The sequence below is a fragment of the Triticum urartu genome, chromosome 3A, assembly GCF_056163025.1.
Source record: "Triticum urartu cultivar PI428250 chromosome 3A, HENAU_Tu73, whole genome shotgun sequence".
In the NCBI taxonomy this organism is placed as follows: Eukaryota; Viridiplantae; Streptophyta; class Magnoliopsida; order Poales; family Poaceae; genus Triticum; species Triticum urartu.
In genome coordinates this window covers 98,097,810-98,169,898 of record NC_141875.1, presented here as the reverse complement: position 1 = coordinate 98,169,898, position 72,089 = coordinate 98,097,810, and the positions used below count along the sequence as shown (strand labels likewise).

At 44.2% G+C, this 72,089-nt stretch overlaps 1 pseudogene across 1 annotated transcript; it reads right to left on the bottom strand.

The window, feature by feature from the left end:
* Positions 1–22,222: 22,222 nt before the first annotated feature.
* LOC125546701 (chaperone protein ClpB1-like) lies at positions 22,223–56,035 on the bottom strand (annotated as a pseudogene). The gene is made up of 7 exons (XR_015599262.1): positions 55,350–56,035; positions 54,361–55,118; positions 54,061–54,251; positions 23,351–23,691; positions 22,971–23,248; positions 22,702–22,900; positions 22,223–22,598 (listed from the first exon to the last, which is right to left on the bottom strand). The product of XR_015599262.1 is annotated as a chaperone protein ClpB1-like (transcript).
* Positions 56,036–72,089: the final 16,054 nt, after the last annotated feature.

Below are 72,089 nucleotides of genomic sequence, written 5' to 3'. Positions count from 1 at the left end.
ACTCTCCGGTACAAACTTTGGGGCACTCTTTGAAGTTCTTTGTGTTGGTTGAATAGATGAATCTGAGATTGTGTGATGCATATCGGATACTTGGGGTGACATTGGAGTATCTAGGTGACATTAGGGTTTTGGTTGATTTGTGTCTTAAGATGTTATTCTAGTATGAACTCTAGTATAGATTGAATGGAAAGAATAGCTTCGTGTTATTTTACTACGAACTCTTGAATAGATCGATTAGAAAGAATAACTTTGAGGTGGTTTCGTACCCTACAATAATCTCTTCGTTTGTTCTCCGCTATTAGTGACTTTGGAGTGACTCTTTGTTGCATGTTGAGGGATAGTTATATGATCCAATTATGTTATTATTGTTGAGAGAACTTGCACTAGTGAAAGTATGAACCCTAGGCCTTGTTTCAACGCATTGCAATACCGTTTTTGCTCACTTTTATCACTTGCTACCTTGCTGTTTTTATATTTTCAGATTACAAAAACCTTTATCTACCATCCATATTGCACTTGTATCACCATCTCTTCACCGAACTAGTGCACCTATACAATTTACCATTGTATTGGGTGTGTTGGGGACACAAGAGACTCTTTGCTATTTGGTTGCAGGGTTGTTTGAGAGAGACCATCTTCATCCTACGCCTTCCACGGATTGATAAACCTTAGGTCATCCACTTGAGGAAAATTTTCTACTGTCCTACAAACCTCTGCACCTGGAGGCCCAACAACGTCTACAAGAAGAAGGTTGTGTAGTAGACACCAAGCTCCTTTCTGGCACCGTTGCCGGGGAGGTTAGCGCTTGAAGGTATATCTTTAGATCTTGCAATTGAGTCTTTTAGTTTCTTGTTTTATCACTAGTTTAGTCTACAAAATAAAACTACAAAAAATGGAATTAAGGTTACCTCATATGCTTCATCTTTTTAATGTCTTTCGTGAAAATAAGGATTCCGATAATTGTGCCAAATTGTTAGAAAAAGAATGTATTGAAATGTTTGGCACTAAATCTTTGGATGATGATCATGATTGCAATGTTGTTAGTATGAATTCTTTGAATATCCATGATGCTAATGATATGCAAAGCCACAAGCTTGGGGATGCTATGTTTGATGAAGATGATATATTTTGTCCCCCAAGTTTTGATGAGCAAATTTATTATGATGATATCATGCATCCTATTTATGATGATTATATTTATAAAAGTGGATTTGGAGAGGTCATGACTTTACTTAGTAATGATTCCACTATTTCGGAAGAGGTTCCAATTGATTATGAGAACAAAGTTGCTATATATGATGATTATTGTGATGACATGTATGCTATAAAGAACAATGATAACCATGAAACTTGTCATCTTGATTTTAATTTTCAATTGGATTATGCCTCACATGATAGGTATTTTGTTGAGTTTGCTCCCACTTCTATTCATGAGAAGAAATTTGCTTATGTGGAGAGTAATAAAAATTCCATGCTTGTGGCTCATGAAAATAATGCTTTATTGATAGTTATATTGATGAATTCATTCATGATGCTACTGAAAATTATTATGAGGGAGGAATATATGCTTGTAGGAATTGCAATAATACCAAGTTTTCTCTCTATGTGTTGAAAATCTTGAAGCTATGCTTGTTTTACCTTCCTATACAAGTTGATTCTTGTCCCCATAAATTGTTTTCTCACAAAATCCCTATGTATAGGAAGTGGGTTAGACTTAAATGTGCTAGTCATATTCTTCATGATGCTCTCTTTATGTTTCAATTCTTATTTTTTATGTGAGCATCATTGAAATCATCATGCCTAGCTAGGGGCGTTAAATGATAGCGCTTGTTGGGAGGCAACCCAATTTTATTTTTATTATTTGCTTTTTGCTCCTATTTAGTAATAAATAATTCATCTAGCCTATGTTTAGACGTGGTTTTATGTTCTAATTAGTGTTTGTGCCAAGTAGAACCTTTGGGAAGACTTGGGTGGAGTCTTTGCGATCTTGCTGTAAAAAACAGAAACTTTTGTGCTCACGAGATTAGCTGCCATTTTTTAATGGAGAGTGTGTTTAGGTTGATTATTTTTTCAGATGATTAATAGACAAATTCCTCAGGTCCACTAATTTATTTCAGAATTTTTGGAGTGACATAAGTATTCGAAACCTTCAGATTGTTACAGACTGTTCTGTTTTTGACAGATTCTGTTTTCATTGTGTTGTTTGCTTATTTTGATGAATCTATGAGTAGTATCGGAGGGTATGAACCATGGAGAAGTTGGAATACAGTAGATATTACACCAATATTAATTTAGAATGAGTTCACAACAGTACCTAAGTGGTGATTTATTTTCTTATACTAACGAAGCTTACGGGTTTTCTGTTGAGTTTTGTGTTGTGAAGTTTTCAAGTTTTGGGTAAAGATTCGATGGACTATGGAATAAGGAGTGGAAAGAGCCTAATATTGAGGATGCCAAAGGCACCCCAAGGTAATATTCAAGGACAACCAAAAGCCTAAGCTTGGGGATGCCCCGGATGGCATCCCCTCCTTCGTCTTCGTTCATCGGTAACTTTACTTGGAGCTATATTTTTATTCACCACATGATATGTGTTTTGCTTGGAGCGTCATTTTATTTTATTTTGCTTGCTGTTTGAATAAAATACGAAAATCTGAAATTATTAAATGTTAGAGAGTCTACACATAGTTGCATAATTATTCGACTACTCATTGATGTTCACTTATATCTTTCGGAGTAGTTTGTCATTTGCTCTAGTGCTTCACTTATATCTTTTTAGAGCACGATGGTGGTTTTATTTTGAAGAAATAGATGAACTCTCATGCTTCACTTATATTACTTTGAGAGTCCTAAACAGCATGGTAATTTGCTTTGGTTATAAAACTAGTCCTAATTTGAGGGGCATCCAAGATGGGTATAATAAAAACTTTCATATAAAGTGCATTGAATACTATGAGAAGTTTGATACTTGATGATTATTTTGAGCTATGAAGATGGTGATATTAGAGTCATGCTAGTGAGTAGTTATGAATTTGAGAAATACTTGTGTTAAAGTTTGTGATTCCCGTAGCATGCACGTATGGTGAACTGTTATGTGATGAAGTCGGAGCATGATTTATTTATTAATTGTCTTCCTTATGAGTGGCGATCGGGGATGAGCGATAGTCTTTTCCTACCAATCTACCCCCCTAGGAGCATGCGCGTAGTACTTTGTTTCAATAACTAATAGATTTTTGCAATAAGTATGTGAGTTCTTTATGACTAATGTTGAGTCCATGGATTATACGCACTCTCACCCTTCTGATACGTCTCCAACGTATCTATAATTTTTGATTGCTCCATGCTATATTATCTACTGTTTTAGACATTACTGGGCTTTATTTTCCACTTTTATATTATTTTGGGGACTAACCTATTGACCGGAGGCCTAGCCCAAAATTGCTGTTTTTTTGCTTGTTCTAGGGTTTCGAAGAAAATGAATATCAAACGGAGTCCAAACGGAATGAAACCTTCGAAAACGTCATTTTCTCATCAGATAAGATCCAGGAGACTTGGACCCTCCGTCAAGAAAGCCACGAGGTGCTCACGAGGGTAGGGGCGCGCCCCCTGCCTCGTGGGCCCCTCGAAGCTCCACCGACGTACTTCTTTCTCCTATATATATCCACGTACCCCCAAACGACCAGGGACGGAGCCGAAACCTAATTCCACCGCCGCAACTTTCTGTATCCACGAGATCCCATCTTGGGGCCTGTTCCGGAGCTCCGCCGGAGGAGGCATCGATCACGGAGGGCTTCTACATCATCATCCAAGCCCCTCCGATGAAGTGTGAGTAGTTTACTTCAGACCTACGGGTCCATAGCTAGTAGCTAGATGGCTTCTTCTCTCTTTTTGGATCTCAATACAATGTTCTCCCCCTCTCTCGTGGAGATCTATTTGATGTAATCTTCTTTTTGCGGTGTGTTTGTTGAGACTGATGAATTGTGGGTTTATGATCAAGTCTATCTATGAATAATATTTGAATCTTCTCTGAATTCTTTTATGTATGATTGGTTATCTTTGCAAGTCTCTTCGAATTATCAGTTTGGTTTGGCCTACTAGATTGGTTGTTCTTGCCATGGGAGAAGTGCTTAGCTTTGGGTTCAATCTTGTGGTGTCCTTTCCTAGTGACAGAAGGGGCAGCAAGGCACATATTGTATTGTTGCCATCGAGGATAACAAGATGGTTTTTTTTATCATATTGCATGAAACTATCCCTCTACATCATGTCATCTTGCTTAAGGCGTTACTCTGTTTTTAACTTAATACTCTAGATGCATGCTGGATAGCGGTCGATGAGTGGAGTAATAGTAGTAGATGCAGAATCGTTTCGGTCTACTTGTCTCGGACGTGATGCCTATATACATGATCATACCTAGATATTCTCATAACTATGCTCAATTCTGTCAATTGCTCAACAGTAATTTGTTCACCCACCGTAGAATACTTATGCTCTTGAGAGAAGCCACTAGTGAAACCTATGGCCCCCGGGTCTCTTTCTCATCATATCAATCTCCATCACTTTACCATTGCTTTGCTTTTACTTTGCTTTTACTTTATTTACTTTGCATCTCTATACCAAAAAATACCAAGAAAATATTATTTATCATCTCTATCAGATCTCACTTTCGTAAGTGACTGTGAAGGGGTTGACAACCCCAAAGCGCCTTGGTTGCGTTGAGCTATTGTTTTTGTGTAGGTACGAGGGACTCGAGCGTAGCCTCCTACTGGATTGAGACCTTGGTTCTCAAAAACTGAGGGAAATACTTACGCTACTTTGCTGCATCATCCCTTCCTCTTCGGGGAAATCCAACGCAGTGCTCAAAGGTAGCACCTTCCACCATTGCTAGCCTCTCTAATACCACGCACCTTTCGCCGGTATCATACACCCACCATTACCTTCCTCAAAACAGCCACCATACCAACATATTATGGCATTTTCATAGTCATTCCGAGATATATTTCCATGCAACTTTCCACCGTTCCGTTTATTATGACACACTCCATCATTGTCATATTGCTTTGCATGATCATGTAGTTGACATCGTATTTGTGGCAAAGACACTGTTCATAATTTTTTCATACATGTCACTCATGAGTCACTGCACATCCCGGTACAACGCTGGAGGCATTCACATAGAGTCATATTTTGTTCTAAGTATCGAGTTGTAATTCTCGAGTTGTAAGTAAAGAAAAGTGTGGTGATCTTCATTATTAGAGCATTGTCCCATGTGAGGAAAGGATGATGGTGACTATGATTCCCCCACAAGTCGGGATGAGACTCCGGACGAAAAACTAAAAAAAAGAGAAAGGCCAAAAAAAGAGAAGGCCCAAAAAACAAAAAACAAAAAATGAGAGAAAAAGAGAGAAGGGGCAATGCTACTATCCTTTTACCACACTTGTGCTTCAAAGTAGCACCATGATCTTCATGATAGAGAGTCTCCTATGTTGTCACTTTCATATACTAGTGGGAATCTTTCATTATAGAACTTGGCTTGTATATTCCAATGATGGGCTTTCTCAAAATGCTCTAGGTCTTCGTGAGCAAGCGAGTTGAATGCACACCCACTTAGTTTCTTTTTGAGCTTTCATACACTTATTGTTGGGTTTCGTAGTAATTTCAAAAAATTTCCTACGCACACGCAAGATCATGTGATGCATAGCAACGAGGGGGAGAGTGTTGTCTACGTACCCAACGCAGACCGACTACGGAAGCGCTGACACGACGTAGAGGAAGTAGTCGTACGTCTTCACGATCCAACCGATCAAGCACCGAAACTACGGCACCTCCGAGTTCGAGCACATGTTCAACTCGATGACGATCCCCGGACTCCGATCCAGCAAAGTGTCGGGGAAGAGTTCCGTCAGCACGACGGCGTGGTGACGATCTTGATGTACTACGGCAGTAGGGGTTCGCCTAAACTCCGCTACAGTATTATCGAGGAATATGGTGGCAGGGGGCACCGCACACGGCTAAGGAATAGATCACGTGGATCAACTTGTGTGTCTAGAGGTGCCCCGTGCCTCCGTATATAAAGGAGTAGGGGGGGGGAGGCTGGCCGGCCAAGGAGGAGGGCACAGGAGAGTCCTACTCCCTCTGGGAGTAGGATTCCCCCCCCCCCCAATCCTAGTCGGAATAGGATTCGCGGAGGGGGAAAAGAGGAGGAGGGGGCCGGCCACCTCTCCTAGTCCTAATAGGACTAGGGGAAGGGGGAGGCGCGCAGCCCATCTAGGGCAGCCCCTTCTCTTTTCCACTAAGGCCCACTATGGCCCATATAGCTCCCGGGGGGTTCCGGTAACCCTCCCGGTATTCCGGTAAAATCCCGATTTCACCCGGAACACTTCCGATATCCAAACATAGGCTTCCAATATATCAATCTTTATGTCTCGACCATTTCGAGACTCCTCGTCATGTCCATGATCACATCCGGGACTCCGAACAACATTCGGTACATCAAAATGCATAAACTCATAATATAACGGTCATCGTAACCTTAAGCGTGCGGACCCTACGGGTTCGAGAACAATGTAGACATGACTGAGACATGTTTTCGGTCAATAACCAATAGCGGGACCTGGATGCCCATATTGGCTCCTACATATTCTACGAAGATCTTTATTGGACAGACCGCATAACAACATACGTTGTTCCCTTTGTCATCGGTATGTTACTTGCCCGAGATTTGATCGTCGGTATCCAATACCTAGTTCAATCTCGTTACTGGCAAGTCTCTTTACTCGTTCCGTAATACATCATCTCACAACTAACATATTAGTTGTAATGCTTGCAAGGCTTATGTGATGTGTATTACCGAGAGGGCCCAGAGATACCTCTCCGACAATCGGAGTGACAAATCCTAATCTCGAAACGCCAACCCAACATCTATCTTTGGAGACACCTGTAATGCTCCTTTATAATCACCCAGTAACGTTGTGACGTTTGGTAGCACCCAAAGTGTTCCTCCGGCAAACGGGAGTTGCATAATCTCATAGTCATAGGAACATGTATAAGTCATGAAGAAAGCAATAGCAACATACTAAACGATCGGGTGCTAAGCTAATGGAATGGGTCATGTCAATCAGATCATTCAACTAATGATGTGACCTCGTTAATCAAATAACAACTCATTGTTCATGGTCAGGAAACATAACCATCTTTGATTAACGAGCTAGTCAAGTAGAGGCATACTAGTGACACTTTGTTTGTCTATGTATTCACACATGTATTATGTTTCCGGTTAATACAATTCTAGCATGAATAATAAACATTTATCATGATTATAAGGAAATAAATAATAACTTTATTATTGCCTCTAGGGCATATTTCCTTCAGTCTCCCACTTGCACTAGAGTCAATAATCTAGATTACACTGTAATGATTCTAACACCCATGGAGCCTTGGTGCTGATCATGTTTTGCTCGTGGAAGAGGCTTAGTCAACGGGTCTGCAACATTCAGATCCGTATGTATCTTGCAAATCTCTATGTCTCCCACCTGGACTAGATCCCGGATGGAGTTGAAGGGTCTCTTGATGTGTTTGGTCCTTTTGTGAAATCTGGATTCCTTTGCCAAGGCAATTGCACCAGTATTGTCAAAAAAGATTTTCATTGGACCCGATGCATTAGGTATGACACCTAGATCGGATATGAACTCCTTCATCCAGACTCCTTCGTTCGCTGCTTCCGAAGCAGCTATGTACTCCGCTTCACATGTAGATCCCGCTACGACGCTTTGTTTAGAACTGCACCAACTGACAGCTCCACCGTTTAATGTAAACACGTATCCGGTTTGCGATTTAGAATCGTCCGGATCAGTGTCAAAGCTTGCATCAACGTAACCTTTTACGGTGAGCTCTTTGTCACCTCCATATACGAGAAACATATCCTTAGTCCTTTTCAGGTATTTCAGGATGTTCTTGACCGCTGTCCAGTGATCCATTCCTGGATTACTTCGGTACCTCCCTGCTAAACTTATAGCAAGGCATACATCAGGTCTGGTACACAGCATTGCATACATGATAGATCATATGGCTGATGCATAGGGAACATCTTTCATATTTTCTCTATCTTCTGCAGTGGTCGGGCATTGAGTTTTACTCAAGTTCACACCTTGTAACACAGGCAAGAACCCTTTCTTTGCTTGATCCATTTTGAACTTCTTCAAAATTTTGTCAAGGTATGTGCTTTGTGAAAGTCCAATTAAGCGTCTTGATCTATCTCTATAGATCTTAATTCCTAATATGTAAGCAGCTTCACTGAGGTCTTTCATTGAAAAACTTTTATTCAAGTATCCCTTTTTGCTATCCAGAAATTCTATATCATTTCCAATCAGCAATATGTCATCCACATATAATATCAGAAATGCTACAGAGCTCCCACTCACTTTCTTGTAAATACAGGCTTCTCCGAAAGTCTGTATAAAACCAAATGCTTTGATCACACTATCAAAACGTTTATTCCAACTCCGAGAGGCTTGCACCAGTCCATAAATGGATCGCTGGAGCTTGCACACTTTGTTAGCTCCCTTTGGATCGACAAAACCTTCCGGTTGTATCATATACAACTCTTCTTCCAGAAATCCATTCAGGAATGCAGTTTTGACATCCATCTGCCAAATTTCATAATCATAAAATGCGGCAATCGCTAACATGATTCGGACGGACTTAAGCATCGCTACGGGTGAGAAGGTCTCATCGTAGTCAATCCCTTTAACTTGCCGAAAACCTTTTGCGACAAGTCGAGCTTTGTAGACAGTAATATTACCGTCAGTGTGAGTCTTCTTCTTGAAGATCCATTTATTCTCAATTGCTTGCCGATCATCGGGCAAGTCAAACAAAGTCCATACTTTGTTCTCATACATGGATCCCATCTCAGATTTCATGGCTTCATGCCACTTTGTGGAATCTGGGCTCACCATCGCTTCTTCATAGTTCGTAGGTTCATCATGATCTAGTAGCATGACTTCCAGAACAGGATTACCGTACCACTCTGGTGCGGATCTTACTCTGGTTGATCTACGAGGTTCAGTAGTATCTTGATATGAAGTTTCATGATCATTATCATTGGCTTCCTCACTAACTGGTGTAGGCGTCACTGAAACAGTTTTCTGTGATGAACTACTTTCCAGTAAGGGAGCAGGTACAGTTACCTCGTCAAGTTCTACTTTCCTCCCACTCACTTCTTTCGAGAGAAAATCCTTCTCTAGAAAGGATCCATTCTTAGCAACGAATGTCTTGCCTTTGGATCTGTGATAGAAGGTGTACCCAACAGTTTCCTTTGGGTATCCTATGAAGACACATTTCTCCGATTTGGGTTCGAGCTTATCAGGTTGAAGCTTTTTCACATAAGCATCGCAGCCCCAAACTTTAAGAAACGACAACTTTGGTTTCTTGCCAAACCACAGTTCATAAGGCGTCGTCTCAACGGATTTTGATGGTGCCCTATTTAACGTGAATGCAGCCGTCTCTAGAGCATAACCCCAAAACGATAGCGGTAAATCAGTAAGAGACATCATAGATCGCACCATATCTAGTAAAGTACGATTACGACGTTCGGACACACCATTACACTGTGGTGTTCCGGGTGGCGTGAGTTGTGAAACTATTCCACAGTTTTTCAAATGTACACCAAACTCGTAACTCAAATATTCTCCTCCACGATCAGATCGTAGAAACTTTATTTTCTTGTTACGATGATTTTCAACTTCACTCTGAAATTCTTTGAACTTTTCAAATGTTTCAGACTTATGTTTCATTAAGTAGATATATCCATATCTGCTTAAATCATCTGTGAAGGTGAGAAAATAACGATATCCGCCACGAGCCTCAATATTCATCGGACCACATACATCGGTATGTATGATTTCCAACAAATCTGTTGCTCTCTCCATAGTACCGGAGAACGGTGTTTTAGTTATCTTGCCCATGAGGCACGGTTCGCAAGTACCAAGTGATTCATAATCAAGTGGTTCCAAAAGTCCATCAGTATGGAGTTTCTTCATGCGCTTTATACCGATATGACCTAAACGACAGTGCCACAAATAAGTTGCACTTTCATTATCAACTCTGCATCTTTTGGCTTCAACATTATGAATATGTGTATTACTACTATCGAGATTCAATAAAAATAGACCACTCTTCAAGGGTGCATGACCATAAAAGATATTACTCATATAAATAGAACAACCATTATTCTCTGATTTAAATGAATAACCGTCTCGCATTAAACAAGATCCAGATATAATGTTCATGCTCAACGCTGGCACCAAATAACAATTATTTAGGTCTAATATTAATCCCGAAGTTAGATGTAGAGGTAGCGTGCCGACCGCGATCACATCGACTTTGGAACCGTTTCCCACGCGCATCGTCACCTCGTCCTTTGCCAGTGCCCGCCTATTCCGTAGTCCCTGTTTCGAGTTGCAAATATTAGCAACAGAACCAGTATCAAATACCTAGGTGCTACTGCGAGCTCTAGTAAGGTACATATCAATAACATGTATATCACATATACCTTTGTTCACCTTGCCATCCTTCTTATCCGCCAAATATTTGGGGCAGTTCCGCTTCCAGTGACCAGTCTGCTTGCAGTAGAAGCACTCAGTTTCAGGCTTAGGTCCAGACTTGGGTTTCTTCTCCTGAGCAGCAACTTGTTTGCTGTTCTTCTTGAAGTTCCCTTTCTTCTTCCCTTTGCCCTTTTTCTTGAAACTAGTGGTCTTGTTAACCATCAACACTTGATGCTCCTTCTTGATTTCTACCTCCGCAGCTTACAGCATTGCGAAGAGCTCGGGAATACTCTTGTTCATCCCTTGCATATTATAGTTCATCACGAAGCTCTTTTAGCTTGGTGGCAGTGATTGGAGAATTCTGTCAATGACGCAATCATCTGGAAGATTAACTCCCAATTGAATCAAGTGATTATTATACCCAGACATTTTGAGTATATGCTCACTGACAGAACTGTTCTCCTCCATCTTGCAGCTATAGAACTTATTGGAGACTTCATATCTCTCAATCCGGGCATTTGCTTGAAATATTAACTTCAACTCCTGGAACATCTCATATGCTCCATGATGTTCAAAACGTCGTTGAAGTCCCGATTCTAAGCCGTAAAGCATGGCACACTGAACTATCGAGTAGTCGCCAGCTTTTCTCTGCCAGACGTTCATAACATCTGGTGTTGCTCCAGCAGCAGGCCTGGCACCCAGTGGTGCTTCCAGGACGTAATTCTTCTGTGCAGCAATGAGGATAATCCTCAAGTTATGGACCCAGTCCGTGTAATTGCTACCATCATCTTTCAACTTTGCTTTCTCAAGGAACACATTAAAATTCAACGGAACAACAGCACGAGCCATCTATCTACAATCAACATAAACAAGCAAGATACTATCAGGGACTAAGTTCATGATAAATTTAAGTTCAATTAATCATATTACTAAAGAACTCCCACTTAGATAGACATCCCTCTAATCTTCTAAGTGATTACGTGATCCAAATCAACTAAACCATAACCGATCATCACGTGAGATGGAGTAGTTTTCAATGGTGAACATCGTTTATTTTGATCATATCTACTATATGATTCACGCTCGACCTTTCGGTCTCCGTGTTCCGAGGCCATATCTGCATATGCTAGGCTCGTCAAGTTTAACCTGAGTATTCTGCGTGTGCAAAACTGGCTTGCACCCGTTGTAGATGGACGTAGAGCTTATCACACCCGATCATCACGTGGTGTCTGGGCACGACGAACTTTGGCAACGGTGCATACTCAGGGAGAACACTTCTTGATAATTTAGTGAGAGATTATCTTATAATGCTACCGTCAATCAAAGCAAGATAAGATGCATAAAAAGATAAACATCACATGCAATCAATATAAGTGATATGATATGGCCATCATCATCTTGTGCTTGTGATCTCCATCTCCGAAGCACCGTCATGATCACCATCGTCACCGGCGCGACACCTTGATCTCCATCGTAGCATCGTTGTCGTCTCGCCAATCTTATGCTTCCACGACTATCACTACCGTTTAGTAATAAAGTAAAGCATTACATCGCGATTGCATTGCATACAATAAAGCGACAACCATATGGCTCCTGCCAGTTGCCGATAACTCGGTTACAAAACATGATCATCTCATACAATAAAATTCAGCATCATGCCTTGACCATATCACATCACAACATGCCCTGCAAAAACAAGTTAGACGTCCTCTACTTTGTTGTTGCATGTTTTACGTGGCTGCTACGGGCTTAATTAAGAACCAATCTCACCTACGCATCAAAACCACAACGATAGTTTGTCAAATAGACTCCGTTTTAACCTTCGCAAGGACCGGGCGTAGCCATACTTGGTTCAACTAAAGTTGGAGAGACAGTCGCCCGCAAGCCATCTATGTGCAAAGCACGTCGAGGGAACCGGTCTCGCGTAAGCGTACGCGTAAGGTTGGTCCGGGTCGTCTCGTCCAACAATGCCGCCGAACCAAAGTATGACATGCTGGTAGGCAGTATGACTTGTATCGTCCACAACTCACTTGTGTTCTACTCGTGCATATAACATCAACATAAATAACCTAGGCTCGGATGCCACTGTTGGGTTTCGTAGTAATTTCAAAAAATTTCCTACGCACACGCAAGATCATGTGATGCATAGCAAAGAGGGGGAGAGTGTTGTCTACGTACCCAACGCAGACCGACTGCAGAAGCACTGACACGACGTAGAGGAAGTAGTCGTACGTCTTCACGATCCAACCGATCAAGCACCGAAACTACGGCACCTCCGAGTTCGAGCACAAGTTCAGCTCGATGACGATCCCCGGACTCCGATCCAGCAAAGTGTCGGGGAAGAGTTCCGTCAGCACGACGGCGTGGTGACGATCTTGATGTACTACAGCAGTAGGGCTTTGCCTAAACTCCGCTACAGTATTATCGAGGAATATGGTGGCAGGGGGCACCGCACACGGCTAAGGAATAGATCACGTGGATCAACTTGTGTGTCTAGAGGTGCCCCGTGCCTCCGTATATAAAGGAGTAGGGGGGGGGGAGGCTGGCCGGCCAAGGAGGAGGGCACAGGAGAGTCCTACTCCCTCTGGGAGTAGGATTCCCCCCCCCCCAATCCTAGTCGGAATAGGATTCGCGGAGGGGGAAAAGAGGAGGAGGGGGCCGGCCACCTCTCCTAGTCCTAATAGGACTAGGGGAAGGGGGAGGCGCGCAGCCCATCTAGGGCAGCCCCTTCTCTTTTCCACTAAGGCCCACTATGGCCCATATAGCTCCCGGGGGGTTCCGGTAACCCTCCCGGTATTCCGGTAAAATCCCGATTTCACCCGGAACACTTCCGATATCCAAACATAGGCTTCCAATATATCAATCTTTATGTCTCGACCATTTCGAGACTCCTCGTCATGTCCATGATCACATCCGGGACTCCGAACAACATTCGGTACATCAAAATGCATAAACTCATAATATAACTGTCATCGTAACCTTAAGTGTGCGGACCCTACGGGTTCGAGAACAATGTAGACATGACCGAGACATGTTTCCGGTCAATAACCAATAGCGGGACCTGGATGCCCATATTGGCTCCTACATATTCTACGAAGATCTTTATCGGTCAGACCGCATAACAACATACGTTGTTCCCTTTGTCATCGGTATGTTACTTGCCCGAGATTTGATCGTCGGTATCCAATACCTAGTTCAATCTCGTTACCGGCAAGTCTCTACTCATTCCGTAATACATCATCTCACAACTAACATATTAGTTGTAATGCTTGCAAGGCTTATGTGATGTGTATTACCGAGAGGGCCCAGAGATACCTCTCCGACAATCGGAGTGACAAATCCTAATCTCGGAATACGCCAACCCAACATCTATCTTTGGAGACACCTGTAATGCTCCTTTATAATCACCCAGTAACGTTGTGACGTTTGGTAGCACCCAAAGTGTTCCTCCGGCAAACGGGAGTTGCATAATCTCATAGTCATAGGAACATGTATAAGTCATGAAGAAAGCAATAGCAACATACTAAACGATCGGGTGCTAAGCTAATGGAATGGGTCATGTCAATCAGATCATTCAACTAATGATGTGACCTCGTTAATCAAATAACAACTCATTGTTCATGGTCAGGAAACATAACCATCTCTGATTAACGAGCTAGTCAAGTAGAGGCATACTAGTGACACTTTGTTTGTCTATGTATTCACACATGTATTATGTTTCCGGTTAATACAATTCTAGCATGAATAATAAACATTTATCATGATTATAAGGAAATAAATAATAACTTTATTATTGCCTCTAGGGCATATTTCCTTCACTTATAGCTCTAGTGCATCTGTTGCATGGCAATCCCTACTCACTCACATTGATATCTATTGATGGGCATATCCATAGCCTGTTGATACGCCTAATTGATGTGAGACTATCTTCTCCTTTTTGTCTTCTCCACAACCACCATTCTATTTCACCTATAGTTTTATGTCCATGGCTCACGCTCATGTATTGCGTGAAGATTGAAAAGTTTGAGAACATCAAAAGTATGAAACAATTCCTTGGCTTGTCATCGGGGTTGTGCATGATTTAAATATTTTTTGTGATGAAGATAGAGCATAGCCAGACTATATGATTTTGTAGGGATAGCTTTCTTTGGCCATGTTATTTTGAGAAGACATAATTACTTTGTTAGTATGCTTGAAGTATTATTATTTTTATGTCAATACTAAACTTTTGTCTTGAATCTTTCGGATCTGAACATCCATGCCACAATAAATAGAATTACATGGATAAATATATTAGGTAGCATTCCACATAAAAAATTCTATTTTTATCATTTACCTACTCGAGGACGAGCAAGAATTAAGCTTGGGAATGCTTGATACGTCTCCAACGTATCTATAATTTTTTATTGTTCCATACTATTATATTATCAATCTTGGATGTTTTATATGCATTTATATGCTATTTTATATGATTTTTGGGACTAACCTATTAATCTAGAGCCCAGTGCCAGTTTCTGTTTTTTCCTTGTTTTTGAGTATCATAGAAAAGGAAAATCAAACGGAGTCCAATTGACCTGAAATTTCACGGAGATCATTTTTGGACCATAAGAAGCCCACTGACTATCGGAGATGGGCCAGAAGAGTCCCGAGGCCACCACGGGGGTGGGGGCGCGCCCCCCTACCTCGTGGCCGCCTCGAGGACCCCCCTGACTTATTATCGACTCCAACACCTCTTATATAACCCCAAACCTCCAGAAAATAACCTAGATCGGGAGTTCCGCCACCACAAGCCTCTGTAGCCACTGAAAACCAATCTAGACCCATTCCGGCACCCTACCGGAAAGGGGGGGGGATCCCTCTCCGGTGGCCATCTTCATCATCCTGGCGCTCTCCATGACGAGGAGGGCGTAGTTCACTCTCGGGGCTGAGGGTATGTACCAGCAGCTATGTGTTTGATCTCTCTCTCTCTCTCTCGTGTTCTTGATTCGGCACGATCTTGATGTATCACGAGCTTTGCTGTTATAGTTGTATCTTGTGATGTTTCTCCCCCTCTACTCTCTTGTGATGGATTGAGTTTTCCCTTTGAAGTTATCTTATCGGAATGAGTCTTTAAGGATTTGAGTGAAGGAAATATGCCCTAGAGGCAATAATAAAGTTATTATTTATTTCCTTATATCATGATAAAAGTTTATTATTCATGATAGAATTGTATTAACCGGAAACATAATACATGTGTGAATACATAGACAAACAGAGTGTCACTAGTATGCCTCTACTTGACTAGCTCGTTAATCAAAGATGGTTATGTTTCCTAACCATGGACAAAGAGTTGTCATTTGATTAACGGGGTCACATCATTAGTTGAATGATCTGATTGACATGACCCATTCCATTAGCTTAGCACCCGATCGTTTAGTATGTTGCTATTGCTTTCTTCATGACTTATACATGTTCCTATGACTATGAGATTATGCAACTCCCGTTTGCCGGAGGAACACTTTGTGTGCTACCAAACGTCACAACGTAACTGGGTGATTATAAAGGAGCTCTACAGGTGTCTCCAAAGGTACATGTTGGGTTGGCGTATTTCGAGATTAGGATTTGTCACTCCGATTGTCGGAGAGGTATCTCTGGGCCCTCTCGGTAATGCACATCACTGAAGCCTTGCAAGCATTGCAACTAATGAGTTAGTTGCGGGATGATGTATTACGGAACGAGTAAAGAGACTTGCCGGTAACGAGATTGAACTAGGTATGGGATACCGACGATCGGATCTCGGGCAAGTAACATACCGATGACAAAGGGAACAACGTATGTTGTTATGCGGTCTGACCGATAAAAGATCTTCGTAGAATATGTATGAGGCAATATGAGCATCCAAGTTCCGCTATTGGTTATTGACCGGAGACGTGTCTCGGTCATGTCTACATTGTTCTCGAACCCGTAGGGTCCGCACGCTTAAGGTTACGATGACAGTTATATTATGAGTTTATGCATTTTGATGTACCGAAGTTTGTTCGGAGTCCCGGATGTGATCACGGACATGACGAGGAGTCTTGAAATGGTCGAGACATAAAGATTGATATATTGGAAGCCTATGTTTGGATATCGGAAGCGTTCCAGGTGAAATCGGGATTTTACCGGATTACCAGGAGGTTACCGGAACCCCCCAGGAGGTATATGGGCCTTAGTGGGCCTTAGTGGGAGATAGGAGAGGTGGCCAGAGATGGGCTGCGCGCCCCTTCCCCCTTGGTCCGAATAGGACAAGGAGAGGGGGCCGGCCCCCCTTCCTCCTCTCTCTCCTCTTTCCCCCTTTCGCGAATCCTATTCCAACTAGGAAAGGGGGGAGTCCTACTCCCGGAGGGAGTAGGACTCCTCCTGGCGCGCCCTCTCCTAGCCGGCCGCACCCCCCCTTTGATCCTTTATATACGGAGGCAGGGAGCACCCCTAAAGACACAAGTTGATCCACGTGATCATATTCTTAGCCGTGTGCGGTGCCCCCTTCCACCATAGTCCTCGATAATATTGTAGCGGTGCTTAGGCGAAGCCCTGCGACGGTGGTACATCAAGATTGTCACCACGCCATCATGCTGACGGAACTCTTCCCCGACACTTTGCTGGATCGGAGTCCGGGGATCGTCATCGAGCTGAACGTGTGCTAGAACTCGGAGGTGCCGTAGTTTCGGTGCTTGATCGGTCGGGCCGTGAAGACGTACGACTACATCAACCACGTTGTGCTAACGCTTCCGTTGTCGATCTACAAGGGTACGTAGATCACACTCTCCCCTCTCGTTGCTATGCATCACCATGATCTTGCGTGTGCGTAGGAATTTTTTTGAAATTACTATGTAACCCAACAAATACACATTCCAAACTACCTCTTGGCCGCCCCCCCTTTGAGCCTTTATATACGGAGGCAAGGGGAACCCCTAGAGACACAAGTTGATCCACGTGATCATATTCTTAGCCGTGTGCGGTGCCCCCTTCCACCATAGTCCTTGATAATATTGTAGCGGTGCTTAGGCGAAGCCCTGCGACGGTAGTACATCAAGATCGTCACCACGCCGTTGTGCTGACGGATCTCTTCCCCGACACTTTGCTGGATCGGAGTCCGGGGATCGTCATCGAGCTGAACGTGTGCTAGAACTCGGAGGTGCCGTAGTTTCGATACTTGATCGGTCGGGTCGTGGAGACGTACGACTACATCAACCAAGTTAATGCTTCTGTTGTCGATCTACAAGGGTACGTAGATCACACTCTCCCCCTCTCGTTGCTATACATCACCATGATCTTGCGTGTGCGTAGGAAATTTTTTGAAATTACTATGAAACCCAACATTGAGAACACTTGATGTATGTCTTGCATGTGCTTATCTATGGTGACAATGGGATATCACGTGATCCACTTGATGTATGTTTTTGTGATCAACTTGCGAGTTTCGTGACCTCGTGAACTTATGCATAGGGGTTGGCACACGTTTTCATCTTGACTCTCCGGTAGAAACTTTGGGGCACTCTTTGAAGTTCTTTGTGTTGGTTGAATAGATGAATCTGAGATTGTGTGATGCATATCATATAATCATACCCACGGATACTTGAGGTGACATTGGAGTATCTAGGTGACATTAGGGTTTTGGTTGATTAGTGTCTTAAGATGTTATTCTAGTACGAACTCTATTATAGATTGAACGGAAAGAATAGCTTCGTGTTACTTTACTACGGACTCTTGAATAGATCGATCAGAAAGAATAACATTGAGGTGGTTTCGTACCCTACAATAATCTCTTTGTTTGTTCTCCGCTATTAGTGACTTTGGAGTGACTCTTTGTTGCATGTTGAGGGATAGTTATAGATCCAATTATGTTATTATTGTTGAGAGAACTTGCACTAGTGAAAGTATGAACCCTAGGCCTTGTTTCAACGCATTGCAATACCATTTTCGCTCACTTTTATCACTTGCTACCTTACTGTTTTTATATTTTCAGATTACAAAAACCTTTATCTACCATCCATATTGCACTTGTATCACCATCTCTTCGCCGAACTAGTGCACCTATACAATTTACCATTGTATTGGGTCTGTTGGGGACACAAGAGACTCCTTGCTATTTGGTTGCAGGGTTGTTTGAGATAGACCATCTTCATCCTACGCCTCCCACAGATTGATAAACCTTAGGTCATCCACTTGAGGGAAATTTGCTACCGTCCTACAAACCTCTGCACTTGGAGGCCCAACAACGTCTACAAGAAGAAGGTTGTGTAGTAGACATCAGGTCGCGCCTTCCACACCCGCGCCCGCGCCCATCGACCTCAACGCCACCCCGGTGGCCGGTGCCTCGTCATCCGGTGGCGCGAGGAAACGCGCGTGGCAGATGCCGGCCGGCGTGCTCCCGGAGGCCCGTAACCTGTTCGATGGAATGTCGTCTCCGGTCGACGAGGACTACATGCAGAACCTCATCTTCGAGGACGGTGCGCCGGCCGCTGGCTACGATCCCGACGAGACACAAAGCCAGGACGGTCGCGGGCCGTTCACGCCGGCCGCTGGCTATGATCCCGATCAGGCGGCCTTCATGCGTGATCAGGTCGGCATCGACCTGGACAGCTTCCCACTCGACCACGAGTTCCCGGACGACTACGGGCTAGAGGAAGAGGACGAGTGCGACATCGAAGTGGAGCCCTTGTTCGAGGAAGAGCTCGCCAACCAAACCGTCGATCCTAAGCCGAAGCACAAGAGCAAGCACACGAAGGCATACACAACGGCCGAGGACAAGCTTCTTTGCGAGTTTTGGCGAGACATTGGACAAGACCCCAAGACCGGCGCCGAAAAAAGCATTCAACTTTTTGGATTCGTGTCCACCGGGAGTTTTATGAGCGCGAGAAGTTTCTGCCTTACCGAATTGTGAGCACGTGCGGGTAGGTGTCCATTTCCAAGCGATGGAGGGTGATCCAATAAGAGTGCAACAAGTTTTGCGCCACTCTTGAGAGCATCAAGGCCCGCCGCGTGAGCGGCATCGGCATGCAAGACATGGTATGCTAGCAAGCCTCCCTCTTTTGTGTCCTCAAGTTCATGCTTGCGTGTTCATTTGCATATCATTTGCCCATATGCTTGCATGGAAACATTTTGTAGGCATTTCAAGCTTTGGAGGCATTCAAGGTTCAACACAATGGCAAGTGCTTCGACCTCTCCCATTGCTTTCGGGTCATCAAGGACGAGGAGAATTTCAAGGCGCAATACGCCACCCTCAAGTCATGTGGGGGGAAGAAAGCCGTGGAGGAGGTTGAGGAGGGCGAGTTGGCACGGCCGCGGGGGAAGACCAACTCCAAGAAGGAGGACAAGCGGGATGCGGCATCCAACGCCTTGATCGCAAGCGTGGAGGGCATGATGAACAAGGACTCAAGGAAGGAGGAGCGCCGACATTTCAAGGCGGAGCAAATGGACGCTTTCATGGAGATCCAAAGGAGGAGACTTGAGATGGACGCAGAGAAGCAATCCAAGATGTTCGAGCTCGAGGCGAAGAAGCAAGCCAAGATGCTAGAGATCGAGGCCGCCAACGCCAAGACCAAGGCCAAAGAAGTGGTTCTCGCGAGCATGATGACCGGGGTGGAGATCATGAAGGTGGATCTCAACACCGTGTCGCCAAGAAAGAGGTCGTGGTTCGAGAAGATGCATGCCGACATGCTCAAGTTTGACGACGAGTGATCTATGGCGGCGAGCGTCGTCTTTTTTTATGCCGGCAGGTGTGCTGGCATGACCACGGGGGCCACGATGGCGTGGTTGAACTCAAGTCCCACCATTTTTTGTGTGCTGGCATGTGTGCCGGCCGGCTGGCGAGTGCGCCAGCATGAACTGTGGTGAATTTTCTGAAGCCGACATTGTATGCCGATGCTGGCATGGTACTGGCATGATGAGACATGACCGCTGGCATGATCGGCCGCGGGTCTTTTTTTAAGTTGAGCGCGGACATAAAATGGGTCGGTGCGTTGGCCGCACTGCCGACCCAAATGCAAAACTGAACGGACGACGGGCGGACGGCCGATCCAAACGAACAAAAAACGAACAAATGTGCCGTCCATTTGGGTTAGCCCGTTGGAATTGCTCTTACTATCTGGGTAACGATAAAATACTTGATCACTGCATTGCAGTTGTATAAAAGTACTAGAGAGTTGTGACATCATGAAATGGTTTGACTGTACCCGCAAAAAAAATGGTTTGACTGTTAAAAAACAGAGTAGATGACATGATTTCAGAACATTCAACAAACTACATTGTTGACCATAGCCCCAAAATGTATAGTGCCTCACGACATCCACGAAAGAACAACTTCTCTGGTGCAAACACTACCTTATATCTGCTGAAATAACAATGCTATCAACTTCTAAACTGCCAATTATAAAAAGAAGCGATCGTGTAAGGCCATCTCTAACCGATCCCCTAAAACTTAAGGGAGTAAATACTCCACTAAGTTTTGGCCAGATCTAGTCGATTCCCTAAACTTAGCGGAGTAATTTTTTTCATTTGCATTTCAATTTCGGCCACCAAAACACATTTTTTTACTTCTTTATTTCATTCAACGACATTGGATTACATAATAATTCACCAACTCTTTGCTAGAATAGCAAGATCAAAGAAAACAAGAACTACACTTAGACATTTCAGAAGATATCCAACTTCCATAACTGCGCCCACTATTGGATTATTCTCAATGTCTTCATTGTTGATCTGCGGATTCTCGATCTTGCATACTTCATTCTTATTCTTTGATTCTAAAGAAGTAGACGTTGCTTCCCCTCTAATTTCTTCTCTAATCTTACATCTAGTCTCATGTTTAGCCTCAATTCAAGCAACGAGTGCACGAACATCTACTAATTTTCGTGCTATCAATAGATTGATGTATTATTTTTTTTCCAATACCAAAACGAGCATCCATCATCCTACACACATAGATGAGCATCAATGAGCTACCAAAATTGAACCGAATCTGGTGAAAACCGAATCAAAACAAGCACATACCCCATGGTTTATGCATTTGAAGAACATCCATCCGGGATGTTTCGGCATGGTAGAAACTCAGCGCACCACTTGTCGTGTGCAGTCGTCGCATTGTATGACCGGCAGATGCAAGCTGGTGAGTCGCTGCGCGGGCGCAGAGCCCGGGCGACGATCGGCCATGTAGTAGCCAGAGAACCGACGGCAGGAGCGATTAGAGTGGCTAGTGGAAGAGCTGATACTTGCATGCGGCGTGGAGGCTTTGCCAGGGCTGCGTGGGCCGCTTCCGGGCCAATCCATGGCAAGGCGCAGCCGCCGACGGCCGGAAACGCCAAATCCGGCAGCGGCGACAACAGCCGCAGATCCGCTCAATTTTTGGTCGACGGCGGGATAAGGAGGTAATGGAGGATAGCGGCGGAGGGCTACAAGGCTTTCCCGACGGCCGACTGGTGCCGGCGGGGAGGGGGAGGGGTAGCGGGGGCGAAGATATGACGCGGGAGGGAAGGAAGAGGCAGCGAAGAAGAGCCGCGCCGTTTTTCTCGGTGGAGCAAAGACGAAGTAAATATAGGGATTTTTAGGAAAAGGAGTAAAAGTTTACTCCGTTAGGCTGGATGGGGGGTCGACTAGGTGCCGGTTAGTGAAGTAAAAAACTAGATATACTCCACTAACCGGTTATAGGGGATCGGTTAGAAATACCCAACTGCTACCTGTTCAAAATGGTCAAGACACCAGGACTGCACAATAATCTGCTATGTTCAAAATGGTCAAGACACCACGACTGCACAATAAACTTGTCAGTATCAGTTAGTTGCTAGCACTTTGCTAGGGAAGTGATCATGGCCGGATCACCGTTGTCCTTCGGCGGAGTCACCTAGAGGAGGCACTAGTGCCGGCACGGAGAGGTTGCCAGGTGGATCTGCCACCTTCGTCACCACTTCATATTTGAGTCCCTTCTTATCAGGTGGCATCAATAGAGATCGTTGAGCCTTCGCCAGCTTCTCCTTTGACTAGCATCTCAGAGATCGCAGTCATCACATTCTTTTGCACCCACCTCCCAATAGGCCTTGCACCATACATCTGTGACACAAAAAGTATATATAGTTACCAAAGCACACAAGCCCCTTGTCTGAAAACAGGATCATGTCTCTATATAATCTCGAAAAGAAGCTGCTGTACTTACTGGTTCGTATGATTCCGAGAAGATGACATCCAAAGCAGCATCACTCGCATGTAGAGAGATGCCCTTATTAGCTACTCTGGCAGCAACGCCCTTCATCATGGATTTCCACGATCGCCTTCAGTTTGTCTTGTGAAAGCGGCTCAAATATCACAATCTCACTCAGCCTGTTAAGAAGCTCAGGCTTGAAGCGTTTCCAAACCTGCATGAACATGTGACAATCAACATGAGGCTGATTCGGCATTTACAGGGACAATAAAGGGTTCACACACCTGCTTCATGACAAGGCCCCGTGCCTGTTGTATTGTCTTTTCTCCAGCCATTCCTGCTGCGAAGTGCTTTGATCCTAAATTTGAGGTCATAATGATGATGGTGCTCTTGAAATCTACTGTGCAGCCTTTGCCATCAGTCAACAAACCATCATCAAGGAGTTGAAGAAAAACATTGAACACCGGCATGTGCCTTCTCAACCTCATCAAAGAGGATGATGCTGTATGGGCGCCTCTTGACTTTCTCAGTCAGTTGTCCACCGTCTTCGTAACCACGATAGCTGTAAGAATTTATAAGAGAAGCATTAAGGCCAGTCAATCTAAAGACAAGGTATATGTGATAATGTAATGTTTAAAATAAAGGGCGCACACAATGTACACACCCTGGAGGTGCTCCAATGAGGCGCAACACAGATCCAATCGAACCATATTCGGACATGTCAAAGCGAACCAATGTCTTTTCACTGTCGAATAGCTGCTCAGCAAGAGCTTTTGCAAGCTTTGTCTTTCCAACACCAGTCGAGCCCAAAAAGAGAAAAGAACCTATTGGTTGGCCAGGCTGATCAAGGCCGACCCTGGAACGTAACACCGCTTGCGCAACCAAATTGACCGCCTCATCCTGGCCAACAACTCGCTGATGCAATTTGTCAGCAAGGTGGAGCAATTTCTCCTTCTCGTCTTGATCAATAGCAGCGACAGAAATTCCAGTCCACCGGCTCACAACCTTGAAACAACAAATAACATTGCAACATGACAGGCACACAACACATCTATTATATATAAAAAGTAACTAACGGAATAACCAGAAAAAAAGATAAATAAATTAGAAAATCCCACAAAAATTAGTAATATCTGACCGTTGACTCAGTAAATTAGCAAACCACGTCCAATAGATCTTTAAATTAAATTTTGGTCGTACAAGTTAAAAAAATTACCCACCTATGCCACCACCAAAAAACATACCATCCATCTAAACCTAACTAATCTCTCCATGACCATGAGGTCTAAACGTCCTAGCCCATACCATCCATCTAAGCCTAAACTAATCTCTCCATGACCGTGAGGTCTAAACGTCCTAGCCCAGCGGCCGGTGATTCCCTTGGCTCGTATAGCAAGGAAAGTGGCCGGTGATTCCTTCAGTAAGATTTTGAAAGGCAGCGATCAGGATCATTTTTTTTCCGAGAATGACGGGGGGCATTGTGCCCCACCGGTTGTTATATTACTCGAAGGATTTGGCAGTCATACATTGTTATTCATTGAAAACATAAAAAACAACACGATAAGAAGCCAAAAAAAGAGAAACCCGCCAAGAGGCAGTCTAGAGGACAGAGAGAAAGAAAAGTCGGATGGCCAGAAGTCGATCCCGAGACGGAGCGTCGTAGCGCCTACTCCAAATCAGGAGGTCATCGGCCGTCCTCACGAGGATATCACAGGCGGTGCAGCGGATGTTGTTGAATGTTGCGTTGTTGCGATCAGGATCATTAGCAACTCATATTGCTTTGCATAAGGCGATCCAGCGGCAACTTAGAGCCACAACAAGATGTGCCATTGTAACATGCAGACGCCACACGGCTCACGTCGGTGCAGTACCCATTGAGCAGCAAACATAATGTTCGGGAGCTTCGGTGTGGTAGACAAGGAGCTGCGGAACAGGACGGCCCCCACTGCTCGGCGATGCAACGTTTAGGAGCTTCGTCGTGGTTGGCAACGAGCTTCGGATCTCATAGAAAAAATGCAACGAGCTGCGGAACAGGACCAAGCCACCGCAGATGTGCCATTGTAACATGCAGACGGCACACGGCTCAAGTCGGTGCAGTACCCATTGAGCAGCAAACGCAATGTTCGGGAGCTTCGGCGTGGTAGACAAGGAGCTGCGGAACAGGACGGCCCTGCTGCTCGGCGATGCAACATTTAGGAGCTTCGCTCGTGGTTGGCACGAGCTTCGGATCTCATCAAAAGAATGCAACGAGCTGCAGAACAGGACTAGGATGACAGTGTCGTCAATGAAGGAATATGTCTTGCTGCTCATGTCCGTGCAGTCCCAGCTGGGCTGAGACGCGATGTTCAGGAGTTTCGTCATGGCCGAGAACAAGCTGCAGAACAGGACTAGGGATGTTCACCCTGGCAGGGCTGATGACGTTGACAGCCCATCAGGCACGCAGTCGACAATCAAATTAGTGTTCACAGTCAGATGTTCCCCGGGAGCATGATGGGCCCCATTGCTGAATTACGAGGGCAACCTCAAACGCACAATCATCATCGCTGACACTGCCGTATTTGGATGGTGCGTGGGTACAACTTCATGAGGGTCGTGCCGGTGATGAGATCTCCTAGCTACGAGGTCTACAGGTTTGTCTTTTTTATCCAACCGGGCGTTTAATCTGAGAAAATAAGTTGCATGGTGTTAGGATGCTACGTGGTGGTTTTCAGTTCAGTTCAATAGAGCAAGGAGCCAGGTCTCCACTGATTTGTCACGCACTGTCATCCTGACGTTACCCTGATATAGCTAGCTAGCATGCATATCATCTACATCAGACATCACGCCGGAAGACTAAAAAGTAAAAGATGGATGGATTCTGTTCATGATTCCAATCGTTGATACACTTTGGCATTTTCAGATAAAAACAGGTTCACAGCATTACACTATTCCGCTTTTACATCAGCAACATTAGACAAGATGAATTGCAGAGTGTGTACACGGCCAGTTCAAACTAGCTAGGCACTGACACTTAGCACCATCTATCTATCTATATATATATAAATACAACATATGATATTTATGCTGATGCCTCTACATCGTGGATTTCCTTCTTAATAATTAGTTAAACTAAATGGATCATGAGCGTCAGTGAAATATGCTCTGTAAAAAGTCTTGCTAATTAAACTTAGGTGATTGGACAAATATGGTGCCCAAAAATTATTAATGACTTCTTAATCGTTTTTTACGTAACACTAGAGATTGTCTTCAGGACTTCATCTTTTAATCAATTTGGAGACAAATGACCACATTTACCAACATCTGTTGAAGTACTAAATATTGTCTTGTATGAAGGACCATATGTATGGTCACTGATCTATTATTTTAGCAAACAAAATAATAATGTAGTACTATTTCTTAGTAAAATGAAAATATCTTATATCGAAGGCTCCGTTTATTGAATTGTTACCCACGAATAACTGTAGTAAAATAAATTACCCACGAATACGGGAAAAGTTGGTTAGCCCAACAAATTATCATAATCTACCATAATGCCAAACACAAGCTAAGTCGATGAGCCTGTGAAATTATTCTTTATTCAACAAAAACTGATTACCTTGCAATTAGGTCTGTTAGAAAAAAAAATCTTAGACAACTTAAAATATCAAATCAGAGTAAAACAATATTATTATAGAGATTCCCCGCGCACTCAAGCTTTTCATTACACCCACCTCTCCAGTCTCTTCGATGTTGTGCAGTTTTCTTATTGTATTGTATATTTTTGTCTAATTATCGATTATAATTTGTTGTTTGTTTATTCACCAAACATAAAGGATAAAAGCTTATGAAGTAGATAATTTTAATCAAATAACGAAATAACATTTTGATCTTATGATGATAAAACTTCCTCGATATGTGTGCTATTTTCCTGTTCAATCTGGTACCAAGTGAAGGCTTGGGAGTTGGAAATTATTTCATTTCATGATGATCATACAGACACAACCATACATTTAATTCTGACTCTAGCCTAAATTATTTCAGTACACGATCAGATGTATCTGTCTCTTGCTCTATACAAGTTAGTATCCCCTTTGTCCCATAATATAAGACATTTTGCTGTTAGCATGCAACAATGTCTTATATTGTGGGACAGAGGTAGTATTTTATCGGAATGGCCCAATTCAGGTGCTTCACTGTATGGGCAGAGATGGATCATGAAAAAAATTTATAACTGAAGTACCTGATTAGTCATAATTTGGAGTTTGCGCTGGCATACTTCTTAATTGTACCCCTTTGTGATGATTTCGTTCCATTTATCATTCTTAATTAAGTTATTTACACCATGGTACTACTTTTCTTCTTCTTTTTCTGATAGATCACAATCCTTGACCTTCCACTAGGCATAGTTGAGTTTGTTGTTTTATGTATTTTTTCAATTTCACAACCTGTAAGTTGTAACTAGGATAATTCATTTTTTGAATTTTTTATAGGATGATGAAATATTCTTCCACCAAAAATTCTCTAAAGGGGAGGAGGAAATGTGTTGAGATGGTCACTCTTCGTAATATGAACCCCTCAAACCTTTGGTGATGTATTTATACCAAACTGGATGTGTTTACATGCGTCATTTGTTTAATGTTTTTAGAGCTACCATATGTTTAGTTTTTGGTAGAAATGTTTCACATTAGTACTCCTAATTATGATGTATGATCTCTTTCTCATGTATTTATAGATTAATACATTAGTGGTTGACTGGCATTGTAGTTTGCTTTGCCTATGTGCATCAATGTTTTATTACATTCCAATTTGAACTTAGGCTGCTCAAATACATACTGAAAATAGAGGTGTTCAGTTTTGTTGTTGGCAAAACTACACCTTGGTTAGCTGGATATGATATTGAAAGGTTTTTATACTCTTGGAGCTCATAAAATATGATAAAACAACATAATATTGCAATAGTTTCGATCTATCATTAGACGTATCAAAGGCATGCAATTTTTCCTAAGGCATACATTAGGACAGTGGCGGAGCTTGGTGGGGGACAACCTGGGCCATGCCCCCCCCCTTTCTCCCCCCGGCTCATAAGAATTTTTTTGTATATACCTTAGTATTAGGCCTATTTATCCACCAAAAATTATCCAAAAGGAATTATGTTTGCCCCCCCCCCCCCCCAACCCATGACCCTCCCATGATTTTGGCTCAAGCTCCGCCACTGCATTAGGAGATGGTTGTTATATGGATGCCTGGCCATTTGAGCTTTGCTCATTTCTTACAAATGATCATGTTGGCATTTGCGATGAATTTATTTGTAATTTACTCTTCGTATTAGGACTCCGGTACTAACAAGATTCTATTTGTTGCTCTTTCTCATGTTATACCATTCATCTGAGATGGTATTCCAGTAAAACCCTAATATACAATAACATATCTTTGGTTTGCGTTCATTACAATGAACGTGTTATTTTGGGATACAAATCCATGATAGAGAGATATGGTAGTCAGAGTGTCTCATAATAACTTTTTGTTCTAGGTGGTTTTAGCACGTTCTAAAAATGGAACTGTAGCTTGCTTCTGATATGCACTTCAAATTTATACTCCCTCCATCTCATAATATAAGAACGTTTTCCAAGCTAACATAGTTTGAAAAACGTTCTTATATTATGGGACAGAGGGAGTAGTATATTATGAATTGACAAGTTTTGTATAGTGCATCAAAGAGGAAGAATAGTGATGTATTTCTGTTGAATTATCTCAAAAAGGCACTCAAAGTGTGTCTCATATGAACTCTCTCTTCTAAGATGATTTTTGCATATTCTAAAAGTGGAATTGTAGCTTACTTCTACTATGATCATCAACTTCGTACTACATTGTAAATTAAATAAGTTGTTATAATGCTTGAAAGATGATAAATAAGAGGGGTATCTATTCGTTGAATCAACAACAGCCTTAGGCTTCTAATCAAACCAAATCAATATAGGAGTGTCAAAATTTGTCATTCAGAAAACTATGATTTAGCTAATTGGGTATAATTTTTGAATCGTTTTGTGCTCTCAAAGTTCATAATAAGACAAACAAAACAATATGGTTATAGTTTGGGATGTGTATTTGTTGGGTTACATAGTAATTTCAAAAAATTTCCTACGCACACGCAAGATCATGGTGATGCATAGCAACGAGAGGGGAGAGTGTGATCTACGTACCCTTGTAGATCGACAACGGAAGCGTTAGCACAACGTGGTTGATGTAGTCGTACGTCTTCACGGCCCGACCGATCAAGCACCGAAACTACGGCACCTCCGAGTTCTAGCACACGTTCAGCTCGATGACGATCCCCGGACTCCGATCCAGCAAAGTGTCGGGGAAGAGTTCCGTCAGCACGACGGCGTGGTGACGATCTTGATGTACTACCGTCGCAGGGCTTCGCCTAAGCACCGCTACAATATTATCGAGGACTATGGTGGAAGGGGGCACCGCACACGGCTAAGAATATGATCACGTGGATCAACTTGTGTCTTTAGGGGTGCTCCCTGCCTCCGTATATAAAGGATCAAAGGGGGGGTGCGGCCGGCTAGGAGAGGGCGCGCCAGGAGGAGTCCTACTCCCTCTGGGAGTAGGATTCCCCCCCTTTCCTAGTTGGAATAGGATTCGGGAGGGGGGGAAGAGGAGAGAGAGAAGGAAGGGGGGCGCCGGCCCCCTCTCCTTGTCCTATTCGGACTAGGGGGGGGGGGCACGGCCCAGCCCTGGCCACCTCTCCTCTCTTCCACTAAAGCCCACTAAGGCCCATATACCTCCCGGGGGTTCCGGTAACCTCCCGGTACTCCGGTAAAATCCCGATTTCACCCGGAACACTTCCGATATCCAAATATAGGCTTCCAATATATCAATCTTTATGTCTCGACCATTTCGAGACTCCTCTTCATGTCCATGATCACATCCGGGACTCCGAGCAAACTTCGGTACATCAAAGTGCATAAACTCATAATATAACTATCATCGAAACCTTAAGCGTGCGGACCCTACGGGTTCGAGAACAATGTAGACATGACCGAGACACGTCTCCGGTCAATAACCAATAGCGGAACCTGGATGCTCATATTAGCTCCTACATATTCTACGAAGATCTTTTATTGGTCAGACCGCATAACAACATACGTTGTTCCCTTTGTCATCGGTATGTTACTTGCCCGAGATTCGATCGTCGGTATCTCAATACCTAGTTCAATCTCGTTACCGGCAAGTCTCTTTACTCGTTCCGTAATACATCATCTCACAACTAACTCATTAGTTGCAATGCTTGCAAGGCTTATGTGATGTGCATTACCGAGAGGGCCCAGAGATACCTCTCCGACAATCGGAGTGACAAACCCTAATCTCGAAATACGCCAACCCAACATGCACCTTTGGAGACACCTGTAGAGCACCTTTATAATCACCTAGTTATGTTGTGACGTTTGGTAGCACACAAAGTGTTCCTCTGGCAAAGGGAGTTGCATAATCTCATAGTCATAGGAACATGTATAAGTCATGAAGAAAGCAATAGCAACATATTAAACGATCGGGTGCTAAGCTAATGAAATGGGTCATGTCAATCAGATCATTCACCTAATGATGTGATCCCGTTAATCAAATAACAACTCTTTGTCCATGGTTAGGAAACATAACCATCTTTGATTATCGAGCTAGTCTAGTAGAGGCATACTAGTGACACTCTGTTTGTCTATGTATTCACACATGTATTATGTTTCCGGTTAATAAAATTCTAGCATGAATAATAAACATTTATCATGATATAAGGAAATAAATAATAACTTTATTATTGCCTCTAGGGCATATTTCCTTCAGTCTCCCACTTGCACTAGAGTCAATAATCTAGATTACACAGTAATGATTCTAACACCCATGGAGCCTTGGTGCTGATCATGTTTTGCTCGTGGAAGAGGCTTAGTCAACGGGTCTGCTACATTCAGATCCGTATGTATCTTGCAAATTTCTATGTCTGCCACCTGGACTAGATCCCGGATGGAATTGAAGCGTCTCTTGATGTGCTTGGTTCTCTTGTGAAATCTGGATTCCTTTGCCAAGGCAATTGCACCAGTATTGTCACAAAAGATTTTCATTGGACCCGTCCACTAGGTATGACACCTAGATCGGATATGAACTCCTTCATCCAGACTCCTTCATTTGCTGCTTCCAAAGCAGCTATGTATTCCGCTTCACACGTAGATCCCGCCACGACGCTTTGTTTAGAACTGCACCAACTGACAGCTCCACCGTTTAATGTAAACACATATCCGGTTTGCGATTTAGAATCGTCCGGATCAGTGTCAAAGCTTGCATCGACGTAACCATTTACGATTAGCTCTTTGTCACCTCCATAAACGAGAAACATATCCTTAGTCCTTTTCAGGTATTTCAGGATGTTCTTGACCGCTGTCCAGTGATCCACTCCTGGATTACTTTGGTACCTCCCTGCTAGACTTATAGCAAGGCACACATCAGGTCTGGTACACAACATTGCATACATGATAGAGCCTTTGGCTGAAGCATAGGGAACATCTTTCATTTTCTCTCTATCTTCTGCAGTGGTCGGGCATTGAGTCTGACTCAACTTCACACCTTGTAACACAGGCAAGAACCCTTTCTTTGCTTGATCCATTTTGAACTTCTTCAAAACTTTGTCAAGGTATGTGCTTTGTGAAAGTCCAATTAAGCGTCTTGATCTATCTCTATAGATCTTAATGCCTAATATGTAAGCAGCTTCACCGAGGTCTTTCATTGAAAAACTCTTATTCAAGTATCCCTTTATGCTATCCAGAAATTCTATATCATTTCCAATTAGTAATATGTCATCCACATATAATATCAGAAATGCTACAGAGCTCCCACTCACTTTCTTGTAAATACAGGCTTCTCCAAAAGTATGTATAAAACCAAATGCTTTGATCACACTATCAAAGCGTTTATTCCAACTCCGAGAGGCTTGCACCAGTCCATAAATGGATCGCTGGAGCTTGCACACCTTGTTAGCTCCCTTTGGATCGACAAAACCTTTTGGTTGCATCATATACAACTCTTCTTCCAGAAATCCATTCAGGAATGCAGTTTTGACATCCATCTGCCAAATTTCATAATCATAAAATGCGGCAATTGCTAATATGATTCAGACAGACTTAAGCATCGCTACGGGTGAGAAGGTCTCATCGTAGTCAATCCCTTGAACTTGCCGAAAACCTTTTGCGACAAGTCGAGCTTTGTAGACAGTAATATTACCGTCAGTGTGAGTCTTCTTCTTGAAGATCCATTTATTCTCAATTGCTTGACGATCATTGGGCAAGTCAACCAAAGTCCATACTTTGTTCTCATACATGGATCCCATCTCAGATTTCATGGCTTCAAGCCATTTTGCGGAATCTGGGCTCACCATCGCTTCTTCATAGTTCGTAGGTTCATCATGATCTAGTAGCATGACTTCCAGAACAGGGTTACCGTACCACTCTGGTGCGGATCTCACTCTGGTTGATAGACGAGGTTCAGTAGTATCTTGTTCTGAAGTTTCATGATCATCATTATTAGCTTCCTCACTAATTGGTGTAGGTGTCACAGAAACAGGTTTCTGTGATGTACTACTTTCCAATAAGGGAGTAGGTACAGTTACCTCATCAAGTTCTACTTTCCTCCCACTCACTTCTTTCGAGAGAAACTCCTTCTCTAGAAAGTTTCCGAATTTAGCAAAAAAAGTCTTGCCTTCGGATCTGTGATAGAAGGTGTATCCAATAGTTTCCTTTGGATATCCTATGAAGACACATTTCTCCGATTTGGGTTCGAGCTTATCAGGTTGAAGCTTTTTCACATAAGCATCGCAGCCCCAAACTTTCAAAACGACAACTTTGGTTTCTTGCCAAACCATAGTTCATAAGGCGTCGTCTCAACGGATTTTGATGGTGCCCTATTTAACGTGAATGCGGCCGTCTCTAGAGCGTATCCCCAAAACGATAGCGGTAAATCAGTAAGAGACATCATAGATCGTACCATATCTAGTAAAGTACGATTATGACGTTCGGACACACCATTACGCTGTGGTGTTCCGGGTGGCGTGAGTTGCGAAACTATTCCACATTGTTTCAAATATACACCAAACTCGTAACTCAAATATTCTCCTCCACGATCAGATCGTAGGAATTTTATTTTCTTGTTACAATGATTTTCAACTTCACTCTGAAATTCTTTGAACTTTTCAAATGTTTCAGACTTGTGTTTCATTAAGTAGATATACCCATATCTGCTTAAGTCATCTGTGAAGGTGAGAAAATAACGATATCCGCCACGAGTCTCAACATTCATCGGACCACATACATCTGTATGTATGATTTCCAACAAATCTGTTGCTCTCTCCATAGTACCGGAGAACGGTGTCTTTGTCATCTTACCCATAAGGCACGGTTCGCAAGTACCAAGTGATTCATAATCAAGTGGTTCCAAAAGCCCATTAGTATGGAGTTTCTTCATGCGCTTTATACCGATATGACCCAAACGGCAGTGCCACAAATAAGTTGCACTATCATTATTAACTCTGCATCTTTTGGCTTCAACACTATGAATATGTGTGTCACTACTATCGAGATTTAATAAGAATAGACCACTCCTTAAGGGTGCATGACCATAAAAGATATTACTCATGTAAATAGAACAACCATTATTCTCTGATTTAAATGAATAACCGTCTCACATCAAACAAGATCCAGATATAATGTTCATGTTTAACGCTGGCACCAAATAACAATTATTTAGGTCTAATACTAATCCCGAAGGTAGATGTAGAGGTAGCGTGCCGACTGCGATCACATCGACTTTGGAACCATTTCCCACGCGCATCGTCACCTCGTCCTTAGCCAATCTTCGCTTAATCCGTAGTCCCTGTTTCGAGTTGCAAATATTAGCAACAGAACCAGTATCAAATACCCAGGTGCTACTGTGAGCATTAGTAAGGTACACATCAATAACATGTATATCACATATACCTTTGTTCACCTTGCCATCCTTCTTATCCGCCAAATACTTGGGGCAGTTCCGCTTCCAGTGACCAGTCTGCTTGCAGTAGAAGCACTCAGTTTTAGGCTTAGGTCCAGGTTTGGGTTTCTTCTCTTGAGTAGCAACTTGCTTGCTGTTCTTTTTGAAGTTCCCCTTCTTTTTCCCTTCGCCCTTTTTCTTGAAACTAGTGGTCTTGTTGACCATCAACACTTGATGCTCCTTCTTGATTTCTACCTCCGTAGCTTTCAGCATTGCGAAGAGCTCGGGAATAATCTTATTCATCCCTTGCATATTATAGTTCATCGCGAAGCTCTTGTAGCTTGGTGGCAGTGATTGGAGAATTCTGTCAATGATGCAATCATCTGGAAGATTAACTCCCAATTGAATCAAGTGATTATTATACCCAGACATTTTGAGTATATGCTCACTGACAGAACTGTTCTCCTCCATCTTGCAGCTATAGAACTTATTGGAGACTTCATATCCCTCAATCCGGGCATTTGCTTGAAATATTAACTTCATCTCTTGGAACATCTCATATGCTCCATGACGTTCAAAACGTCGTTGAAGTCCTGATTCTAAGCCATAAAGCATGGCACACTGAACTATCGAGTAGTCATCAGCTTTGCTCTGCTAGACGTTCATAACATCTGGTGTTGCTCCAGCAGCAGGCCTGGCACCCAGCGGTGCTTCCAGGACGTAATTCTTCTGTGCAGCAATGAGGATAATCCTCAAGTTACGGACCCAGTCTGTGTAATTGCTACCATCATCTTTCAACTTTGCTTTCTCAAGGAACGCATTAAAATTCAACGGAACAACAGCACGGGCCATCTATCTACAATCAAACATGAATAAGCAAGATACTATCAGGTACTAAGTTCATGATAAATTTAGGTTCAATTAATCATATTATTTAAAGAACTCCCACTTAGATAGACATCCCTCTAATCCTCTAAGTGATTACGTGATCCAAATCAACTAAACCATGTCCGATCATCACGTGAGATGGAGTAGTTTCATTGGTGAACATCACTATGTTGATCATATCTACTATATGATTCACGCTCGACCTTTCGGTCTCCGTGTTCCAAGGCCATATCTGTATATGCTTGGCTCGTCAAGTATAACCTGAGTATTCCGCGTGTGCAACTGTTTTGCACCCGTTGTATTTGAACGTAGAGCCTATCACACCCGATCATCACGTGGTGTCTCAGCACGAAGAACTTTCGCAACGATGCATACTCAGGGAGAACACTTCTTGGTAATTAGTTATAGATCATCTTATAATGCTACCGTCAATCAAAGCAAGATAAGATGCATAAAAGATAAACATCACATGCAATCAATATAAGTGATATGATATGGCCATCATCATCTTGTGATTGTGATCTCCATCTTCGAAGCACCGTCGTGATCACCATCGTCACCGGCGTGACACCTTGATCTCCATCGTAGCATCGTTGTCATCTCGCCAATCTTATGCTTCCACGACTATCGCTACCGCTTAGTGATAAAGTAAAGCATTACAGCGCGATTGCATTGCATACAATAAAGCGACAACCATATGGCTCCTGCCAGTTGCCGATAACTCGGTTACAAAACATGATCATCTCATACAATAAAATTTAGCATCATGTCTTGACCATATCACATCACAACATGCCCTGCAAAAACAAGTTAGACGTCCTCTACTTTGTTGTTGCATGTTTTACGTGGCTGCTACGGGCTTAAGCAAGAACCAATCTTACCTACGCATCAAAACCACAACGATAGTTTGTCAAGTTGGTGCTGTTTTAACCTTCGCAAGGACCGGGCGTAGCCACACTCGGTTCAACTAAAGTTGGAGAAACTGTCATCCGCTAGCCACCTTTCTGCAAAGCACGTCGGGAGAACCGGTCTCGCGTAAGCGTACGCGTAATGTTGGTCCGGGCCGCTTCGTCCAACAATACCGCCGAACCAAAGTATGACATGCTGGTAAGCAGTATGACTTATATCGCCCACAACCCACTTGTGTTCTACTCGTGCATATAACATCAACATATAAAACCTAGGCTCGGATGCCACTGTTGGGTTACGTAGTAATTTCAAAAAATTTCCTACGCACACGCAAGATCATGGTGATGCATAGCAACGAGAGGGGAGAGTGTGATCTACGTACCCTTGTAGATCGACAAGTGTGGTTGATGTAGTCGTACGTCTTCACGGCCCGACCGATCAAGCACCGAAACTACGGCACCTCCGAGTTCTAGCACACGTTCAGCTCGATGACGATCCCCGGACTCCGATCCAGCAAAGTGTCGGGGAAGAGTTCCGTCAGTACGACGGCGTGGTGACGATCTTGATGTACTACCGTCGCAGGGCTTCGCCTAAGCACCGCTACAATATTACCGAGGACTATGGTGGAAGGGGGCACCGCACACGGCTAAGAATATGATCACGTGGATCAACTTGTGTCTTTAGGGGTGCTCCCTGCCTCCGTATATAAAGGATCAAAGGGGGGGTGCGGCCGGCTAGGAGAGGGCGCGCCAGGAGGAGTCCTACTCCCTCCGGGAGTAGGATTCCCCCCCTTTCCTAGTTGGAATAGGATTCGGGAGGGGGGGAAAGAGGAGAGAGAGAAGGAAGGAGGGGGGCGCCGACCCCCTCTCCTTGTCCTATTCGGACTAGGGGGGAGGGGCGTGCGGCCCAGCCCTGGCCACCTCTCCTCTCTTCCACTAAAGCCCACTAAGGCCCATATACCTCCCGGGGGGTTCCGGTAACCTCCCGGTACTCCGGTAAACTCCCGATTTCACCCGGAATACTTCCGATATCCAAATATAGGCTTCCAATATATCAATCTTTATGTCTCGACCATTTCGAGACTCCTCGTCATGTCCGTGATCACATCCGGGACTCCGAACAAACTTCGGTACATCAAAATGCATAAACTCATAATATAACTGTCATCGAAACCTTAAGCATGCAGACCCTATGGGTTCGAGAACAATGTAGACATGACAGAGACACGTCTCCGGTCAATAACCAATAGCGGAACCTGGATGCTCATATTGGCTCCTACATATTCTACGAAGATCTTTTGTCGGTCAGACCACATAACAACATACGTTGTTCCCTTTGTCATCGGTATGTTACTTGCCCGAGATTCGATCGTCGGTATCTCAATACCTAGTTCAATCTCGCTACCGGCAAGTCTCTTTACTCGTTCAGTAATACATCATCTCACAACTAACTCATTAGTTGCAATGCTTGCAAGGCTTATGTGATGTGCATTACCGAGAGGGCCCAGAGATACCTCTCCGACAATCGGAGTGACAAATCCTAATCTCGAAATACGCCAACCCAACATGCACCTTTGGAGACACCTGTAGAGCACCTTTATAATCACCCAGTTATGTTGTGACGTTTGGTAACACACAAAGTGTTCCTCCGGCAAACGGGAGTTGCATAATCTCATAGTCATAGGAACATGTATAAGTCATGAAGAAAGCAATAGCAACATATTAAATGATCAGGTGCTAAGCTAATGGAATGGGTCATGTCAATCAGATCATTCACCTAATGATGTGATCCCGTTAATCAAATAACAACTCTTTGTCCATGGTTAGGAAACATAACCATCTTTGATTAACGAGCTAGTCTAGTAGAGGCATACTAGTGACACTCTGTTTGTCTATGTATTCACACATGTATTATGTTTCCGGTTAATACAATTCTAGCATGAATAATAAACATTTATCATGATATAAGGAAATAAATAATAACTTTATTATTGCCTCTAGGGCATATTTCCTTCAGTATTATGAGGTGTATCAAAGGCATGCAATTATTTCCTAAACTGGACTTTAGCATATGTTGGTGCTACATGGTTGTGTGGCCGTATGAGCTTTGCTTATTTCTTACTAATGAACATGTTGGTGATAGTGTACAAGTAACGATGACGGTAGACGAACAACCATAAAAACTTTTATTTATGGCAAATTTATTTAAAAAATATATATAACGACTTGAGAACTAACAAGCTTCTGTTGGGGAACGTAGCAGAAATTCAAAATTTTCCTACGTATCACCAAGATCTATCTATGGAGAAACTAGCAGTGAGGGGAAGGAGAGTGCATCTACATACCCTTGTAGATCGCTAAGCGGAAGCGTTCAAGTGAACGGGGTTGATGGAGTCGTACTCGTCGTGATTCAAATCACCGATGACCAAGTGCCGAACGCACGGCACCTCCGCGTTCAACACACGTACAGCCCGGTGACGTCTCCCACGCCTTGATCCAGCAAGGAGAGAGGGAGAGGTTGAGGAAGACTCCATCCAACAGCAGCACAACGGCGTGGTGGTGATGGAGGAGCGTGGCAATCCTGCAGGGCTTCGCCAAGCACCGCAGAAGAGGAGAAGAACTTGGGAGAGAGGGAGGGGCTGCACCAAAGGCAAAAGGTGTGTTTGAGAGGACCTCCTACCCCACTATATATAGGGATCCCAAGGGGGGGTGCGCCAGCCCCTAGGAGATCCAATCTCCAAGGGGGGGGCGGCCAGGGGAGGAGTCCTCCCCCCCCCCAAGGCACCTAGGAGGTGCCTTCCCCTGCTGGGACTCTTCCTTTAGGGTTTCCCCAGGCGCATGGGCCTCTTGGGGCTGGTGCCCTTGGCCCATGTAGGCCAAGGCGCACCCCCTACAGCCCATGTGGCCCCCGGGGTAGGTGGCCCCACCCGGTGGGCCCCCGGGACCCTTCCGGTGGTCCCGGTACAATACCGATGACCCCGAAACTTGTCCCGATGGCCGAAACAGGACTTCCTATATATAAATCTTTACCTCCGGACCATTCCGGAACTCCTCGTGACGTCTGGGATCTCATCTGGGACTCCGAACAACATTCGGTAACCACATACAAGCTTCCTTTATAACCCTAGCGTCATCGAACCTTAAGTATGTACACCCTACGGGTTCGGGAGACATGCAGACATGACCGAGACGTTCTCCGGTCAATAACCAACAGCGGGATCTGGATACCCATGATGGATCCCACATGTTCCACGATGATCTCATCGGATGAACCACGATGTCAAGGACTTAATCAATCCCGTATACAATTCCCTTTGTCGAGCGGTATTGTACTTGCCCGAGATTCGATCGTCGGTATCCCGATACCTTGTTCAATCTCGTTACTGGTAAGTCTCTTTACTCGTTCCGTAACACATCATCCCGTGATCAACTCCTTGGTCACATTGCGCATATGATGATGTCCTACCGAGTGGGCCCAGAGATACCTCTCCGTTTACACGGAGTGACAAATCCCAGTCTCGATTCGTGCCAACCCAACAGATACTTTCGGAGATACCTGTAATGCACCTTTATAGTCACCCAGTTACGTTGTGACGTTTGGTACACCCAAAGCATTCCTACGGTACCCGGGAGTTGCACAATCTCATGGTCTAAGGAAATGATACTTGACATTAGAAAAGCTTTAGCATACGAACTACACGATCTTTGTGCTAGGCTTACGATTGGGTCTTGTCCATCACATCATTCTCCTAATGATGTGATCCCGTTATCAACGACATCCAATGTCCATGGTCAGGAAACCGTAACCATCTATTGATCAACGAGCTAGTCAACTAGAGGCTCACTAGGGACATGTTGTTGTCTATGTATCCACACATGTATCTGAGTTTCCTATCAATACAATTATAGCATGGATAATAAACGATTATCATGAACAAGGAAATATATAATAATAACCAATTTATTATTGCCTCTAGGGCATATTTCCAACAGTCTCCCACTTGCACTAGAGTCAATAATCTAGTTCACATCGCCATGTGATTAACATTCACAGGTCACATCGCCATGTGACCAACATCCAAAGAGTTTACTAGAGTCAGTAATCTAGTTCACATCACTATGTGATTAGCACTCAATGAGTTCTGGGTTTGATCATGTTGCTTGTGAGAGAGGTTTTAGTCAACGGGTCTGAACCTTTCAGATCCGTGTGTGCTTTACAAATCTCTATGTCATCTCCTAGATGTAGCTACCACGTTCTATTTGGAGCTTATTCCAAATAACTGTTCTACTATACAAATCCAGTTTACTACTCAGAATAATCTGGATTAGTGTCAAAGTTTGCATCGGCGTAACCCTTTACCACGAACTCTTTTACCACCTCCATAATCGAGAAAATTCCTTAGTCCACTAGTTACTAAGGATAACTTTGACCGCTGTCCTGTGATCCATTCTTGGATCACTCAGGTACCCCTTGACTGACTCATGGCAAGGCACACTTCAGGTGCGGTACACAGCATAGCATACTGTAGAGCCTATGTCTTAAGCATAGGGGACAACCTTCGTCCTTTCTCTCTATTCTGCCGCGGTCGAGCTTTAAGTCTTAACTTCATACCTTACAACTCAGGCAAGAACTCCTTCTTTGACTGATCCATCTTGGACACCTTCAAGATCACGTCAAGGCATGTGCTCATTTGAAAGTACTATTAAGCGTTTTGATCTATCCTTATAGATCTTGATGCTCAATGCTCAAGTAGCTTAATCCAGGCTTTCCATTGAAAAACACTTTCCAAATAACCCTATATGCTTTCCAGAAATTCTACGTCATTTCCGATCAACAACATATATTCATCAGAAATTCTATAGTGCTCCCACTCACTTCTTTGGAAATACCAGTTTCTCATAAACTTTGTATACACCCAAAATCTTTGATCATCTCATCAAAGCATACATTCCAACTCCGAGATGCTTACTCCACTACTCAGAAGGATTGCTGGAGCTTTGCATACTTATTAGCATTTTTCAGGATTGACAAAACCTTCCGGTTGTATCACATACAACCTTTCCTCAAGAAAATCGTCGAGGAAACAATGTTTTGACATCCTATCTGCAAGATTTCATAAATAATGCAGTAATCGCTAATATAATTCCAACAGACTCTTAGCATCGCTACGAGTGAGAAAATCTCACCGTAGTCAACTCCTTGAACTTGTCGGAAAACATCTTAACGACAAGTCGAGCTTTCTTAATGGTGACATTTACCATCATTGTCCGTCTTCCTTTTAAAATCCATCTACACTCAACAGCCTTACGACCATCAAGTAGTTCTTCCAAAGTCTACACTTTGTTTTCATACATGGATCCTCTCTCGGATTTTATGGCCTCGAGCCATTTATCGGAATCCGGGCCCACCATCGCTTCTCCATAGCTCGTAGGTTCATTGTTGTCTAGCAACATGACTTCCAAGACAGGATTACGTACCACCCTGAAGTAGTGCGCATTCTTGTCATCCCACGAGGTTTGGGAGTGACTTGATCCGAAGTCTCATGATCAATATCATAAGCTTCCACTTCAATTGGTGTAGGTGCCACAGGAACAACTCTTTGTGCCCTGCTATACACTAGTTGAAGTGACGGTTCAATAACCTCATCAAGTCTCCACCATCCTCCCATTCAATTCTTTCGAGAGAAACTTTTCCTCGAGAAAGGACCCGATTCCTAGAAACAATCCCTTATTGCTTTCAGATCTGAGACAGAAGGTATACCCAACTGTTTTGGGTGTCCTATGAAGATGCATTTATCCGCTTTGGGTTCGAGCTTATCAGCCTGAAACTTTTTCACATAAGCATCGCAGCCTCAAACTTTTAAGAAATGACAGCTTAGGTTTCTCTAAACCATAGTTCATACGGTGTCGTCTCAACGGAATTACATGGTGCCCTAATTAAAGTGAATGTGGTTGTCTCTAATGCCTAACCCATAAATTATCGTGGTAATTCGATAAGAGACATCATGGTATGCATCATATCCAATAGGGTGCAGTTATGATGTTCGGACACACCATCACACTATGGTGTTCCAGGCTGTATCAGCTGTGAAACAATTTCCACAATGTCTTAATTCTGTGCCAAACTCGTAATTCAGATATTCATCTCTATGATCATATCATAGATCTTTTATCCTCTTGTTACGATGATCTTTCAACTTCACCCTGAAATTACTTGAACCTTTCAATAATTCAGACTCGTGATCCATCAAGTAAATATACTCAACATCTACTCAAATCATCTGTGAAGTAAGAACATAACGATATACACTACACGCCTCAGCACTCATTGGACTGCACACATCAAAAATGTATTACTTCCAACAAGTTGCTTTCTAGTTCCATTTTACTGAAACCGAGGCTTTCAGTCATCTTGCCCATGTGGTATGATTTGCATGCCTCAAGTGATTCAAAAATCAAGTGATTCCAAACGGTCCATTTGCATGGAGTTTCTTCATGCATAGACACCAATAGACATGGTTCGCATGTCTCAAACTTTTCAAAAATGAGTGAGTCCAAAGATCCATCAACATGGAGCTTCTTCATGCGTTTTATACTGATATGACTTACGTGGCAGTGCCACAAGTAGGTGGTACTATCATTACTATGTTTTGGCATGAACATGTGTATCACTACGATCGAGATTCAATAAACCATTCATTTCAGGTGTAAGACCATTGAAGGTATTATTCAAATAAACAGAGTAACCATTATTCTCTTTAAATGAATAACCGTATTGCGATAGACATAATCCAATCATGTCTATGCTCAACGCAAACACCAATCTCGATGGTAGAGGGAGCGTGCGATGCTTGATCATATCAACATTGGAAACACTTCCAACACATATCGTGAGCTCACCTTTAGCTAGTCTCCGTTTATTCCTGTAGCTTTTATTTCGAGTTACTAACACTTAGCAACCGAACCGGTATCTAATACCATGGTGCTACTAGGAGTACTAGTAAAGTACACATTAACATAATGTATATCCAATATACTTCTATCGACCTTGCCAGCCTTCTAATCTACCAAGTATCTAGGGTAATTCTGCTCCAGTGGCTGTTCCCTTTATTATAGAAGCACTTAGTCTCGGGTTTGGGTTCAACCTTGGGTTTCTTCACTAGAGCAACAGCTGAATTGCCGTTTTATGAAGTATCCCTTCGTGCCCTTGCCCTTCTTGAAACTAGTGGTTTCACCAACCATCAACAATTGATGCTCCTTCTTGATTTCTACTTTTGTGGTGTCAAACATCACGAACATCTCAAGGATCATCATACATGTCCCCGATATATTATAGTTCATCACGAAGCTCTAGCAGCTTGGTGGTAATGACTTCGGAGAAACATCACTATCTCATCTGGAAGATCAACTCCCACTTGATTCAAATAATTGTTGTACTCAGACAATCTGAGCACAAGCTCAACAATTGAGCTTTTCTCCCTTAGTTTGCAGGCTAAGAAAAATCGTCGGAGGTCTTATACCTCTTGACGTGGGCACGAGCCTGAAATCCCAATTTCAGCCCTCAAAACATCTCATATGTTTCGCGACGTTTCAAAACGTCTTCGGTGCCTCAATTCTAAACCGTTTAACTGAACTATCATGTAGTTATCAAAACGTGTATGTCAGATGTTCGCAACATCCACAGACAACGTTCGAGGTTCAGCACACTAAGCGGTGCATTAAGGACATAAGCCTTCTAAGAAGCAATGAGGACAATCCTCAGTTTACGGACCTAGTCCGCATAATTGCTACTATCAACTTTCAACTAATTTTTCTCTAGGAACATAACTAAACAGTAGAACTATAGCATGAGCTGCGACATAATTTGCAAAATCCTTTTTGACTATGTTCAGGATAATTAAGTTCATCTTATGAACTCCCACTTAGATAGACATCCCTCTAGTCATCTAAGTGATTACATGATCCGAGTCAACTAGGTCGTGTCCGATCTGTGCGTGAGACGGACTAGTCAACGTCGGTGAACATCTTTATGTTGATCGTATCTTCTATACGACTCATGCTCGACCTTTCGGTCTTCTGTGTTCCGAGGCCATGTCTGTACATGCTAGGCTCGTCAAGTTAACCCTAAGTGTTTTTGCATGTGTAAAACTGTCTTACACCCGTTGTATGTGAACGTAAGGATCCATCACACCCGATTAACACGTGGTGCTTAGAAACGACGAACTGTAGCAACGGTGCACAGTTAGGGGAGAACACTTCTTGAAATTGTTGTAAGGGATCATCTTATTTACTACCGTCGTTCTAAGCAAATAAGATGTATAAATATGATAAATATCATATGCAATCAAATAATAGTGACATGATATGGCCAATATCATATAGCTCCTTTGATCTCCATCTTGGGGCTCCATGATCATCTTGTCACCGGTATGACACCATGATCTCCATCATCATGATCTCCATCATCGTGTCTTCTTGAAGTTGTCTCGTCATCGACATGCAAGTCGTGATTCCCTTGACAAGAACATGATCAATCTCATACATCACATATATCATTCATCACATCCTTTTGCCATATCACATCACATGGCATACCCTGCAAAAACAAGTTAGACGTCCTCTAATTGTTGTTTGCATGTTTTACGTGGCTGCTATGGGTTTCTAGCAAGAACGGTTCTTACCTACGCAAATACCACAACGTGATATGCCAATTGCTATTTACCCTTCATAAGGACCCTTTTCATCGAATCCGATCCGACTAAAGTGGGAGAGACAGACACCCGCTAGCCACCTTATGCATCTAGTGCATGTCAGTCGGTGGAACCAGTCTCACGTAAGAGTACGTGTAAGGTCGGTCCGGGCCGCTTCATCCCACGATGCCGCCGAATCAAGATAAGACTAGTAACGGCAAGCATATTGAACAAAATCAACGCCCACAACTACATTGTGTTCTACTCGTGCATAGAATCTACGCAATAGACCTAGCTCATGATGCCACTGTTGGGGAACGTAGCAGAAATTCAAAATTTTCCTACGTATCACCAAGATCTATCTATGGAGAAACTAGCAATGAGGGGAAGGAGAGTGCATCTACATACCCTTGTAGGTCGCTAAGCAGAAGCGTTCAAGTGAACGGGGTTGATGGAGTCGTACTCGTCGTGATTCAAATCACCGATGACCAAGTGCCGAACGCACGGCACCTCCGCGTTCAACACACGTACAGCCCGGTGACGTCTCCCACGCCTTGATCCAGCAAGGAGAGAGGGAGAGGTTGAGGAAGACTCCATCCAACAGCAGCACAACGGCGTGGTGGTGATGGAGGAGCGTGGCAATCCTGCAGGGCTTCGCCAAGCACCGCAGAAGAGGAGAAGAACTTGGGAGAGAGGGAGGGGCTGCACCAAAGGCAAAAGGTGTGTTTGAGAGGCCCTCCTACCCCACTATATATAGGGATCCCAAGGGGGGGTGCGCCAGCCCCTAGGAGATCCAATCTCCAAGGGGGCGGTGGCCAGGGGAGGAGTCCTCCCCCCCCAAGGCACCTAGGAGGTGCCTTCCCCTGCTGGGACTCTTCCTTTAGGGTTTCCCCAGGCGCATGGGCCTCTTGGGGCTGGTGCCCTTGGCCCATGTAGGCCAAGGCGCACCCCCTACAGCCCATGTGGCCCCCGGGGTAGGTGGCCCCACCCGGTGGGCCCCCGGGACCCTTCCGGTGGTCCCGGTACAATACCGATGACCCCGAAACTTGTCCCGATGGCCGAAACAGGACTTCCTATATATAAATCTTTACCTCCGGACCATTCCGGAACTCCTCGTGACGTCCGGGATCTCATCCGGGACTCCGAACAACATTCGGTAACCACATACAAGCTTCCTTTATAACCCTAGCGTCATCGAACCTTAAGTGTGTAGACCCTACGGGTTCGGGAGACATGCAGACATGACCGAGACGTTCTCCGGTCAATAACCAACAGCGGGATCTGGATACCCATGATGGCTCCCACATGTTCCACGATGATCTCATCGGATGAACCACGATGTCAAGGACTTAATCAATCCCGTATACAATTCCCTTTGTCGAGCGGTATTGTACTTGCCCGAGATTCGATCGTCGGTATCCCGATACCTTGTTCAATCTCGTTACTGGTAAGTCTCTTTACTCGTTCCGTAACACATCATCCCGTGATCAACTCCTTGGTCACATTGCGCATATGATGATGTCCTACCGAGTGGGCCCAGAGATACCTCTCCGTTTACACGGAGTGACAAATCCCAGTCTCGATTCGTGCCAACCCAACAGATACTTTCGGAGATACCTGTAATGCACCTTTATAGTCACCCAGTTACGTTGTGACGTTTGGTACACCCAAAGCATTCCTACGGTACCCGGGAGTTGCACAATCTCATGGTCTAAGGAAATGATACTTGACATTAGAAAAGCTTTAGCATACGAACTACACGATCTTTGTGCTAGGCTTACGATTGGGTCTTGTCCATCACATCATTCTCGTAATGATGTGATCCCGTTATCAACGACATCCAATGTCCATGGTCAGGAAACCGTAACCATCTATTGATCAACGAGCTAGTCAACTAGAGGCTCACTAGGGACATGGTGTTGTCTATGTATCCACACATGTATCTGAGTTTCCTATCAATACAATTATAGCATGGATAATAAACGATTATCATGAACAAGGAAATATATAATAATAACCAATTTATTATTGCCTCTAGGGCATATTTCCAACAGTCTCCCACTTGCACTAGAGTCAATAATCTAGTTCACATCGCCATGTGATTAACATTCACAGGTCACATCGCCATGTGACCAACATCCAAAGAGTTTACTAGAGTCAGTAATCTAGTTCACATCACTATGTGATTAGCACTCAATGAGTTCTGGGTTTGATCATGTTGCTTGTGAGAGAGGTTTTAGTCAACGGGTCTGAACCTTTCAGATCCGTGTGTGCTTTACAAATCTCTATGTCATCTCCTAGATGTAGCTACCACGTTCTATTTGGAGCTTATTCCAAATAACTGTTCTACTATACAAATCCAGTTTACTACTCAGAATAATCTGGATTAGTGTCAAAGTTTGCATCGGCGTAACCCTTTACCACGAACTCTTTTACCACCTCCATAATCGAGAAAATTCCTTAGTCCACTAGTTACTAAGGATAACTTTGACCGCTGTCCTGTGATCCATTCTTGGATCACTCAGGTACCCCTTGACTGACTCATGGCAAGGCACACTTCAGGTGCGGTACACAGCATAGCATACTGTAGAGCCTATGTCTTAAGCATAGGGGACAACCTTCGTCCTTTCTCTCTATTCTGCCGCGGTCGAGCTTTAAGTCTTAACTTCATACCTTACAACTCAGGCAAGAACTCCTTCTTTGACTGATCCATCTTGAACACCTTCAAGATCACGTCAAGGCATGTGCTCATTTGAAAGTACTATTAAGCGTTTTGATCTATCCTTATAGATCTTGATGCTCAATGCTCAAGTAGCTTAATCCAGGCTTTCCATTGAAAAACACTTTCCAAATAACCCTATATGCTTTCCAGAAATTCTACGTCATTTCCGATCAACAACATATATTCATCAGAAATTCTATAGTGCTCCCACTCACTTCTTTGGAAATACCAGTTTCTCATAAACTTTGTATACACCCAAAATCTTTGATCATCTCATCAAAGCATACATTCCAACTCCGAGATGCTTACTCCACTACTCAGAAGGATTGCTGGAGCTTTGCATACTTATTAGCATTTTTCAGGATTGACAAAACCTTCCGGTTGTATCACATACAACCTTTCCTCAAGAAAATCGTCGAGGAAACAATGTTTTGACATCCTATCTGCAAGATTTCATAAATAATGCAGTAATCGCTAATATAATTCCAACAGACTCTTAGCATCGCTACGAGTGAGAAAATCTCACCGTAGTCAACTCCTTGAACTTGTCGGAAAACATCTTAACGACAAGTCGAGCTTTCTTAATGGTGACATTTACCATCATTGTCCGTCTTCCTTTCAAAATCCATCTACACTCAACAGCCTTACGACCATCAAGTAGTTCTTCCAAAGTCTACACTTTGTTTTCATACATGGATCCTCTCTCGGATTTTATGGCCTCGAGCCATTTATCGGAATCCAGGCCCACCATCGCTTCTCCATAGCTCGTAGGTTCATTGTTGTCTAGCAACATGACTTCCAAGACAGGATTACGTACCACCCTGAAGTAGTGCGCATTCTTGTCATCCCACGAGGTTTGGGAGTGACTTGATCCGAAGTCTCATGATCAATATCATAAGCTTCCACTTCAATTGGTGTAGGTGCCACAGGAACAACTCTTTGTGCCCTGCTATACACTAGTTGAAGTGACGGTTCAATAACCTCATCAAGTCTCCACCATCCTCCCATTCAATTCTTTCGAGAGAAACTTTTCCTCGAGAAAGGACCCGATTCCTAGAAACAATCCCTTATTGCTTTCAGATCTGAGACAGAAGGTATACCCAACTGTTTTGGGTGTCCTATGAAGATGCATTTATCCGCTTTGGGTTCGAGCTTATCAGCCTGAAACTTTTTCACATAAGCATCGCAGCCTCAAACTTTTAAGAAATGACATCTTAGGTTTCTCTAAACCATAGTTCATACGGTGTCGTCTCAACGGAATTACATGGTGCCCTAATTAAAGTGAATGTGGTTGTCTCTAATGCCTAACCCATAAATTATCGTGGTAATTCGATAAGAGACATCATGGTATGCATCATATCCAATAGGGTGCAGTTATGATGTTCGGACACACCATCACACTATGGTGTTCCAGGCTGTATCAGCTGTGAAACAATTTCCACAATGTCTTAATTCTGTGCCAAACTCGTAATTCAGATATTCATCTCTATGATCATATCATAGATCTTTTATCCTCTTGTTACGATGATCTTTCAACTTCACCCTGAAATTACTTGAACCTTTCAATAATTCAGACTCGTGATCCATCAAGTAAATATACTCAACATCTACTCAAATCATCTATGAAGTAAGAACATAACGATATACACTACACGCCTCAGCACTCATTGGACTGCACACATCAAAAATGTATTACTTCCAACAAGTTGCTTTCTAGTTCCATTTTACTGAAACCGAGGCTTTCAGTCATCTTGCCCATGTGGTATGATTTGCATGCCTCAAGTGATTCAAAAATCAAGTGATTCCAAACGGTCCATTTGCATGGAGTTTCTTCATGCATAGACACCAATAGACATGGTTCGCATGTCTCAAACTTTTCAAAAATGAGTGAGTCCAAAGATCCATCAACATGGAGCTTCTTCATGCGTTTTATACTGATATGACTTACGTGGCAGTGCCACAAGTAGGTGGTACTATCATTACTATGTTTTGGCATGAACATGTGTATCACTACGATCGAGATTCAATAAACCATTCATTTCAGGTGTAAGACCATTGAAGGTATTATTCAAATAAACAGAGTAACCATTATTCTCTTTAAATGAATAACCGTATTGCGATAGACATAATCCAATCATGTCTATGCTCAACGCAAACACCAATCTCGATGGTAGAGGGAGCGTGCGATGCTTGATCATATCAACATTGGAAACACTTCCAACACATATCGTGAGCTCACCTTTAGCTAGTCTCCGTTTATTCCTGTAGCTTTTATTTCGAGTTACTAACACTTAGCAACCGAACCGGTATCTAATACCATGGTGCTACTAGGAGTACTAGTAAAGTACACATTAACATAATGTATATCCAATATACTTCTATCGACCTTGCCAGCCTTCTAATCTACCAAGTATCTAGGGTAATTCTGCTCCAGTGGCTGTTCCCTTTATTATAGAAGCACTTAGTCTCGGGTTTGGGTTCAACCTTGGGTTTCTTCACTAGAGCAACAGCTGAATTGCCGTTTTATGAAGTATCCCTTCGTGCCCTTGCCCTTCTTGAAACTAGTGGTTTCACCAACCATCAACAATTGATGCTCCTTCTTGATTTCTACTTTTGTGGTGTCAAACATCACGAACATCTCAAGGATCATCATACATGTCCCCGATATATTATAGTTCATCACGAAGCTCTAGCAGCTTGGTGGTAATGACTTCGGAGAAACATCACTATCTCATCTAGAAGATCAACTCCCACTTGATTCAAATAATTATTGTACTCAGACAATCTGAGCACAAGCTCAACAATTGAGCTTTTCTCCCTTAGTTTGCAGGCTAAGAAAAATCGTCGGAGGTCTTATACCTCTTGACGTGGGCACGAGCCTGAAATCCCAATTTCAGCCCTCAAAACATCTCATATGTTTCGCGACGTTTCAAAACGTCTTCGGTGCCTCAATTCTAAACCGTTTAACTGAACTATCATGTAGTTATCAAAACGTGTATGTCAGATGTTCGCAACATCCACAGACAACGTTCGAGGTTCAGCACACTAAGCGGTGCATTAAGGACATAAGCCTTCTAAGAAGCAATGAGGACAATCCTCAGTTTACGGACCTAGTCCGCATAATTGCTACTATCAACTTTCAACTAATTTTTCTCTAGGAACATAACTAAACAGTAGAACTATAGCATGAGCTGCGACATAATTTGCAAAATCCTTTTTGACTATGTTCAGGATAATTAAGTTCATCTTATGAACTCCCACTTAGATAGACATCCCTCTAGTCATCTAAGTGATTACATGATCCGAGTCAACTAGGCCGTGTCCGATCTGTGCGTGAGACGGACTAGTCAACGTCGGTGAACATCTTTATGTTGATCGTATCTTCTATACGACTCATGCTCGACCTTTCGGTCTTCTGTGTTCCGAGGCCATGTCTGTACATGCTAGGCTCGTCAAGTTAACCCTAAGTGTTTTTGCATGTGTAAAACTGTCTTACACCCGTTGTATGTGAACGTAAGGATCCATCACACCCGATTAACACGTGGTGCTTAGAAACGACGAACTGTAGCAACGGTGCACAGTTAGGGGAGAACACTTCTTGAAATTGTTGTAAGGGATCATCTTATTTACTACCGTCGTTCTAAGCAAATAAGATGTATAAATATGATAAATATCATATGCAATCAAATAATAGTGACATGATATGGCCAATATCATATAGCTCCTTTGATCTCCATCTTGGGGCTCCATGATCATCTTGTCACCGGTATGACACCATGATCTCCATCATCATGATCTCCATCATCGTGTCTTCTTGAAGTTGTCTCGTCATCGACATGCAAGTCGTGATTCCCTTGACAAGAACATGATCAATCTCATACATCACATATATCATTCATCACATCCTTTTGCCATATCACATCACATGGCATACCCTGCAAAAACAAGTTAGACGTCCTCTAATTGTTGTTTGCATGTTTTACGTGGCTGCTATGGGTTTCTAGCAAGAACGGTTCTTACCTAGGCAAATACCACAACGTGATATGCCAATTGCTATTTACCCTTCATAAGGACCCTTTTCATCGAATCCGATCCGACTAAAGTGGGAGAGACAGACACCCGCTAGCCACCTTATGCATCTAGTGCATGTCAGTCGGTGGAACCAGTCTCACGTAAGAGTACGTGTAAGGTCGGTCCGGGCCGCTTCATCCCACGATGCCGCCGAATCAAGATAAGACTAGTAACGGCAAGCATATTGAACAAAATCAACGCCCACAACTACATTGTGTTCTACTCGTGCATAGAATCTACGCAATAGACCTAGCTCATGATCCCACTGTTGGGGAACGTAGCAGAAATTCAAAATTTTCCTACGTATCACCAAGATCTATCTATGGAGAAACTAGCAATGAGGGGAAGGAGAGTGCATCTACATACCCTTGTAGATCGCTAAGCGGAAGCGTTCAAGTGAACGGGGTTGATGGAGTCGTACTCGTCGTGATTCAAATCACCGATGACCAAGTGCCGAACGCACGGCACCTCCGCGTTCAACACACGTACAGCCCGGTGACGTCTCCCACGCCTTGATCCAGCAAGGAGAGAGGGAGAGGTTGAGGAAGACTCCATCCAACAGCAGCACAACGGCGTGGTGGTGATGGAGGAGCGTGGCAATCCTGCAGGGCTTCGCCAAGCACCGCAGAAGAGGAGAAGAACTTGGGAGAGAGGGAGGGGCTGCACCAAAGGCAAAAGGTGTGTTTGAGAGGCCCTCCTACCCCACTATATATAGGGATCCCAAGGGGGGGTGCGCCAGCCCCTAGGAGATCCAATCTCCAAGGGGGGGGCGGCCAGGGGAGGAGTCCTCCCCCCCCCCAAGGCACCTAGGAGGTGCCTTCCCCTGCTGGGACTCTTCCTTTAGGGTTTCCCCAGGCGCATGGGCCTCTTGGGGCTGGTGCCCTTGGCCCATGTAGGCCAAGGCGCACCCCCTACAGCCCATGTGGCCCCCGGGGTAGGTGGCCCCACCCGGTGGGCCCCCGGGACCCTTCCGGTGGTCCCGGTACAATACCGATGACCCCGAAACTTGTCCCGATGGCCGAAATAGGACTTCCTATATATAAATCTTTACCTCCGGACCATTCCGGAACTCCTCGTGACGTCTGGGATCTCATCCGGGACTCCTAACAACATTCGGTAACCACATACAAGCTTCCTTTATAACCCTAGCGTCATCGAACCTTAAGTGTGTAGACCCTACGGGTTCGGGAGACATGCAGACATGACCGAGACGTTCTCCGGTCAATAACCAACAGCGGGATCTGGATACCCATGATGGCTCCCACATGTTCCACGATGATCTCATCGGATGAACCACGATGTCAAGGACTTAATCAATCCCGTATACAATTCCCTTTGTCGAGCGGTATTGTACTTGCCCGAGATTCGATCGTCGGTATCCCGATACCTTGTTCAATCTCGTTACTGGTAAGTCTCTTTACTCGTTCCGTAACACATCATCCTGTGATCAACTCCTTGGTCACATTGCGCATATGATGATGTCCTACCGAGTGGGCCCAGAGATACCTCTCCGTTTACACGGAGTGACAAATCCCAGTCTCGATTCGTGCCAACCCAACAGATACTTTCGGAGATACCTGTAATGCACCTTTATAGTCACCCAGTTATGTTGTGACGTTTGATACACCCAAAGCATTCCTACGGTACCCGGGAGTTGCACAATCTCATGGTCTAAGGAAATGATACTTGACATTAGAAAAGCTTTAGCATACGAACTACACGATCTTTGTGCTAGGCTTACGATTGGGTCTTGTCCATCACATCATTCTCCTAATGATGTGATCCCGTTATCAACGACATCCAATGTCCATGGTCAGGAAACCGTAACCATCTATTGATCAACGAGCTAGTCAACTAGAGGCTCACTAGGGACATGGTGTTGTCTATGTATCCACACATGTATCTGAGTTTCCTATCAATACAATTATAGCATGGATAATAAACGATTATCATGAACAAGGAAACATATAATAATAACCAATTTATTATTGCCTCTAGGGCATATTTCCAACAGCTTCTATCTGTTCTATTTTTCATGCTTTACGGTTAATCAAAGATGTATTCAAATAAACCCTAATATACAAAACATAATCATTATTTTTCCTTCATTTCAATGATGACCTATTCTTTGGAAATTGCAGAAGCTAAGAAGTATCCATCTATACAGTGATAGTTTCTATATTTTGAAATACAAATCCATGATAGAGTGATGGTACTCAAAATGTGTGTCATATCAACTTTTACGAGCTCGCATATATTTAGTGTTTTTGTTTTAGATGTTTTGGTTCACATGCAAGATTAAAGCATTATAGATGAAGATTTAATGTAATTGATTACTTTTGGAGAAATACTAATGCAATTAGTTACTTTTATGTTCATTTATTTTATGTCCCAAACTTTTTTTTTGATAAAATGTCCCAAACTTTTAGTTTGTTGTTTACACCATAATGTATTGTGCTAGAATGAGAGATTTTCTCAAATATGTAGGTAATTTGTGTTCAACATGTGATTTGGCATGCCATATGCCTCAAATTTATTCCAAAAGATTAAGACAACTCATATTGCCCGTGCTTGAAAATTTCCCCAATAGCATAATAATACTAATATTTATATGAACAAATTTATATCTTTTTTAAAACCAACAAAGATGTTGCCCACACGAATAGCTAACATGAATCATTTTAATGGATAGATGGTACAAAAATGCCCTTTTCTTCATATACCAATTTTAAAACTAAAACTTTGTTCACTAAGATGTTTGCGGTCAATTAAAAGATCAAGTTAGACATAATCGGCAAAAAAATATCATGAAAACACATATCAACAACTGAAAAAGCTGGTACAATATGCATAAGAATGAGGTAAATTTCTGCATAACATATATATTTGTATATCAATGATAAAATGAAACATACATACCCAAGACAAAACTATGTTTGCAAAAGGCTTATATTTGTGAATGTGATCACATTAGGTTCCGACTTTATTTAGAAAAAATCAATAATGTGTTCTCATAATAACACTTCATAAAGTTCTAGCCCGCACATCGGGCAGGCCACTTTGCTAGTTGAAATAATGGAAGTAATTAATTTAGGCTATGAGTGAATACCTGTGCGACATGACCTGGACCAACAATTTCTTGCTTCAGCGCATCCATAGATCTACTTTGCGCAGTCACTTCTTTTTTGTCGTAAATCTGTGTCCTTGCGGCGGTTGCTTCTCTTTCACTGTCAAGCATGATCCTTGTGGCAGCGCATGCCTCATCAATCAGATCGATTGCCTTATCGGGAAAGTGGCGATCTATACAGACCGCAATGAGATTCATCAATTTTACATGCTTGTCACTCGTGGATGAACCTCGAAACAAATATTGCAGGTAGTTCAAACAAGAGCAAAGTTCAACACTTACCAGTGATATAGCGGCCAGCCAACTGTGCGACAGCAACAAGAGCAGCATCCTGAATTTCCAAGCCATGGTGGTCTTGGTACCTCTGTTTAAGCCCCTTCAGAATAGCGATGGTCACCTCAACACTCGGCTCCTCAACATGAACCTTTTGGAACCGCCGCTCGAGTGCGGCATCAGCCTGAATGTACTTGTGGTACTCATTGAGAGTCGTGGCGCCTACACAGCGGATGCGACCACGGGCCAGCGCCGGCTTTAGAAGGTTGGCAGCATCTGTGCCCCCTACACTATCACGAGCACCAAGAAGCATGTGCATCTCATCGATGAACAGGATCACCTTGTCGTCCCCATCCTCGGCGCTCCTTATCACATCCTTGATGCGCTGCTCAAACATGCCGCAGAGGTTAGTTTCGGCAACCATGGCCCCGAGGTCAACCTCCACAACGCAAGCTCCAGCGAGCTTGGTCGGGACTTTGCCGTTGGTGATGCGCTGGGTGAGGCCCTCAACAATGGCCGTCTTGCCAACCCCTGCCTCACCGACGAGCGCGGCACAGTTCTTGGTCCGGTGGCAGAGGATGCAGATGATGCGATCGATCTCACTGTTGCGCCCAATCACTGGATCATTACCTTCGTCAGCCGACGGCTCAGTAATGTTCCGGCTGTTGCTGCGTAGACAGGTGCGGTATCGGTGGTACCTCCACACTGCCCAGCACAAACCAGTAGTTGCTCCAAGCCAGAGCACAGGTTGGACGTGTCGCCATACCCTAGTCATATAGAGGAGTAAATTACACGATAGTATCACATTTAGAACGGTGTTGGCGAATTGATACCAGTTTTTGAAATTTTTACGTATCAGTACCAAGTTTCGGGCAAGCCGTTGCAAATCGGGCTAAATCGCGTATAAATATGTACTGACGGTGTATCTGACCAGGTATCACATTTGGAACGGTGTTGGCGAATTGATACCAGTTTTTGAAATTTTTACATATCAGTACCTCTGTTTAAGCCCCTTCAGAATAGCGATGGTCACCTCAACACTCGGCTCCTCAACATGAACCTTTTGGAACCGCCGCTCGAGTGCGGCATCAGCCTGAATGTACTTGTGGTACTCATTGAGAGTCGTGGCGCCTACACAGCGGATGCGACCACGGGCCAGCGCCGGCTTTAGAAGGTTGGCAGCATCTGTGCCCCCTACACTATCACGAGCACCAAGAAGCATGTGCATCTCATCGATGAACAGGATCACCTTGTCGTCCCCATCCTCGGAGCTCCTTATCACATCCTTGATGCGCTGCTCAAACATGCCGCAGAGGTTAGTCTCGGCAACCATGGCCCCGAGGTCAACCTCCACAACGCAAGCTCCAGCGAGCTTGGTCGGGACTTTGCCGTTGGTGATGCGCTGGGTGAGGCCCTCAACAATGGCCGTCTTGCCAACCCCTGCCTCACCGACGAGCGCGGCACAGTTCTTGGTCCGGCGGCAGAGGATGCAGATGATGCGATCGATCTCACTGTTGCGCCCAATCACTAGATCATTACCTTCGTCAGCCGACGGCTCAGTAATGTTCCGGCTGTTGCTGCGTAGACAGGTGCGGTATCGGTGGTACCTCCACACTGCCCAGCACAAACCAGTAGTTGCTCCAAGCCAGAGCACAGGTTGGACGTGTCGCCATACCCTAGTCATATAGAGGAGTAAATTACACGATAGTATCACATTTAGAACGGTGTTGGCGAATTGATACCAGTTTTTGAAATTTTTACGTATCAGTACCAAGTTTCGGGCAAGCCGTTGCAAATCGGGCTAAATCGCGTATAAATATGTACTGACAGTGTATCTGACCAGGTATCACATTTGGAACGGTGTTGGCGAATTGATACCAGTTTTTGAAATTTTTACATATCAGTACCAAGTTTCGGGCAAGCCGTTGCAAATCGGGCTAAATCGCGTATAAATATGTACTGACGGTGTATCTGACCAGCTGGGCCCGCCTGTCAGGTGGCTACATGGCATGTTATTTGGCAGAAAACCCCCTTACTTTATAGTCAATGACATGAACGTCTTTTTTTTGCGGGGAAAAAGTCCTGCAGCACGTGAGCCAAAAAAGTTAAACAGGTCGTGCCGTGCACGTGAGCCGGCAGCAGCCCAAGCACGACACAAGAGTTAAGTGGGCTGGCCCCTGGCACGCTTAGGCATGCCGGCCCGTGTCGGTTTGACTTTTTTTCATGCGAAGTACCTTCAAAAAGCAGGATAAAAAGCCAAAAAATGTAAAAAAAATATATGGTGCAATATTAAAAAAGATAAAAAAACACATATTAGAGCACTACAAATATATGCATGCACTACAAAATTATTAAACATATTAGAGTACTACGTATTTATATATGACATATATATTTATATATTTCAAAAAAAAGTTAAACAGGTCGTGCCGTGCCGGCCCGCGTGCCCAGCCTCTAGGACAGGCATGGCCCATGGCGTGCCGCGTGCCGTGTCTGGCCTGTTTAGCCCGGACCGTGTCATGTCTGGGTCGTGCCGTTCCTGCATGCTACTAGGCCGACCCGGTTAGCACGGCCCTTTGGCCAGCTATAGTGCCGATGTGACCAAACCGGAGCGCGGGCTAGAGCGGCCGAGCCTGACCCAAGCCAAGGAGCTCCTTTCTTTCTCATAAAAGAAACAACCATGCTAAGTCTCAGTTGACAGAGATTTTATTAAGTTTCAGTCGATGCTATATTCGCAAGATCTTACATTGAGATTCGTGTATTTTTTTCTTTTTTCTTTTTTTATATGTTATATCACCTGACTAAGACTTGCTTAAATTTGAGTCGACTGAGACTTATCCACTCCCTAAAAGAAAACCAAGGCCGAGGCGGGGGCTCTAGGGCGGCGGCGAGCAGCGAGTGGCGGACTGTGATTCAAGCGGCGCCGGCGGAGGTCGACGATTCAGGGCGTCGGCTAAGATAGATCAGCGTGCTCTGTGCCGGCGCGCATCTAATCTGGTCGAGGCGACGAGGCATCCATGGCGGCGGCGATCGGCACACTGGCAGTCGAACGGCGCTTGAGCGCACCTGACCTACAGGCGGCGGCGAGAGCTACAGGCGGTGGCGAGTCACGGGGAGCACTAGAGCAACTGCGTGAAGAAAGGTGATATTTCCCCCCTATATGTATACCAAATAGACACAAGGTGTACAATCCAAAGCATTTCTATCCCCAATGGTTCTCTGAGTTTGAATAAGGCATGTTGGGCACTTTGATTTCTCTCTATATGGAGTAAATTACATGATAGTATCATATTTGGGGCGATGTTGACGAATTGGTATCAGTTTTCAAAAAATTTGCATGTCAGTACCAAGCTCGGGCAAGCCGTTGCAAATCGGGCTAAATCGCGTATAAACGTGTATTCCAATCGGGCTAAATCGCGTATAAACGTGTATTGACGTTGTATCTGACTGGCAGGCCCATCAGACAGGTGCCAACTGGTATGTTTTTTTACAGAAAACCCGGCTATTAATCATGCCCTGGCGGGCCGTGTCGTGCCAGACATGTTTACAGCAGGCCAGGCCGGCCCGTTTGGCCAGCTCTAACCCGCATTAGTCAAAAAGTCAAGCAAGACATTTTTTATACAAGTATAAATATACTCCGTTCGTAAAGAAATATATAAATCACTTTTTAGTGGACATTAGATCACTACTTTAATGATTTAAATATTTTTATATTTCTTTACAAAATGAGTATTCGCAATGCATGTTAAAATTCTGTCGTTTGGAAATTAGCTTTTCTGATAGATATTTGGTCATGCTTACGGATTTTTTTCTTCTCGTATGAGACGGCCAGAAGCTATCAATTTCTTGCCCTAGAAAATCAGGATGAACTTTTTCTTCTCGCATAAGACGGCGAGAAGCTAGCTTCAAGAGGATGGAAATCGACGGGATGGACCTGGCGGCGGAGGAGACAAGGTGGTAAGAGCATCTCCCGCCGCTCTCCAGAAAGACCTCCGCAGACGATTTTTTCATGTCGGCGTCGAAAAAACGGCTCAGTCGCGTTCTCAGAAACCCGATTTCGTCGGCCTGGGCTGAATTCAGTGTTGACGGACCCAGGCCGAACCCGGCACGCTTGGAGGGCGTCCGAGAGCGCCGGGGCGAGCGGTTTTAGCGCGAAAGAGCCGCGGGCCAGTCGCGTCAGCGACACCGCGCTCGTCTTCCCCCGACGCCTCGGTTTCCCGCGAGGAATCAATGGCAAGGCTGCCGCCGGTCAGCCTTGCCAATGATTCCTCACGGGCGGCGTGTCACGGGGCGGCGCGCCGACGCCTCCCCTCCCTCGCACGCGTACACACAGGCGCGGCGCAGCTATATAAGCCGGTGGCCTCCCTCGCCTCTGGCCACACCAGCCCTAGCCGCCGAGTTCTACCTCTCCTGTGCGCCGCCGCCGAGCCATCCCTCTCCCTCTCCCGTGCGCCGCCCCCGAGCCCTCCCTCTCCCTCTCCCGATGACCGAACGTTTTCCCGGAGACGAGGCGGCAGCCAACGGCTTCGGCCGCCGCTCGCTCCGCGAACAGGAGTCTTGGCTCCTGTTCGAGGCCAACATCCCAGCGCCGCCGGACATGCGCGCCGGGCTGACGGGGTGGAGGCTCAGCAACGGTGGAGTGCCCATTCCCCCGTTGCCCGATGCCGTGGCGCGCCCCTCCTACTTCACCGCCGAGGTAGAGATCGTGCGCGCCTCCCTCACCGACGACCAGCTCGCCCTCCCCCAGTATGCCGTCGACAACCAAGCGGCGTGGGCGGCGTACTTCGAGCGCCGTCAGCAGCAGAGGCTGGCGTCCACCAACGGGGCGCCGAGCATGGGCGGCATGAAGAACAAAGAGGGACGCCACCTGTGGTGGGGCGTCCCCGGCCGCACGCTCGAGGGCGTGCTGACGCACCTCGAGGGCAGCAACAACGCGCCGTTGGCATACCCCCCGGCGAGGGCGGCGCCCCGGCCCAGCGCCGACGCGACGAGCAATGGATGCCTAGGAGGTTAGGCTCCTCCTCTTCTTCCTCCTCGCGCTCTTCTTTCCACTCCTCCGGCTCTCCGGCGCTGCTCGGCGTCAAGGCCGAGCCCGCGGCGGAGACACCGCTCGGCCGACGCACTCGCAGCACCGGCATCGTCATCAACAAGGGCGGCCGGCGCGCCTCCTCGTCGGCTCCTCCGCGCTTCGTCAAGCCAAAGACGGAGCCGGGGCTCGCGCCGGTGAAGACGAAGCCGGGTCTCCCCACCGTGAAGACGGAGCACGGCGACGTGGAGCTCGACGATGACGCGGCCTTGGAATGGGCGCGCCAGGACTCCCTAAAGATGGCGAGGGAGCGCCAGTGCGCTGCCCTGCGGCGCTTCGCGCAGCGCCACCGGGGCCGCGACGAAGGAGGAGTCGTCGTCATCGACGACAGCGACGACGAGGACGCGCCGCCGCCACCAGTCCGCCATGGCCACGCCGGGCAGGGGTCCAGTAGGGACACCCGCGTCAAGGAGGAGAAGGCCGCCGACGACGACGGCGGCGACGATGGCGGCGACGACACAGCCAGTTTCTTTTTTAGATTAGATATATATTTGATATGTAATAAAAATCCGCGAACATGTCAAATATATGCCGAACTTTGCCGAAATTTGCTATATATTTTTCTTTTTTGAACGCGCCTGGGGCGGCCCTGGGGCCGTCGGCTGGGGACCAACTCGCTCCCAAACCGATTTTTTATGCGGGCTCACCCCAAGGCGACGATTTTAGGCGCCCCTTGGGGTTGGGGATACAGGGGAAGCATAATATCTCACCCAAACTAACAATCCCTACATCCAGTTGTATTCATCCGTCAGCACATAACCAAGAAACCTTCGGAATTCGTGTACCTCAACCTTCAAAAAGCATCCGTCATACGAGTTATGGCAATACTCCTGAACTCCCGCCCCAGTACTGGGTGGCGTCGAGGTTATCTCACCAACAACTGCATACAAGAGATTTTCGATGTCGGCGAAACTCAGATATTCCAGAACTGCAACGATAAAATTGTGACGACAACACCTCAGAGCTCAACTCCCCGGGACACTGCCACAACCCCTAAATGTCAGGAGGCACCAAGAACAATGTTCTCGTCACAAGAATATCGGAACGATCCCAAGATACCCACGTGATCCTAATTTTTTTAGTGAAATTTGAGGAGAGGAAAGACAAAACATCTACATCAGGATGCCTCACCAGAGCGACGAAAGGACTGAGGAGTAAAAAGAATCCTACTCTCCGATATATATAATCCTAAGACTCAAAACATTTTTGTTCTGGACTCAACAACGTCAGTGATTCGATCAATCAGGGGGCTCCTAAGTCGGGGATGGCTCTGATTACCAACTTGTAACACCCACGATGTGGCTATACCTCCCATGTGTCGAAGCACGACTTAGAGGCATAACTGCATGGTGGTTTAGTCGCAAGAGGGGTAATCTTCACACAATCCCATGTACTGAATAACAAAGGGATAAAGAGTTGGCTTACAATCGCCACTTCACATAAATAACAAGTTAAATATACATCATCCAGAGTACAATCAAGGTCCGACTACGAAATCAAAATAAAAGAAGACAACCCCAAATGCTAGATCCCCGATCGTCCCAACTGGGCTCCACTACTGATCATCCGGAAAAGACACATAACAACGACCAAGATCTTCGTCGAGCTCCCACTTGAGCTTGGTTGCGTCACCTGCACTGGTATCATCGGCACCTGCAACTGTTTGGAAGTATTCGTGAGCCACGAGGACTCAGCAATCTCACACCCGCGAGATCAAGACTATTTAAGCTTATGGGTAGGATAAGGTAATGAGGTGGAGCTGCAGCAATCACTAAGCAAATATGGTGGCTAACATATGCAAATAAGAGAGAGAAGAGAAGCAACGCAACTGTCATGAAGTTAGAAGTGATCAAGAAGTGATCCTGAAACTACTTACACACAATGATAACACAAGAACCGTGTTCACTTCCCGGACTCCGCCGAAAAGAGACCATCACGGCTACACACGCGGTTGATGCATTTTAATTAAGTCAAGTGTCAAGTTCTCTAAAACCAAACATTAACAAATTCCCATCTGCCACATAACCGCGGGCATGACTTTAGAAAGTTTAAACCCTGTAGGGGTGTCCCAACTTAGCCCATCACAAGCTCTCACGGTCAATGCAAGATATTCCTTCTCCCGGAAAGACCCGATCAGTCTCGGAATCCCGGTTACAAGACATTTCAACAATGGTAAAACAAGACCAACAAAGCCGCATGATGTGCCGAAAAATCCTGATAGGAGTCGCACGTATCTCGTTCTTAGGGCACACCGAATGGGCAAGACGTCGGGTTGGCATAGACCCTAGTTGCCCAAGGGCGCCGAACATCGTCCAGGTTGGACCAACACTCGGAGGAGCACTGGCCCGGGGGGGGGGGTAAATAAAGATGACCCTCGGGCTCCGGAAACCCAAGGGAAAAGGCTTAGGTTGTTAGGCAAATGTAAAACCAAGGTTGGTCCTTACTAGAGGAGTTTTATTCAAAGCGAACTGTCAAGGGGGTCTCATAAATCCCCAATCGCGTAAGGAATGCAAAATCAAGGAACATAACATCGGTATGACGGAAACTAGGGCGGCAAGAGTGGAACAAAACACCAGGCATAAGGCCGAGCCTTCCACCCTTTACCAAGTATATAGATGCATTAATTAAAATAAGAGATATTGTGATATCCCAACATAAACATGTTCCAACATGGAACAAACTCCAACTTCACCTGCAACTAGCAACGCTATAAGAGGGGCTGAGCAAAAGCGGTAACATAGCCAAACAACGGTTTGCTAGGAAGGTGGGTTAGAGGCTTGACATGGCAATATGGGAGGCTTGATAAACAAGTGGTAGGTAGCGCGACATAGCAATAGAACGAACAACTAGCAACCAAAGATAGAAGTGATATCGAGGGTATGGTCATCTTGCCTGAAATCCCGCAAGGAATAAGAACGAGTCCAAGAAATAGACGACCCAATGTAGTCAAACGAATCCTCACACACGCGACGTTACCGGAGCTAACAAGAAGAAGCAACACCAGAAATAAGCAAGCAACATAGTAAACAACCATCATATAAACATGGCATGATTCACAACCAAGTATGATGCATGTCCGATTTAAAGAAACATGGCATGGCAAAGTGCACAAACAATGCTACAAATTAAGTGGAGATCAATATGCAACGAGTTGCGTATTGACGAAACACCACATCAATTATTTAGTTCTCTCTCATTTATGTACCCAACAATATTAAATGTTGTTAAACATGGCAAGAGGTGAAACATAAAGAAACTATCTATCTAAGCAATTTAAATGGGGCAGGATATAACAAACAATAAATCCGGAAAAATCCCCATATGTCATTTAGCAATTTAAAGGAAACAACAATTTTAAACATTTTGAATGTTATTATCATGATGTGGATGACATGTGCAAGATTTATGAAATTTTTGTGAAAATGTTACATGAGCATTATGAAGCATTTGTCATCATGGTGGAAAGAAAGGGTGCCACGGCGACGATAACGAAAACGGTGCCACGGCAACGTTCCGGTTCTGGTAACTCGATTGAGATGTCGGTGGAAAAGAACAAGTGTGCGGAACATGCAAGAGTGACGGGGAGTGATCCCGGTAACCAGGTTCCCATGGGTTGACGACATGGCAAACGAGGAGGAACATGCAAGAGATACATCGTGTGCGGCGAGCAACAGATACGTTCAACCATCTCATGCACACATCACATGCATACGGTCCACGGGTGACCGTCTCGGTGGTATACCTTCGAAGCATGCGTTTTTCTGAAGCGGATTAGGTGCAATGCGGTGTAGGGGAAGTAGACGTTCTCGGGACGATCGTAGTGGTGCACATCCTAGAAGTGGTTCACGACGATTGTAGTCGAACTTGGTAGTCCGAAGGGGTACTTGGCGAACACCGGTCGTCATGGTACTTGTCGGTCCATGAAGTCGATCTCAGGGGTGTTGGCAATGGTAGTTGTACACGGTTCGAAGACATTCGAGTCACCGGTAGCGGTACTTGTCGAATCCCGAAATGGTCTTGGCGTCTCCGCGCATAGGGGTACTTGGCGTTTCCATGTAGTCGAACTTGAGAGGCATCGACGTCGTGGTACTTGGCATCCTCTCGGCCTTGACAAAGATGAAACAGAATGCAACGGTTGGTACCTGCGTCTAGGGGCTTTGCGGGTCATCCTGTACTTGGCGTTCGGTGCGGTGGTCGTTTCGGGAGCCGTATGTCGTGGTACTTGGCGATCTTGATGAATCCAAGGGTCTCGGTGGAGGCCAAGGTACTCCCTGATGGCACCGAGGTTGTCTAGCAGCGGCAGCAAGGGCGTCGGGGAGGTGATGGCTGTGGCGGGACTGCTCGAGGTAGCAGCAGAAGATGGCCAGGTCATACGTCGGGGTAGAAGGCCGGTGGGCGCTGTCCGGCCGAGGACGAAGTCGGAGAAGCAGGGGAGGAGCTAGGAAGCAGCGGCTGCAGCAGGAGCTTGGGGTCGGCCTTGGCAGAGGAGGGGCGAGGCGAGCAGGAGGCATGTAGGCGAAGGCGAAGCAGGGAGGCGGAGCTCCTGCAAAACGGCGGCGGCACGGCTGATTAGGATGGCTCGGGCAGGAGCTTCTTAGCACGGGGAGGAGGCTGACGGAGAGCGCCGAGGTGGAGGCGACCCGATCCGGCGGCGGGGAGCTCCAACGGAGTAGGCAGCACGGCGGCGACAGCCATGGGGGCTCTTGCACCTGTTTGTGGCGACGAAGATAGGCACGGTGCCCATGGCAGGGGCGGAGACACGGCGCTCTGCTACCTCTTGAGCATTGCGTTGGTTTTTCCCGAAGAGGAAGGGATGATGCAACAAAGTAGCATAAGTATTTCCCTCAGTTTTTGAGAACCAAGGTATCAATCCAGTAGGAGGCTATGCGCGAGTCCCTCGTACCTGCACAAAACAAATAAATCCTCGCAACCAACGCAAATAGGGGTTGTCAATCCCTATAAGGCCACTTACGAGAGTGAGATCTGATAGATATGATAAGATAATAGTTTTGGTATTTTTATGATAAAGATGCAAAGTAAAATAAAGGCAAAGTAAATAGAAAAGGAAATAACCAAGTAGTAGGAGATTAATATGATAAATAGACCCGGGGGCCATAGGTTTAACTAGTGGCTTCTCTCAAGAGCATAAGTATTCTACGGTGGGTGAACAAATTACTATTGAGCAATTGACAGAATTGAGCATAGTTATGAGAATATCTAGGTATGATCATGTATATAGGCATCACTTCCGAGACAAGTAGACCGACTCTTGCCTGCACCTACTACTATTACTCCATTCATCGACCGCTATCCAGCATGCATCTAGAGTATTAAGTTAAAAACAGAGTAAATCCTTAAGCAAGATGACATGATGTACAGGGATAGACTCATGCAATATGAAGAAAACCCCATCTTGTTATCCTCGATGGCAACAATACAATACGTTCCTTGCTGCCCCTACTGTCATTGGGAAAGGACACCGCAAGATTAACCCAAAGCTAAGCACTTCTCCCATTGCAAGAAAGATCAATCTAGTAGGCCAAACCAAACTGATAATTCGAAGAGACTTGCAAAGATAACCAATCATACATAAAAGAATTCAGAGAAGATTCAAATATTATTCATAGATAAACTTGATCATAAACCCACAATTCATCGGTCTCAACAAACACACCGCAAAAAGAAGATTACATCGAATAGATCTCCACAAGAGAGGGGGAGAACATTGTATTGAGATCCAAAAGAGAGAAGAAGCCATCTAGCTACTAACTATGGACACGTAGGTCTGAGGTAAACTACTCACACTTCATCGGAGGGGCTATGGTGTTGATGTAGAAGCCCTCCGTGATCGATGCCCCTTCCGGCGAAGCTCCGGAACAGGCCCCAAGATGGGATCTCGTGGATACAGAAAGTTGAGGCGGTGGAATTAGGGTTTTGGCTCCGTTTCTGATCGTTTGGGGGTACGTAGGTATATATAGGAGGAAGGAGTACGTCGGTGGAGCAACAGGGGGCCCACGAGGGTGGAGGGCGTGCCTGGGAGGGGGGGGGGTAGGCGCGCCCCCTACCTTGTGGCCTCCTGTTTCCTTTCTTGACGTAGGGTCCAAGTCTCCCGGGTCTTGTTCGTTGAGAAAATCACGTTCCCGAAGGTTTCATTCCATTTGGACTCCGTTTGATATTCCTTTTCTTTGAAACCCTAAAACAGGCAAAAAACAGCAATTCTGGGCTGGGCCTCCAGTTAATAGGTTAGTCCCAAAAATAATATAAAAGTGGATAATAAAGCCCAATAATGTCCAAAACAGTAGATAATATAGCATGGACCAATCAAAAATTATAGATACGTTGGAGACGTATCAAGCATCCCCAAGCTTAATTCCTGCTCGTCCTCGAGTAGGTAAATGATAAAAACAGAATTTTTGATGCGGAGTGCTACTTGGCATAATTTTAATGTAATTCTTCTTAATTGTGGTATGAATATTCAGATCCGAAAGATTCAATACAAAAGTTCATATTGACATAAAAATAATAATACTTCAAGCATACTAACTAAGCAATTATGTCTTCTTAAAATAACATGGCCAAAGAAAGTTCATCCCTACAAAATCATATAGTTTAGTCATGTTTCATTTTCGTCACACAAAAATGCTCTCATGATGCACAACCCCGATGACAAGCCAACCAATTGTTTCATACTTTAGTAATCTCAAACCTATAAACTTTCACACAATATATGAGCGCGAGCCATGGACATAGCACTATGGGTGGAATAGAATATAATGAGGGGGGTTATGTGGAGAAGACAAAAAAGGAGAAAGTCTCACATCAACGAGGCTAATCAATGGGCTATGGAGATGCCCACCGATTGATGTTAATGCAAGGAGTAGGGATTGCCATGCAACGGATGCACTAGAGCTATAAATGTATGAAAGCTCAACAAAAGAAACTAGTGGGTGTGCATCCAACTTGCTTGCTCACGAAGACCTAGGGCACTTGAGGAGGCCCATTGTTGGAATATACAAGCCAAGTTCTATAATGAAAAATTCCCACTAGTATATGAAAGTGACAAAACAAGAGACTCTCTAACATGAAGACTAAGGTGCTACTTTGAAGCACAAGTGTGGCAAAGGATAGTAACATTGTCCCTTCTATCTTTTTCTCTCATTTTTTATATCTTTTTTGGGCCTTCTCTTTTTTGATGGCCTTTCTCTCTTTTTTATTTATTTATTTCTCACTTGGGACAATGCTCTAGAAAATGATGATCATCACACTTCTATTTATTTACAACTCAATGATTACAACTCGATACTGGAACAAAAGATGACTCTATATGAATGCCTCCGGCGGTGTACCGGGATATGCAATGAATCAAGAGTGACATGTATGAAAGAATTATGAATGGTGGCTTTGCCACAAATACTATGTAAACTACATGATCATGCTAAGCAATATGACAATAATGAATGTGTCATGATGAACGGAATGATGGAAAGTTGCATGGCAATATATCTCGGAATGGCTATGGAAATGCTATAATAGGTAGGTATGGTGGCTGTTTTGAGGAAGATATAAGGAGATTTATGTGTGAAAGAGCGTATCATATCGCGGGGTTTGGATGCACCGGCGAAGTTTGCGCCAACTCTCAATGTGAGAAAGGGCAATGCACGGTACCGAAGAGGCTAGCAAGGATGGAAGGGTGAGAGTGCGTATAATCCATGGAGTCAACATTAGTCATAAAGAACTCACATACTTATTGCAAAAATCTACAAGTCATCAAAAACCTCGGTACTACGCGCATGCTCCTAGGGGGATAGATTGGTAGGAAAATACCATCGCTCATCCCCGACCGCCACTCATAAGGAAGACAATCAAATAACACCTCATGTTTCAAATTTGTTGCATAACGTTTACCATACGTGCATGCTACAGGACATGCAAACTTCAACACAAGTATTTCTCAATTTCACAACTACTCAACTAGCACGACTTTGATATTATTACCACCATATCTCAAAACAATCATCAAGCATCAAACTTCTCTTAGTATTCAGAACACTCTTAAGAAAATTTTACTAACTTTGAATACCTAGCATATTAGGATTTTAAGCAAATTACCATGCTATTAAGACTCTCAAAATAATCTAAGTGAAGCATGAGAGATCAATAGTTTCTATAAAACAAATCCACCACCGTGCTCTAAAAGATATAAGTGAAGTACTAGAGCAAAATTATGTAACTCAAAAGATATAAGCGAAGCACATAGAGTATTCTAACAAATTCAAAATCATGTATGGCTCTCTCAAAAGGTGTGTAAAGCAAGGATTATTGTGGTAAAATAACAAGCAAAGACTCAAATAATACAAGACGCTCCAAGCAAAACACATATCATGTGATGAATAAAAATATAGCTCCAAGTAAAGTTACCGATAGAAGTAGACGAAAGAGGGGATGCCTTCCGGGGCATCCCCAAGCTTTGGCTTTTAGGTGTCCTTAGATTATCTTGGGGGTGCCATGGGCATCCCCAAGCTTAGGCTCTTGCCACTCCTTGTTCCATAATCCATCAAATCTTTACCCAAAACTTGAAAACTTCACAACACAAAACTTAAAGTAGAAAATCTCGTGAGCTCCGTTAGCGAAAGAAAACAAAAGACGACTTCGAGATACTGTAATGAACTCATTCTTTATTCATATTGGTGTTATACCTACTGTATTCCAACTTCTCTATGGTTTATAAACTATTTTACTAGCCATAGATTCATCAAAATAAGCAAACAACACACGAAAAACAGAATCTGTCAAAAACAGAACAGTCTGTAGTAATCTGTAGCTAGCGCAAGATCTGGAACCCCAGAAATTCTAAAATAAATTTCTGGACGTGAGTAATTTATCTATTAATCATCTTCAACAATAATGAACTAAATATCAGTTTCCAAATAAAAATGACAGCAGTTCTCGTGAGCGCTAAAGTTTCTATTTTTTACAGCAAGTTCAACAAGACTTTCCCCAAGTCTTCCCAACGGTTCTACTTGGCACAAACACTAATTAAACACAAAAAACACAACCAAAACAGAGGCTAGATAAATTATTTATTACTAAGCAGGAGCAAAAAGCAAGGAATAAAAAAAAATGGGTTGCCTCCCAACAAGCGCTATCGTTTAATGCCCCTAGCTAGGCATAACAAGCAAGAATAGATCTAGGTATTGCCATAATATTTAGATAGATTATTAAAACTCATTTCATATTCTCTACGTTCAGCAGTAAGTTTTCTTTGAGGCAAGCAAAAGTAATAAAAATGGCTAAATTTAATGGGACAAAAGTCCCCAAGATCAACCTTGGGAGGTATAGGTTCCTCCTTTGGTCCTTCATATTGTACAACCAATTCATCATTATAAGCATTCTTTTGACAGAACTTTGTGAGCCTATATTCAAGAGAATATCCTAGTTCGTTATTTCGAATAGCCAAATCATCATTAAGTTCAGAAATTCTATCAACTAGAACATTGGTAGGAACCTTTTTTCTAAGATTTTCATTGAAAGCAACATAGTCTAGAGATTGAAAATGCATTATTTCTTCTTGATCAAAGATGATAGCCTCTATGGGAGGACGGCAAGCGTCCACCCTATAATGTGCAAAGATTTCTTTGGGCTCTTTTATTATGAATCTAAACTCATGAGCCAAAAAGATAGTAGCGGCACGCTTAACAGAAGAATGCTCAATATTAGAAAATTCCAGAAAAATCCTTTGTATGGAAGGATGCATGTGCATGAATTGTCTTTCAAGTTCAACTACAAGCATGGCAATAGTGTCCGCAAGACTACTAGTTCTATGAAGGATAGAACTACCCATAGAGGGTAAAGCACCGGCACAAGTAAAGAAATCTTGAATAACTCCTTTTCCAATAATATTACCACTACCAACACGGAATCTTTTTATATGTGAGATAGTGGGTTCTTTAGTAGGAGCATCAGAATTATTATCGATAATAGTTTCCCCAATTTCAGACATAGAGGCATAAGGTAAAGGACTAGCCATAACGACAAGCAAACAAACTAACACACAAGCAAACAAAAAGCAAGCGGACAAAAAGAGGCAAATAGAGAGGGGGGAGGATAGAGAGAGAGAGGGCAAATAAAACAGAAAGGGTGAAGTGGGGGAGAGGAAAAAGAGAGGCAAATGGCAAATAATGTAATGCGGGAGATAAGGGTATCTGATGGGTACTTGGTATGTTGACTTTTGTGTAGACCTCCCCGGCAACGGCGCCAGAAATCCTTCTTGCTACCTCTTGAGCACTGCGTTGGTTTTCCCCGAAGAGGAAGGGATGATGCAGCAAAGTAGCGTAAGTATTTCCCTCAATTTTTGAGAACCAAGGTATCAATCCAGTACGAGGCTACGCGCGAGTCCCTCGTACCTGCACAAAACAAATAAATCCTCGCAACCACGCAAATAGGGGTTGTCAATCCCTATAAGGCCACTTACGAGAGTGAGATCTGATAGATATGATAAGATAATATTTTTGGTATTTTTATGATAAAGATGCAAAGTAAAATAAAGGCAAAGTAAATAGCAAAGGAAATAACTAAGTAGTAGAAGATTAATATGATAAAGATAGACCCGGGGGCCATAGGTTTCACTAGTGGCTTCTCTCAAGAGCATAAGTATTCTACGATGGGTGAACAAATTACTGTTGAGCAATTGACAGAATTGAGCATAGTTATGATAATATCTAGGTATGATCATGTATATAGGCATCACGTCCGAGACAAGTAGACCGACTCCTGCCTGCATCTACTACTATTACTCCACTCATCGACCACTATCCAGCATGCATCTAGAGTATTAAGTTACAAACAGAGTAACGCCTTAAGCAAGATGACATGATGTAGAGGGATAGACTCATGCAATATGAAGAAAACCCCATCTTGTTATCCTCGATGGCAACAATACAATACGTGCCTTGGTGCTCCTACTATCACTGGGAAAGGACACCGCAAGATTGAACCCAAAGCTAAGCACTTCTCCCATTGCAAGAAAGATCAATCTAGTACGCCAAACCAAACTGATAATTCGAATAGACTTGCAAAGATAACCAATCATACATAAAAGAATTCAGAGAAGATTCAAATATTATTCATAGATAGACTTGATCATAAACCCACAATTCATCGGTCTCAACAAACACACCGCAAAAAGAAGATTACATCGAATAGATCTCCACAAGAGAGGGGGAGAACATTGTATTGAGATCCAAAAAGAGAGAAGAAGCCATCTAGCTACTAACTATGGACCCGTAGGTTTGAGGTAAACTACTCACACTTCATCGGAGGGGCTATGGTGTTGATGTAGAAGCCCTCCGTGATCGATTCCCCTTCCGGCGGAGCTCCAGAACAGGCCCCAATATGGGATCTCGTGGATACAGAAAGTTGCGGCGGTGGAATTAGGGTTTTGGCTCCGTTTCTGATCGTTTGGGGGACGCAGGTATATATAGGAGGAAGGAGTACGTCGGTGGAGCAATAGGGGCCCACGAGGGTGGAGGGCGCGCCTGGGAGGGTAGGCGCCCCCTACCTTGTGGCCTCATGTTTCCTTTCTTGACGTAGGGTCCAAGTCTCCCGGGTCTTGTTTGTTGAGAAAATCACGTTACCGAAGGTTTCATTCCGTTTGGACTCCGTTTGATATTCCTTTTCTTCGAAACCCTAAAATAGGCAAAAAACAACAATTCTGGGTTGGGCCTCCAGTTAATAGGTTAGTCCCAAATATAATATAAAAGTGGATAATAAAGCCAATAATGTCCAAAACAGTAGATAATATAGCATGGAGCAATCAAAAATTATAGATACGTTGGAGACGTATCACGCTCCGGGTCGCCGGTGTCCGGCAGAGCCGCGGTGGCGGTCTCCGGCGAGGGAGCCGAACGGAGGCGGGGCGACGGCGGCACCGGAGGGACGGGGAGAGGGAGCGAGGCGTCGGAGTGGGAGGACGAGACACGGGGCATGTGTGCGGCGCGGGAGGAAGGAGGGGTTCGAGGGGTGAGGGAGAGCGTGGAGGGATCGCTAGGGTTACGGGGGCACGACTGGGCCTTGGGACACTCGAGGCTGGGCCTGGGGGTCTCTTATCTCCCTCATTCTCCCATACCAGAAAAAAAGGAAAGAAAGAAAGGAAAGAAAATAAAAAGGGTAGAGAAGGGACTTGGGCAAAGGGTATTTTCTCAGACTCACAAAAATGAGCTCGATCCAGGAAAATAAAAGTGGCATGATTGAAAAATCTAAATTCAAATACATTTGAATTTAATTCAAATGGTTTGAATAAGCTCAAGGTTTTTAAGAGTCCAAAAATGTTGGGAATTTAGGAAGAGTCTCGATAAATGGGAAAATAATTGTTGGCAAAGTTTGGAGGTGAAACTTGAAGCAGAAGAGGCATGGAATTAAATTGCAAGTGAGTTCATGGTTAGTTTCCAAAACACTGGAATATTTATAGTAGCTCCCTAAATACTGGGAGGATGTGTTATAAAGAGAACTCACCATGTGAATTCCCTCGGTTTAAATAGATCGAAAGATCTATGCAATTTATTTAAGTCAGTTTTTGTTAGTTTGAGAAAATGATGGCATGATGCAATGCACATGATGAAAAGCAATGCGCAAGAAAATAACATGGCAACGTCGG